Source organism: Pteropus alecto, unplaced genomic scaffold (genome assembly GCF_000325575.1).
Source record: "Pteropus alecto unplaced genomic scaffold, ASM32557v1 scaffold161, whole genome shotgun sequence".
NCBI classification, from domain to species: domain Eukaryota; kingdom Metazoa; phylum Chordata; class Mammalia; order Chiroptera; family Pteropodidae; genus Pteropus; species Pteropus alecto.
Window position 1 is genome coordinate 9,888,330 of NW_006432943.1, and position 53,757 is coordinate 9,942,086.

At 34.2% G+C, this 53,757-nt stretch overlaps 2 protein-coding genes across 5 annotated transcripts in view; both read right to left on the minus strand.

The window, feature by feature from the left end:
* Window positions 1–35,261: 35,261 nt before the first annotated feature.
* On the minus strand, window positions 35,262–44,577 carry EPGN (epithelial mitogen). Its single transcript, XM_006907654.3, has 6 exons — window positions 44,365–44,577; window positions 42,227–42,525; window positions 41,621–41,710; window positions 38,756–38,876; window positions 37,874–38,026; window positions 35,262–36,492 (listed from the first exon to the last, which is right to left on the minus strand). Exons 2-6 carry the CDS (start codon window positions 42,267–42,269, stop codon window positions 36,438–36,440), a joined length of 462 nt encoding a protein of 153 aa, XP_006907716.1. The 5' UTR covers window positions 42,270–42,525; window positions 44,365–44,577; the 3' UTR covers window positions 35,262–36,437.
* A 2,368-nt stretch (window positions 44,578–46,945) lies between these two features.
* MTHFD2L (methylenetetrahydrofolate dehydrogenase (NADP+ dependent) 2 like) overlaps window positions 46,946–53,757 on the minus strand; it is a 109,483-nt gene continuing 102,671 nt past the window's right edge. For all 4 annotated transcript variants that reach the window (XM_025043823.1, XM_015586098.2, XM_025043824.1 and 1 more), the window contains one exon: window positions 46,946–48,315. In XM_025043823.1, the coding sequence (XP_024899591.1) occupies window positions 48,203–48,315 (113 nt within the window). In that variant the 3' untranslated portion in view covers window positions 46,946–48,202. The remainder of the gene's footprint in view (window positions 48,316–53,757) is intronic.

Sequence of the window (53,757 nt, forward strand, 5' to 3'; positions counted from 1 at the left end):
GAGGGGTGCGTGTGTGTGTGTGTGTGTGAGAGAGAGAGAGAGAGAGAGAGCGAGAGCGCGAGCGAGCGAGCGAGCGAGCGAGAGAGAGAAAGCGCGTCGGAGCCAGACAGAGAGTTTGTCAGTGGTTCAAGAGACTTTCTTTCATTCAAACCCACCACCGCCAGCCATAATGTGCCTTTCAGGTCTACATCAGCTTTCTCAGTGCCTCTGCTTCACAGGAACAGCGTTTATGGTTTCAAAGTCCAGTAAGTATGAAGAAAGTCCCAAATTATTTTTTTCTTCTGTGCTATTTACCATCTACCAGCCTGTTCTGATTTAACTTCCCCAAATTTTGCCTTAATCCTGTCACTTCCCTTTACAAAAATCTTTCAGTGACTTCCCATCGCCTTTTGCACAAGGCCTGCCATAATGTGAGCCCAGTCTTTTAAACCTCAGCTCTCACTAGTTTATCAAATTGTCTCACTCACTATGCCTTTGTTTTTGTTTTTGTTGTTTTTTGTTGTTGTTCCCCCCCCCCCCTTTCCTGCCTTTGCTGATGGAGTCACAGTTTGGAGGAAAGATTGCCTTTTACTGGAGGTGGTGAAATACTACTCATTTTCATGGTTCTCCTCAATGGCCTGGATTTCTTGAGCCTACAGGAGATCCCTCTTTATTCTGATCCCTTACAGCTGTATTGTTTATTTTAGGAGACTCATAGAATTCTGTATCTGGTACTTCACACCTAATAAAACTACTTTGTGTTAATTACATTATCTTGTTTGTAAGTCATATGCTTGGATCTGTACCTAAATTATCTTACTGTATTCTCCCATAGGGCCTAAGAACAGTGAGTCAATTTAGCAGTACTGAAAACATGTTTGAATGGAAAATAAAATCTGATAGATGTTGATAATTCCTACTTTTCTATTTTTTATTGTTTTCTTTTTCTTTTTCTTTTCTTTTGTCCCTTTCTTACTCAGCCCAAGTGGTATCCTTTAATATCCAGAACCCCCATGTTGGAAACAAATACTTCATTCTTCCCTCAGTGGTTAAGATCATGGGTTCTGGATTTAGATTGTCTGCTTGGGAACTCTTGGGCAAGTAATTTAATCTCCCTCAGTTTCCTCATATGTAAAATAGGGATGATAATAGTATCTAACTTATAGGAAGATAATGAAAGTGCCTAGCACAGAGTTAGTGCTCATTAAAAATACCTATTATTATAAGTAAACACTGATGCTGGTACTCAGTAAGATGGTGATCCTTGGTAGGTGGTCAATAGTCATGAGTTAAATGAATCGATGTATAGTGGGAGAAAGGTAGGATTATGGGCTCCTAAACCTATCTTCTGAATCTAGCAAGAAATCAGGCAGAAAGTGTCTTCTCATGTTACTGCCCTATTGTTAAAAAAAAAAAATCAAGAAAGATTATTCTAGGAATGGGTTACAGTTTTACAGAGCATCAATAGGGATCAAAATTGATTTGGAAAAGAAATAGCTTTTCAATAGTATTTGAAAAATTAAGGCGGAACTTGAAAGAATAGGGTGTCAACTGGGAGTATTTCCTCATTTTGCGTGGCGAGGGGTTCAGGAACTTGCACGGAGTGACAGGAAGAAAACTTATTAGTTTTAATTAGTGTCTCATTTCATCAAAAATAGTGTCGTGCTTTGTGCTCAAAAGAAAGATGTGTGAGAATGCACTGGGGAGAATGGGGTCACTCTGCAACAGTCAACTCTATGGTATTGATATGTGGGGAGGAATAGTTTTACTTTGTAACTGACGCCTGCAAACATGAGATATCATTACCTTGAAAAAAGTGCTGTGCTTATCCTGAAAATTTCCACAGCAGTGTGCCCTTTAGATGGTGTGAAGAAATCTTTTCTTTATTGGTTCTATGTTTACTCAATTTTCTAGCCATTAGTTTTCGAGAATGACTCTATCATGACGCATCAGGGAAGATTTGCCACTGCCTCCACACAAGTCTTTTTTTTAATAATTGGGGACAATTTTCATTAATCGTTCATTTAAACATACATATATACACACATAGTATGAAGTACAATCATCATTCCTCTTAAAGGCACAAACATATTTGATGATAGAACAGTCTGGGAAGAAAATTCTCAAGTCATATAGAATTTTACTACTAGGAAGTGATTTAAACACATAAGCCAGGTCAGCAATTCCCAGTCTGAGAGGTACTGGGATTTTTTTCAAGAGGTTAATAAATCTAAATAATATCTATTGACCAAATGTAATATATGATGCTATTCTTAAAAATGTATTGAGTCTATTATGATTATTAAAATGTACTCATTTTAAATTGATACTGAATTCAATGTCGCTTGGTGGCATGTTTTTTAATTGCATCATAACAAATATGTCACCACTATCAGGTGGAGAAATGCTGCAAAAATAATCTTTTTATATTAAAAGGGGGTCATCTGAGAAGAAGTGGGGGAAATCTTGGACTGGCAGCATTCACATATAGGCCCTAAACCAGTATCAGTGCTACAAACTGCAGCCAGATCAAGTCCTGGGCCAGACCCAAAGAGCCAGTATTCAGCCTCAGATAAGAACTTATAACTCTTTACAATTCTTTCATCTCTTGTTTTTTTCCCCTCAAGTTAATGCTCTTTGGAACTGCAAAAGGCACTTGTTTATTTTGAAATCACTACTTTTCAAAAGACAATGGAGCATATCCACTTTGGTGAATTCACTTTTTTATAACGAAATGTTTAAAGTCTTTTATTAGCTAGTCCTTAGCAAGAAACACTGAGATGGAATGGTATTGGTTGCTTTTTTACAATGAAGACATTGAAAAATAAGGAAAATCCAAGGTCAGATTGTTAAATTTAGTATTCAAAATATGAAACTCGAAAATAATTGTTCTATCAGATGCTAACTTTTTAACAAAATTGATTTTATTCTAAATTTAGTTAGATGTTAACCATATGGGGCCTTTTAAACAAGTTTCACTTGAATGAAGAATTTGTTTTTCATGTTAATTTTTAAAAAATATGTTTAAATTAAATAATATCTTATAAAATACAACTAAAGCACATATTTCCAAGAAAATTTCTAGGCTCCATGTTTACCCATAACATTTATAAGACAATGACTGCTTTGCTTTTTTCTTTGACCAAAAATCAAGACTACAATGCTAATTATGCACATCTCTTATTTACTTATTTGCTCAGCAAACATTTATTGAATGTTTCTGTAATGGCATTGATATATAGATACAGATAGATAGAGGTATACAGGTGCATCCCTGAACCCAAAGAACTTTTAACTCAGTTAGAGACAGAATAGAGAAAAAGAGGAACATGTATTGAATATATGGTACTCTCTTTTATTTAAATAACCTCTATCATAGACTTTTTAAAAGAGTCTTTTTCTCTGGAGTAATCCATTCTTAATTGAGAATTGGTTTAAGAATTCTAAAAGGAAATGTCCTTGTTTATCTTTCAGTATATATTTAAAGATACAGAAGAAAATAAAAATTGAGAATATTTTAAAGCCTACTAAATAGTTAATTATATTTTCTCATTGATTGACCTGATAATTTGAGGGATTTTCTTAAATTAAAAATGACTTCAATACGTTTGAAAATTCACATACTATTTGAATGTTGAGTGAATGGTGTGGATGGCTGATTAACTGACTGGATGAATGGACTCAGTAAAAAGCAATATCTTATGTTTGTGATTTTTTCTAGATTCAGAACTATAGGTTAAAAGGAACATGAAAGTAGTTGATATTTATTCTTAAATCTAAATGAGATGTGCCTAATAATAATAGTAACTAATAGTCATATCTAACATTTTTAACTTACTAAGAAGTTTAAAATATATTTGCTTACTTATTCCTCAAAATAACTCTATGAAATAAGTATCTTTTTATTTCCTTTTTTACAAATAAGACTAAGGCAAAAAATATTAAGAAACTTGTCTAATGCTCTTCAGCTTTTAAATGACAGAGACGGGATTAGAACTAGGCAGCCTGACTCTAGCCAACACTACACTCTTCACTATACACTATTTTACTTTTACCTACAAAAATATCCAGTATACTGAACATTTGTTATATGCGCAGTGCTCACATAGATTTTCATTAAAATACATGTTTCTGGAGTTCTTTAGTCTCAGATTATATGCAAAAAGCAGATAGTTATTATACTTTTTCTTTAAGAAGTTTCTGTTATTGTTTTCTTATTGAGGAGAAAATTATGCGTACCACTTTTCCAGCTTCCATTGCCAGAATATTTGTTAGTCTTGCTTTTTTATTGTTCGGTTGCTTATGAAAAATGTTTCATTCTAAAAATGTTACATCAAAGAGGCCACCCATGAATTTCATCAACAGAATTCTGTGAAAAATCATCATGAGTTGTGCCCTAGAAGAGCCTCCCCTTCCATCACTTAAGCATACTGACATTGCATACGTAGTGATGATGAATTAGGAATGCAGCTATCTCTATTTAAAGCACTGCTATTTCATGTTCAGCTAATACCTAATTGCATGTAATTGCACATTACCTACATCCATGCTGCTACTCCTTAAGCAATATTTTATGGTTAAAAGTTAGCCTTCCTAAAGTTATTGATTCAAAATCATTTTATGTTTGGTCATTCAATAAACATTTTATGTCTCCTATAACCATAAATCAGAGGAACTTTACATTTTATTACTAAGTCATTTACACGATTATTGTGTGATTACATAGGGATTTATGTAGTTTTACAAGCATTTAATGTTAATATTCTTCTCAGGTGTTGAAAAAGGACAAAACATACAGGATAGATGTTTAAGCTTGAAATTTTCCAGTTTTTAGATCTCTTCAAAGTTACCTAAAGTACTTTCTAAATCTAGACCCTGGGGGTAAAAATATCTAGAAGTCAGAATGCCACAAAAATCCTAGATATGTTTTATGATTGATTTTTTTCTCTGTTTATCACTACCACCAAAAGACAAGTCAAAAATTACTAGTGAAGACCATAAAACAGAAAGCTACTAAAGTATTTGTATTGTATTCACAGCAGTACCCAACCTTTTTGACACCAGGGACCACTACTCCTATGAGAATCTAATGCTTGATGATCTGAGATGGAGCTGAAGCAGTGATGCTAGCGCTGGGGAGCGGCTGCAAATACAGATGAAGCTTTACTTGCTTGCCTGCCACTCACCTCTTGCTGTGTGGCCCAGTTCCTAACAGGTCACAGACTGATACCTGTCTGCAGCCCAGGGGTTGGGGACTCTTGTTGTATTGTATATTATTGGTAATATTTGACCAAAAAAAAAAATCCCTTAATAAAATTACACATAAATAAGATATCATCTTGTTCTATACAGAATTACTCTAAAAAGGAATTATTTGTGTAAATTGTTAATATTTTGCTGTTTAGTGGTCTAGTCATTAGTTCTCACCCATGGCTGCTCTTCAAAATCACTTGGTCAGCCTCAGAAAAAATATTGATAACTAGGCCTTACCTTCCCAGAGATTCTGATTCACTTGGTTTAAGAAGGGCCTCAAATGAATGTATTTTTACAAACAGACAGGTTGATGTTTTAACTAAAACAAGGAAAGAGGGAAAGCATACTAAATCACACCCTTTAGATCCAAGTTTGAGTTCTGACTGAAAATGTTGCTTGATCTTGTGAAGGTTATTTAACAGCTCTGGGACAGACTCTTCCCATCCTTAAAATGAACTACGAGATCGCTAATGGAATAGCTTTCTATGACCTCTGAAAATGATGCTAAGACAGAACCACAGCTTTATTAGCTCTTGACCGTGTGTGTCTTTTAGCACTGAGCTATTTTAGGAAAGTGTGTAAAAGCATTAGCTAAAATACCTTGGAGGGACAGCACAGATAATGCCCTCAGGATATGAAAAGTTTATCTTATAAGTAGACTTCTCCAGTGTTGTAAAATCTTGCCTCATCTCTCCTAGGATCTTTGCTTAGGCCTTTTCCTCCTTTTTAAAAATTTTCTTCCTTTGCTTACAACTTATGAATCATGAACTCCACCAAAAAAAAAAAAAAAGTGGAGCTTTAGAAACTAGAAAATCTAGATCCAGATAAAGAGGACTGCATTGTTGTTTGACATTTTGAAGAGTTTCATTTTTCCTGATGAAAAAAAAAAGTATACATTAAATATATTAAAAGCTAAAAAAGAAAGCAATCATTTAAACAAAAAATGATATTAAATCAGTAGTTAGAACCATAGATTTAAGGCTCCCATCATTTGTTGAGTCTTTTGACTTTATGACCTTATTTAAAATATAATAGCCTCCTCTGTAAAATTTGGAGATAGTAATTCTTCCCGTCTTTCATTCATCTCAGTATTTTCATGGAATTTAAGTAGAATAATATTTAATAAAATAGACAGAATCGTAATATATAACTGTTGATATTAATGAATAGCAGATATGCATTTAATACTAAGATATATATAAAAGACAAAATGTTAGAAAGACAACCATGATAGAGCTGGATTTCTAAAGCAAAAGAAGGTGGGTATTCCAAAGAAGAGGCATAGGCACCAACAGCAGGTGGAACAATGAGGTTAAGACAATAGGAATGGAGGAAGAGATTTGGCAATTATGAGGTCACTTGTAACCTTCCAAGAGAAAGTTCCATAGAATGGAGAGGATGAAAGTCAAATTTCAGATATATAATAGTCTATATTCCTTTTAATACCAAATATTATGATCAGAGAAGACGAGTCATCTTTGAACCTCAGCAAGGGAATATTTACAGCATAGGCCTCTCATAAATTGTCAGAACTAAATGTAAGACTTAGGTAATAGAGATGAGTCATTCTTCCATACGTGCCTTTGTTTAACCATTACTATATTCAAATGAATAAGATGGAGAAGCTGCTTGTAATGGGTTTTATTATTACGTGCATTTCTTACTTTTTTCTTATTTAATTTGGAAAGGTATATCAAAAATAATTTCCTTCAATACTACATAGCTCCAAGAAGGTATCTTTCTACATTATAATAGAGGGATTAATGACAAAGTGATATTCTGATACAGAGATTCCATACTCACTATCTCACTCACTCTTTATTTAATGTATAAGCCTTTTCTCTTGTTCCCTTTTCACCTGTCCCTATTCCACTATTTGTGTATATGTATTGGGGGGAAGGGGATGCGAGATATATATAACAGTTACTATATATATGTTTTACTTTTTTTTTTGTTCTAACACTCAAATGAGTCTCAAGTTTAATATTCTTTCCTCTGGAAGCCTTCTTTGATTTTCCTAGACCATGTTAGGCACTCTGCTGAGTGATGTCCTTACATTATTACATCCTGGACTTTCTTTATCATGAAACTTATCGATTTTTCATGCATTTGCTTCTTGGCTACTCTCACTGTAAGATAAGCTCTAGGAGGAAGGGATCAAGAACTATGCTTATTGAGTAACTTATGTGCTAGGAAACATTTTAAAACAAAGTTAAAAATTTAACAAACTTTGCCTAGCACATAATAAGTTATGCAATTAAGAGTAGACTGTTGTTAGTGGTAATTTAAAATTTGTATTCTCAATACCAGATTCAATATTCTTAAAGCCAAAGTGATGCCTTACTTGTATTTGGATATCATGCTGTCTCTAGTCTAATGTCTTATATATAGTAGGCATTAAATACATAGTTGAATGAATTCATTGATTACTAAACGTGAATTCCATATTATAAATTATAGAAAGAGAAGGAAATTACATTGGAACTGAGTAGTCACATATCTGGTAGTGATCAGATATTATAATATTAATAATTATTGCAACTTTAATTCCTATTACATTAATGATGTACATATTATCTCAGCTCCTTGACCAGTTTTGTTAGACACCTAATAAAACTTAAAGCCAGTGGTAAGGAAGACTTGCCCATTAAGCAGGCTACCTAACGATACTTCTCTGCATTGATCCGTACCATTTGCAAGTCACAGTGTCATATGATGAGTTTGATGTGGACAGCCAAAAGTATGTTGAGCAGAAGAAATACTTTAAGCAATCTTTAGAATATGCTGCTTCTTGAAGACTCTATAATATTTTGAATCATGCTGAGAACCAGTTAGTGATGAGATTAATCATTTTGAGAAAACTGTGCAACTTAAGGAGCCAAGAGACTTCTTCCATGGGCAAACTAGTAATTAGGAGCTCAACCAACACAAGCCCCTGTGCCCCACATGAGAACCACTTGATCATATTTGAATGATCATTACTTTGAAAGTTAACACAAGAATGATACAAAGACCTGAAAGATAAACATATCTACAGTGTTATTAAGAGAAACCACATCATCTAATTCAATGGATTAACTAAGTTATTGCTTTTTACGGTTGAGCATTTAAAATATTTTTATATGTGCATCCTTTATTTATGAAAGACTCAGTGACTGTGATAGAAAGCATAAGGCAGTCCAAGTGAGTCAATAATCTTAAGTTTGAAACTAAAACATTTTTTTTTGACAGATAGGGAAAAATAACATTTCACTCACAATTAATATATTAATAAATTCTAAATAAATAAATAAATAAAAATAAACTGCTAAAAATGACCCAACTACTTTTTTATTGCTAACAAAATTCTTGCTTTCAAATTCTTCATTGATTGGCTTTTAATTATAACTTTTCTTCTGAGTAAAATTCCATTTTATTTTATTAGAATTGGAAGTCTGTCATTTCAAATTATTTTACTAAAATGTTACAACATTCATGAGGTTTTCTCAACCTCATGAATTAGTGCGAGGGTCTTTCAGATTTTTCTTGACTGAGACTTAAAGTCAATTTACATTGTGATGCAGCGTACCCAAGCATATATACATATACATATATATATATATGAAATAAATGTTTCAAAAGCAATACTTTATCTTGTTGAGATGCACTGTAATCTATTTTATTTTATATGAAAAATAAAATAATAGCTGAGATTGATTAAAATTTATTTAATGACACACTAATTGGTAACAGAGTGCAATTTAAGAAAAACAAAAACAAAAATAACCAAACAAGTAGATCAATGATGCTTTTCAACAGATTTTTAGAAAAGGTTTTTCTGTGGATCATGGAACCCTAGGAGCTTTGCGAAGGGGTTGGGGTGGTAGAGAGAATGTATGTTCCTGGAGCAGATATATTCCAGTTCTCAATTCCGCTTTTGCTATTTTTGATTGTGTATACAGATCTTCCACATAAAATTTCATTTAAAGAAACCTATTATTGGTTTTAAAAAGTTTGACAGTTATCTCTGTACATCATAATAGTCTTACCTATAGGTCAAATTATGTTATGACAAAAACCATCACTTCTGAAATCACTATGTAAAATAAAAGATTTCTCATATTTTGTACTGTTTATTTTAAGCAATACTGTAGGAACAAAGTTGCAGAAAAACTAAAGTATTTGTCTGTGTCCTTAGGATTTTCTTATAATATAACTTCCCTTACATCATCTAAATCTGACATCACTATTTTGAGAAATATATTATGGGCTTGTGTTAATTTGGTTAGATAATTTACATGGTTTTTAACACTTTTGCTTAGAATTCAATGCTTAATTTTGGAGGGTCACTGTTTTTGTTTCTGATAAGTGAATCTATTTTATTCTTTAAAAGTCAAGATAGTTTATTTGTTGCTTTACTCTTCATGATCTTTCAGATAATGAACATTTCATTTCAGTCAGGGAAAATTCAAATACTTCTTTCGATTTTATCAGTCTGTCAGGAACAGGAACACGTACTTCTCAGAGAGATATGTCCTATTTCAAGCACAAAGGTGACATTCCACAGTTTTAAATGATTAGAATTTGAAATCATTATTAGAACTTCCTAAAATCACATCTATTTGGAACAAGGGTAGCAAAACCAGTTTGTAAAGATAAATCAAGTTTAGGATAGGCGTGGGTGAAGGGTAGAGGAGTAGAAAGCAAAATAAGGGAGAGAACTTATATTTATTGATTATTCACTATATGTGAAACATTAAGCTGAGTGCATTATACATCTTTCTTCTTTTAATCCTCACAACAATCCATTGAGTAGATATAATAATCCCTAATTAACTGATGAAGATCTGAGTTAAATAACACATCCAAGGTCAAGCAGTGATGGAGCTGGGATCTGAAACTAAGTTTGTTAGATTTCAAATCCATAGTCTTTCCTGATGTTCCTTTTGCTTCCCAAAGACCATTCTATTTCCACATGATTCCTGTAAATTTTGTTCCTCACTGCTACCCAAGCACAGGTCCTCTCACTGATCGTGGTCTGAACTCTGAGCCACATTCCTCTTGCTCTCCTTCCCTTTAGCCCTCTTATGGCCGATCCATTTGTGGTTCCTCCTTCCATCTGGTGGCCCATCTCACCCTTCAGACACAACACAGCACACTGCTCCCTTGTTTCTTAGCTTCCACTGAATCTCAGTTTAGTTTTAGTTTTTGACTATACAGCATCAGGCTACTTGAGGTTAGTAAGCCTCCTGGTTTAAAACAGAATTGGAGCCCTACTTTGAGGACTCCTTCTGCAAGAAAGTCACATCTCCTCAGTTTACTGAACCCCAAAATACAGGATTAATATATATACAGACAGTTCACTGTACAGTAACTCAGGCTTTGGCGAGAAAATATTTAGGTCCAGAATTTGAGGGTGAGAGAAATTTCCTCTTTTACCTTTCTTAGTATTTCTGACTGGCTTAAGAATTAAATTGAAATGAGACAGATTAACAGGAAAAAATAACCAAATTTAATTATGTATATACATATGGGGGTTATATAAGGATATGAGACCCAAAGACAAGTCCACTATTTGAGACCTATATCATATCTTGAACGAAGAAAGGGGAATAGCGGTTTGGACTTCAAAGAAGAGGAAGGCAATTCATAAGGAGATGAAGAAGCAAATGTCTGGTAAACAAATGTTTTCTGAGACATCTTTAACAATGGGACACAGAGGATTTGATCAAATAGGGCTTGGTATGTGCTTCTCTCTTTATCACACCTAGTTATCTCTGACTACAGCTTCCTTTCTGGAGCAGGTCCTCTAAATTATCTTAGGCAGTTAGGGGAAAAGTCAAAAGGTCTTCCTGAGTCTTTTGTTTTTTAAAGATAACTAGCTTAAAATAATCAATATCCCCCAAAAGGCACATTTTGGGGTGGCAAACTTGGCTCCCCCAACAAGGGTCTGTTTGTATGAAAAATAGAGGAGCTGGAGAAATGAGAGGCCCAAAAGAGGAAGCTATTTGAGGAGGCCAACAACTAGCTCCTAATAAAACCCTCGGAGACATCGGAACTGAGTTAACTTTCCTCAGCCCTATCTCAGAGGGGAAAAGGTCATCCAGAAGAAAGAATGGTTGAGTGGCAACAGCTTGAAGTGAAAAAGACATTAGCGGCTTGGTTAGAGGGCAAGAGACTTATTGGGTACATGGTGGGTAGAAACTCAGAATATTTTCTAGCCAGAGGCTGAACGGATAAGGCCAAAATGATAAGTCAATCAAACACAAAGCTATATCACCTCGTTTTGTAAAAAACAAAAGAATAGAGGCACAGTTTCCTTGCGACAGAACCACAGAATCTACTGCTGTTGAGAAAAAGGGTTTCTCTTTGACTTTAAACATGAGGAAAATGAAACAACCAAGAGCTTGTTTTCAAGTGAAGTATAGATCCTAATGAACAGGTTTATTGCACCTGGGATCCTATAAACTGGAGACAAAAAGAATTGTTACTTTTCTTCCTACCTTCTAATAATCGAATTAAAAGAGATAGATGGACAGGAGAAAACCAAATTTTAATACATGAGCATGAGGAATAAACCTAAGCATGAAAATTCCAAAGACAGTGAGGCAATATTGGGTATATATGACATTTTGGACAGAGGAGAAAAGGGGCAGGGATAGGGTATTAGATTTCAGAAGTGAGAATGGGCAATTTACAGGTAGTTGAGGAAAAGCTGAACACACATGGCTGGCAAATTCTTACTAGGCAACTCAGAAACAGGGGACACAGCAGGTATTCAGCTAACAGGCCCCTGCCTGAGGTCCACCTATTTACCATACTTAATTCAAATTAGTCTAAGGTAACATCCTAAGATCCCCTTCCTGGAGTAGGCCTTTCCATCTGAATCTCTTAGGCAGGAAAAGGGAGGGTCAAAGGTTCTTTCTGAGGTTTTTTTGTTTGTTTGTTTCTTAACAAACAGCTTAAAATAAATATCCCAAAAGGCAGCTTTAGGGTGGCAAAATTTTGATTCCCTTCAGAACAATCTGGAGAATTCTGGTGTATAGAATTTCCCCAAAGACCTTCTTTTGTAGGTTAGAGAAAGACATGGAGAAGAGAACTGAATTTCCCCAGGTCATATTAGGAAGGTCTAAGGAACACTTAAAATTTAAGTTTCTCTCCTTTTCTGGATGGCGAACCAGGTCCCACGTCCGGCACTTTTTTATATGCTTCACTGCCTGGCTCAGTACCTGGAACATAATCAGCGCTCCATTAATGTTCTTTAGGTGAGTGAATGAGTTGGACATTAAATGGGATGATATATGTGAAAGTATTGAAGAGGATGATGGGTTAAAAGCACGGGTTTGGAGCCAGGTTGCCTGGGTTCACATCCTACGTTTGGGCAAGTTACTTAACCTTTATTTTTCCCCACTTATAAAGCAGAAATAGTAGTATTATCATCTCCTAAGGATGTTTTGGGTCTTAAATAAGAATGAAGTATTTAGAATTATGCCTGATCCATGGTAAAATTTAGTTGAGTAAAGTTTGTTGAGTAAAGTTTAGCCACATAGAATTTACCAACTTGGAAACTATAACTATACAAAGTTTTTATTGTTTTTAAAATGACAGAAAGGTTGGACAAAAGGCTAATGTAATACTGTAAACTCATGGCATTCAATTGTTTAATATGTTGACAGTTTATTATCATCAGTCTTAAAGATTGTAACTTGGAGTAACTTGTAATTTTACTTATGCATGAATTTAAAATTGTCAGTACTGTTCGACTAGTATGTAAAATGAACCTTTTCTCTAGAGAGAGTGCCTTAAAATATTGCCCTCAGCGCCTGACACTTCTCGTCATTATTTATATTCCTGATAAGTACTATAAGGATAAGGACATTACCTGTATTATTTCCAGAGCCTAATAAAAAGGGCTAAAAATTATGATGCATTTGCTATAATGCTAAGAGCTTATATAATTGGCATCAATTAATATCTCATTCTATACTCACGACAATCCTTCGAAGTTGGCACAATTATTATAATAGATTATTGTTCAAAAATATTCACTCTCCTCCTCCCACTTTCATGTGTTGAATGTAGTTTCTTACCTCTTAATTTTGGTTTCAGCTGTATGACTCGTTTGGGCCAATGGGATGTAAGCAGGTATGATACAAGCTGCGGCTTGAGAAGTACGTGCATGGATGAGCTTGCTTTGTTGCACCTCTGCCATTATTATGAAAAACAATGCTTGGGTTAGCCATGGATCCCAGAGGAAGGATGAGAGCCATGTGGTGCAGAGCTAAATATCTAGCCCAAGCCAATGACGATCAGTCCATGTCCAGCCAAATTCCAGACTCATGAGGAAGCTCATCCAAAGCGGCAGAGCTTCCCAGCTCCTGCTAGGCAATGAATCCTATAAATTTTGACAGACTTTTTAAATTTTTATTTATGGTTTTTAATTTTACTCGACTTCTTTGTCAAGTAAAACTTAGACGTGTGTTGTTTAATTATAAAATATTCCAGCTATTTTCTGTTATTGATTTCAAGTTTAATTTCATTATGCTCTGAAATTATAGTTTGTATGATTTCTATTCTAAGTTTGTTGAGGTATGTTATATGGCCCAGAATGTGGTCTCTCCTGGTGAATGCTCCATGTGAGCTTTAGAATAATGTATTTTCTGCTGTTTTTGGTTAGTGTATTCTATATATGTCTATTAGGTCATGTTGGTTGATAGTGTTTTTAAGGTCAACTATACCTTTACTGATTTTCTGCCTGCTTGAGCTAGTAACAGCTAAAAGAAAGATATAATCTCCAACTATATCTCCAATGAGTTAGTCTATTTCTCTTTTCACTTCTATCAGTTTTGCCTCACATTTTTTTAATGTTCCGTTATAAGCTATAAACACATTTAGGATTGTTAGGTCTTCTGGAGAATTGACCCCTGTATCATTATGTAATGCACCTCTTTATTCCTGGAAACTTTCCCTATTCTGAGGGCTGCTTTTTCTGAAATCAATACAGCTCCTCCAGCTTTCTTTTCATTTGTGTTAGCATGTTATTTCTTTCTCCGTCCCTTTACTTCTAACATTTCTGGGTCTTTCTATTTAAAGTGGGTTTCTTATAGACACCATATAGTTGGATCTTATTTTCTATCTACTCTAACAATCTCTCTTTTAATTGTTGTATTTAAACAATCTCATTTAAATTGATTTTTAAATAAAGTTAGACTAATATCTATCATGTTTGTAACTGTTTTCCTTTCATTGCATATGTTCCTTGTTTCCATTTTTGTCTTCTACTATTTTTCTGCTTCTCTGGTTTTAATTGAACATATAATATGATTTCATTTTACTTCTTTTATTAATGTATCAAATATAGTACTTTAAAAAATTTTAGCAGTTCTTTTAGAGTTTGCAATACATGTTTTACACTAATCTAAATCCATCTTTAACATAATACTGCTTCACATATAGGGCAAGTATGTTATGACAAAGTGTTTCCAGTTTCTCCCTTCTACCCCTTATCACGTGACTGTCATTTATTCCATTTATCCATATGTTATAATCACTCAATATATTGTTATTATTATTATTGTTACTTTAAACAGTTATCTTTTAGATCAATTAACACGAAAAATAAGACATTTTAGTTTACTTGCATTGATTTCTTCTTCAGCGCCTTTCTTTTCTTTATGTAGATTCAAGTTTTCATTTATACTATTTTTATTCTTCCTGAAGAACTACTTTTAACATTTCTTACAGGACAAGTCTTCCAGCAACAACTTCCTTTAATTTTTGTTTTTCTGAGAAAAATCTTTATTTCTCCTTTACTTTTAAAAAATAATATTGCTGGATACAGGATTCTAGGTGGTTGTTTCTTTTTCTATCGCTTTAATTATGTCACTCTGTTATCGTTAGCATGGTTTCAGATGTGAATTTCATTATAATTCTTCTCTTTGTTCTTTCACAAGAATATGCTTCCCTGGCTTCTTTCAAGTTTTTCCTTTGTCTTTGCTTTTCTGCAGTTTGTATATAATTTGGTATAATTTGCCTACTTGTAGGTTTTTGTCGTTTATCCTGCTGGATATTCTGTGAGCTTCCTGGACCTGTGCTTCGGTATCTGTCATTAATTTCAGAAAATTCTCACCCACTATTACTTTATTTATTCTGCCCTATTCTCTCTCTCCCCCACCCTTCTGGTATTTCAATTAAGTGTATGCTACACCTTTTAAAATTTTGTTTTGTTCTTTATTATTATTTTTCTCATTGTATTTCAGTTTTGAAATATTTCAGTTGATTTATCTTCAAGTCCACTGAGTCGTTCTTCATCTTTGTCCCTTCTACTTTTGAGCCTATCAAAAACATTTTTAACTTCTGTCACTGTGTTATGATCTTTAGTATTTCCTTTTGGTTCTTAGATTATCCAACTCTCTGTATGCATTATCCATCTGTTCTTGTGTGTTTACTTTTTCTGTTAGTATCCTTAATATATTAATCATAGTTCATTTTTATTGCTTATCTGCTAATGCCAAAATCTGTGTCCTATCTATGTTCTGCCACTTTGTGTTTTTTCTTGCTTTTTTTTACATGCTTTGTAATTTTTTCTTGAAAGGAGGACATGATGTATCATGTAACAGAAAATGAGGCAAATAGGCCGTTAGTGTGAGGTTTTGTTAATCTGGCTATGAGTTGGTCTGTATGGAATGTTTGCTACAACTGTAGATCTGAGAGGCTTAAAATTCTTCTAGAATCTTTTTTTCCCTCTCAATACTTTGGGCTTCCCTAAGTACTCCTTCTCGAGAGAGTCTGCACATTTTGCAGCTCTTTCAGCTGAAATCTACTCTTATTATACCTGAACCCACCATCCTAGAGGTACTCTGGCAGTTTAGAAAGTAGACTGGAATGGACCACAAAGGACTATAGAGTTTCATCCTTGAAAATTTTAGGGAGTGGAGAAGATAGACTGATGTCTATGTTTTAAGTGCAATTTTGTCCAAAGTAAGGGGAATGGACTAGGTAACGTCTTGGGGTATTGACTAATGATGATTTTCACTATTTTTAGAACTTCATTCTTGAACTCCAGCCCCACACTTACTAGCTTGAAGTTCTTTAACAATCTTGAATCATGGTTTTATCTGTAGAATGGAGTTAACAGAACATGAACTGTGGGATAGTTTCGAGGTTGAAATAATTTCATGTATTCAATGGGCTGAAAAGAATTCCTGACATATAGAAGGTGCTCAATGACTGATGTGTCAATTCCCTCTAAATACACACACACACACACACACACACACACACACACACACACACACACTCTCCAACTAAGAAACACTGTCCATGACTTTTTAGTCAGATAAATAGTATATGCAGATATGTAAGACAGGGCCGTTTAAGTTTATTATAAAGTACAAAAAAGTTTAACAGATATATGTTTCCTCATTGTGGGGAGTGTTGCAATGCTCTGACAGTTTAAGCAGTGTTTTCATGTATGCACGGTTGATGGATATCAGAATACTTAATTATAGACAATGACTCTTAGAGGATCTTTGTCTTTTACGAAAGAAAGTTGAGTAATAGGACATATTTTTTGGAATGTCTGAACTTTGGGGGGTAAATAATGAAGAAAATAGAAGTATGTTTACCTCAGGTACAATATTGGAACTAATTTTACTTTCAGTTGTTTACATAGTACTACATATCCAAGCATGAAGGACAAAAAGAAACATTTTAATGTGATTCCTTTTCCTAGTTTTACTTATTTATAAGTGTACATTTGTCTTCATTTTAGTTCCTGAATTAATATCAATTTTATATTATAAACATTATAATATAAACTCTATAAACCTGAGCTTAATTTTTCTCCTTAGAATTTTTTCAGAGAGCATACACATTATGACAGTTTTGAAATAGCTTCATATTTGTTCAAGTACACAGCTAGGTTATTAAACAAGATTAAATTAAATCTAAAGTAGAGGATTCCTGAAAGCACACATTTTATTGATTTAAAGTTATAACAATCATTATAAATAATAGTAACATTGTAGGCAATTTGAAAGATATAGTAATCTACACATTTTGTAGTTATCTGTGAAACTGTAAGTCAACTGGTATTTTTAAAAATACTCATAACATTATTTGTTCATTTAAACCTTAATCATAGACAACATGATTTTATTGCATGTTAGGAATAACAAATTTTATAAACAATTATTTATGTTTATAGAGCCACTATTTTTTTCATTATTTTATGATCCCTACTGATTAAACTAATTGATTCAATTTCACTAGTTTGAGTGAGAATAATTTTACATTATCAAGATGAAAACAATATCATATCAAGATGGACAATGATTGGTGTTATATATTTAATTTTGTCCCTCTAAAATTCATATATTTAAGTCTTAACCCATACTACCTCAGGATATGACTGTATTTGGAGATAGAAAAAGGTGATTAAGTTAAAATTAGGCCATTAGGTTGGGCCCTAATTTAATCTGACTGGAGTCCTCATAAGAAGAGGAAATTTAGACACATAGAGACATTAGATATATGCATGCGCACAAGCAAAGAACACGTGAGGACACAGCAGGAAGGCAAGCCAAGGAGAGAGGCCACAGAAGAAACAGAAACTTACAACATCTTGATCTTGTACATCCCAGCCTCCAGAACTATGAGAAAATAAATTCTGTTGTTTAAGCTACCCAATCTGTGGTATTTTGTTATGGCAGTCTTAGCAAATTAATACAGATTCAATGCTTACAAACTCTGTGACAAAGATGTGACTTATTAATTTTTATTTATTATTATTTTATAAATAAGGGGAAAAAAACTAAAGCACAAAGAACAAGGGTTTGAACCCCATAGTAAAGAATCAAAGCCTTGCCTCTGGCCTACAAGTTTTTCATTCCCTTTACTGCATATTATATATAATGCTATTCAAACCATATTTACATTATACATATTTATTTTACTGATTGATTATGTTGTTAGTGAATACATAAGTTATGACAGGAGAGAAGGAGACAAGAAGGAAAAATAGCAGGTTTAGAACACTCACAAGAAAAATATTTCTAATGAGCAGATAAAAACTGTGACAGTACATTACCACAAACTTGGTGGCTTAGAATAATAGCCAAAGTCATCTTAGATAATATAAAAGACCTCAGGGCTTTGTGATGAGACAATAGAATGACTGGAGGCAAGCATTGTCAGAGTTCAATAAAACATAAAAAAAAAAAGTAAAATTTTGTATAAAAGAAGACTTTTTTGAAATCACGAAAAAAAGACGATAAATGTTGTTTAAACACAATAGGGAACATAGAGGACATAATTGAGAAAAGCAAGTAAAATAATAGGTATAAATAAAATTAAAATAATAACTGTAGGAGAAAATCCTTTAGATATTACACTAATGACAAAAAGTGTGGAAATTGGTGTTCGAGATTAACTTTTCTACTGAAAATACCTAAAAAAGCTGGAGCAAAACAAAACAAAACAAAAGAATTGAACTGAAGCCATCAGTCAGCTAGCAAAGTAGTAAGGAACCAGGGATCCACATCTGGGATCAAGTATGCTGAGCCCAGCTATTTGAGCTGACTGATTTTGCTTTTGCCTTCTGGGTGATTCCCAGCAGAGAAAGTAATGCATGAGGGACTGAAAAGCTGAGCAGAGCTACTGACAGACTTACAAGGATGGTCTCTGAAATATTGTGGTTTATAAGAAATACATATTTGGTCATTCAGATAACCAAAATATGTTTCTCATATATATTTGTCTTCATCCATGGTTTGTGGCTCACAGAGCTCCCCTCAAACTCTCAGAATGTCCTAAGTGATGAGAGCAACAAAGGTGTCTCTTGATATGTTAATGAGGTGACTCTTGGATCCCAAGAAAGGATGGGGAATGGTTAGGGAATCTCAACCATTAGAGGATTGGAACTTTCAGTCTCACTCCCCTGATCTCCAAGGAGGAGACAGGGGCTGGAGATTGAATCAGTTGCCAATGATCAATGATTTAGTCAATCACGCCTATGTGATGAAGCCTCCATAAAAATTCGAAAGCACAGGCTTCAGAGAGCTTCTGGGTCGGTAAACACGTGGAGATTTGGGGAGAGTAGTACACTCACAAGGACGCGCCCGTGCGCTTTCCTCATACCTTGCCCTATGCATCTCTTCCACCTATCTACTCCTGTGTTGTATATCTTTTTATAATAAACCAGTGATTTATTAAGTAAAATGTTTCTCCAAGTTCTGAGTTCTAGGAAATGAATCAAACCCAAGAAGGGGTTATGGGAACCTCCGATTTATAACCATTTGGTCAGAAGCACAGTTAACAATCTGGGCTTGTGACTGACATCTGAGGGTGGGAGGATGGAGAGCAGTCTTATAGGACTAAACACTTAACCTGTGGAATCTGATGCTATTTCTGGGTAGATAGTGTCAGAATTGAGTTGAATTATGAGATACCCAGCTGGTATCCTAGGAATTACTCGTTGTGGGGAACACTCCCCATCCTGCACACCTACACACTCACGTCGGAATAGGTACCAGAACAAATACAAGGACAAAAATTAGAATTTAGATCCTACAAAAATGGAAGGTCCTTATTATCACACCCACAGCTTTTCATTTGGAACTTGCAGAGCTACACTTTAATAGTAAAAAAGAACCAGAAATATACCAGGCCTTACATTTCACAGTCAAAGAAACCAGTGCAGAGAGACATTAAATAACTTGCCCAAGGTCATATTTCTTTACTAGTAGCAGAGCTGGGATTTGAATCTGGTGGTTGGCTCCAGAATTCAGGCTTTTTATCATATACTACAGATTAAGCATGCATTAATTGACACCCATATCCAAAAAAAAAAAACAGAGTAAATAAAATACTTTAGATCAATTTCACATATGAATTTTGATACAATAATCTTGGGGGAAAAAAACAAAATAAAATTCAGCAGCACACTAAGATAACGATATAGCAAGAGCAGGTCTGATTCATACTAACAATGAAAGAAGATTACCCTGAGGAAAATTATTAATTTAATTTAACATATTAATAGAACAAAGGCAAAATTATAATTATCTCTAGATGTTAAAAACTTTTTGATAAAAATTCTCTATCCAGTCCTTATTTTTAAAATATTTTTATTATAATACAAATAATTTTTTTTTTCGTTATACATAGATCAACTTGAATCCATACATGTTGATAGAAAACATTAGATATATGTACACTAAAGTTGGGAACTATACAAATTATTACTAGTTAGTATATTTTTAGCATTAGGTGAAAGAAAGAAAAAAAGCCAAAATTATTTGAATTGCAGGAACTATCATTATATAAGAGATGATTTTATACCTTTAATGAATAGGAGAATTCTCATATAAACTATTACAAAAAAAATTTAAGTAAAAAGACTGAAAATAAAATTTATATATAAAAATTAATGGTCTTCCTATATAGAATCAATAACCAATTAAAATATTAAATGGCAGAAGATCCAACTTACAGTAGTATCAGAATGATTTTTAATATCTATAAATAGATTTACCAAGAAATGTGCAAGAGCTCTATGAAAAAAAATTTAAATGCTATTATGAATGATAAGACTTGAATCAATTGGAAGATATACCCTAATCTTGGATAGAAACACTCAATATCATAATAATATAAATTCGCTCTAAAGTAAAGCTATGCATTTAAAAATAATGTCACTTTTTTAAATAGACCAAGTAAATCAATGAAGTAAAACAGAATACAAAGGCAGAAAGAAAGCAGTGTGAGAGTAGTATATAATATTAAGGTAGCATTGCAGATCAATGCATAACAGATTATTCAATATATGTTGTCGAGAAATTGGGATAAGCAATTAAAAAGTTTGACTTTACTTACTCCTTGCACTAAAACAAATTTTAGATACATCAAGTATTTAAACTTAAAAAATGAAGCTGTGAAAGTACTAGAGAACACCAGGGAAGCTTTTTATTTTGTAACCTCCAAGTGAAGTCTTCATTAAGTGTGGAAAAGAAATTATAAAATAAAAGATGGATAAGCTCAACCACATGAAACGTTAGCGCTATCAAAAAGTACCATAAATAATACAGATGACAACAAATGCTTGCAAGACACCTCTAAAGCAAAGCAAAGGGCTAATTTTCTTTATATTAATGGTGTTTTATTTCTAACTAATGGTATGGGCCCTTGGGTTGATAAAGAAATGGAAGTATTAACATATTTTAAATACAAGAAGAAGCGTGTCTTTGAACCAGGAACCTCACTTTTAGGAACCGGCAATCTTATTTCTAAGATGTGCTTCATACCTGCAATCCAATGTACATGTAAAGATATTCGCTGCAGCCCTATTTATTGTAATAAGAGCTTGGAGGCAATTTAAGTGTCAAATAAAGATCAGTTAATTAATTTGTTGTACTAAGCAAGGCAATACTATACAATTCTGAAATAAATGACATAGCCTTAAATGAACTTGCATGTAAGACACCTACAAAGGTATCACCTATAATATAAGGTAAAAACAAACAAACAAAAACACCACCACCAACAACAAAAAAATTAAAACTAGTGTGTATAGTATGGTAATGTTTTTGGCCAAACAAGCTTATAAATGATCATACTACTTTATGTATAGAATATCTCTGAAGCAGTACAAAATAATTATTACCTCTAAAAAGCAGAAGTGGTGATTGAGAAACAATAGTAGAATTACTATTCTCTGAATATTCTTTTATTTTTAAATCATTTATATTATGTTCATATACAATCTATTAAAAGTTGTTTTTTCAAAAGCCTTATCTGGAGAACTGAGTGAAAATAGTCAATGAAATTTTGAAAAATATTAATAATGAGTTTCTAACTTAACCTGATCTTTTAAGCATATTATATAGGTACAATTATTAAATATATGTGCTGTATTGGCTCAAGAAGAGGAAGAGAGAGCAATAAGATAGAACCGTAGCTTGGAAATATAGATTTGATTAAATATGTGTATATAGTACAGAAATAACTTTTTGTATTATATATGATAAATTGATAAATGACAAATGAGTCATCACAAATTAGAAAAGAACAACTAAGATTTTCAATTTGCTATACAAAAATAGAAGCTTTAAAAATAAAAAGTTAAGTTTTTTGCAGATGAGAAACTTTCTAAAGTAAAAACTGCAGTGTAGATAAAATCTTTAGATATAAAAATATTGCTTTTTAAGTTCTTCATTTCAAAGAGAGCTATAGACAACATAAAAATGTAAAACACCTTGGAATAAACATTTGCAACATAAATTATAAAGGGTTATTATTTGAAGTGTTTTAAATTTTTTATATGTCAATAAGAAATTGAAACAGCCTAATAGAGAAGTGGGCTCTGAAGATGAATAAGAATTTCATAAATGTAGAATTACAAATGGCCAATAAACATATAAAAATATTCAATCTCACTTGTAATGAAAAAAAGCTAATTTTGCTCTAACCTGAGATGGTAATTTTACTTTGTTTAGTATGTAAACTTGCAACATAAATATGGAGAAACAATTAGCATAAATGTTTCAATTTTATGACCAATATTTTTCATGGTAAATTAGCTAGTCATCATTCACCTGTGTGCCTTGATGTGAATCAGTCTCTCTGAATATATTCCTATCAATAGTACATCCCAGGGCTACTCTGGAACAAGCTAGTTTACGTCACATATCAGCAATCAGAAAGGGCAAGATAAAGAAACCTGGGACCCCTTCATTGTCACATAATCCAAAGAGAAAATTACTGGACAGATCAAGGTTCACCTGCCCTAGTCCGATTTCCGATTTGTGACTGTTGATCTCTTCTTAGATCCTAACTCCAGTAACTCGGCACACCACACTCACATGTATAGGTAGCCTGGTGTGCCTCAAATTTAACCTTTCACACAGCCTCTGACTATAATGTCTTTCACAACTTTTTACCACCTCAGTAGAGTTGAGATTCTCTGTTGCAAAACCACTACACCTGTTTTTCAGGAATTCTGGGCCTCCTTTATGTTTTCCTTTACTGTGAACTTTACCTCTGTCCATGGAAGTCTACTGATTTTAACTTATTCTTTACTTTTACAGCAAAGTTCCCCTGGAAGGCCATCACATACCATTGGTTATGGCGATCTCTATCTAAGGCATTATGATAAACTCTGCTTAACTGCACTAAGGGCCATAGGGTTTGAACCTTTCTCTCTTTTGTCTAACACTCTATTTGTCAGCTTGGGATTCCTACACTATATGAGTAACATGATTTATATCCTTGCTTGGTATATCTTCAAGCTCTGAGTTCTTGAAGTCGATTCTGTTTTTACTCACAGCTCAAGGTGGGTATTTTTCTCTCCACCAACGGTCCCCAACTTATGATGGTTGGACTTAGAATTTTTTCAACTTTACGATGGTGGGAAAGCAATATGCATTTAGTAGAAACTGTACTTTGAATTTTGATCTTTTCTGGGGCTCATGATATGTGATAGGATACTCTTTTGTGATGTTGGGCAGCGTCAGTATTCCACAGCTTCCAGTCAGCCATGCTATCACGGGTAAATAACCAACACTCTACAGTGTATTCATTGTGTTAGGTGATTTTTCCCAACTGTAGACTAATGTAAGTATTCTGAGCACTTACAATAGACTAAGTAAGCTATGATGTTTGGTAGGTTAGGTGTATTAAATACATTTTTCATTTATGATATTTTGAATTTAATGTTGGGTTTATTGGAATGTTATCCCATTGTAAGTCCTGGAGAATCTGCACTGTGATCTTGGCCGTCTGGTGGAGATTTTCTATCCCTTTTCATAAATAGAGCAGAGCTGTCCTAGCTCAGGGCTCTAAACATCTGTCCATGAGATCTTAACAACCTGAGCCCTAAGACATATGTCTGTTACACAGTCCAACCACCTATCCCTTTCTTCCCATTATAGCTTCAACTTCTGCTCTATGACTCTGGAATTATTCCCTTTTTGATACCTGGTGATGATATTCATTTCTTTCTTCTGAGTTCAGTCATTCAGTAGCAATTTCTGACACTAAAATAATTTTCCAAGTTAAAATGTGAGCATAAAATGGTACAATGATGATGATATCAGAAATCATGGAAAAAGAACTTAAGAAAGTTATGTTTTGAATGTCAGTGGTGGCATCAGAGTCTAAGTGAGAAATGCTAAGTGAGAAATACAGCAGATCTATAATACATAGTTTAGTTGTGACAGAAATGAGTTAGTGATAAATGAACATTCTCACCGAAATGATGTTATTAAAGTTCAAACTGTCTCATTTTGTACTTTGAAGTTATCAAGACCACAATACAGTCTGTGTCCTATGATTATTCCAAGAATTCCAGGATGAATTCCCCGTGGCCTCATGTCTTTGTGAATGTGGGCTCTTTCAGTTGTCCATTGTCCCTGTACTACAATTTTTTGCAGAATTTGGTGATAAGCAATGGCTACTAGGGAAGAAGGTTTATAGTGAAGACTCAGAGCCTCCTTCCATTCCTCTATACTATGGCTAATTTCAAGAATTTCTGAAAAGATATTGGTTGTATAACATAATAGGCAATAAAAGTCAAATTCCTAAAATAAATGTGCTGAAAAGGTAATAAATCTGTATGAAAGAAGATATAGAAGGTTCACAGTGCCATTACAACAGGATTTGTCATCAATTAACATGTCAGAACATTTTCAGGGAAAATTTTCCCTCATTTATTCTGGTGAGAGTGACTTTTTTTTTATGTCTGACAGTCTTACATTAACAAGAATTAGCATATGAAAAACTTTACACGGATGACACATAGGAAAAGCCATGAGACATAATTTTAACTGCAATAAGATTTGTGCTTCCTGTTTTATTTTTGCTGCTGCTCAACAAGCTAGAACAAATGTACTCATATAATTTTGAAGCCAAGAAAAATCTTGTGTCTAAATTTTACATCAACATGTACTTGTACTTGTACAAGAGATTTTAAAAGCAATCTGTTTGAAAATCTCTAGTGCTGAATATTTCAGGTTTTTCCCCCATTTTTTAAAAACAAAAAAAATTGACAGAGTTAAAAGTAATATTCTTGCAAGGAAAATGATTGCATCACTTGCTTTCATCTCTTCTATCAAAGATTTCCAAGAGTGTGTTTCTGTGACTAATTGGGGTTGGGAAGGGATGTGAAATATCAGTTCCTAAGCACTGCCTCCTAGAATTCTGATTTTCTTGATCTGTGTTGGAAACTAGTAATCTTCATTTTAATCAACTCCCATCCACATGATTTCTGTGCACACTAAATTTTGAGAACCACTAATACAGAGGCTACGTTAAAGAGCATGGTAGTCATTACACCAAGATGGGTATTCAGAGTATCCAGGTTTCTTTGGAAGTTGGTCATTTCTTTCTTTCTGTCAGATCATGGTAACTGTTAGAAGAACAACCGAAGCTAATGACTCAGTGAACAGTTTCATTTAAGCTACATATAGTACAGGCAAGTGGAATTAAAAATGTATCATCCTGCAGTTTAAAATTCATATGCTGGAAGTGCAGGATTAAATTAGGAATATAAACAAATTTTCAAGGACAAAAGGCACCAGAGAAGAGATCGAAATGTGAATGAATATAAATATTTTTAAGACCCACATGGAGTTTTGATAATTAAGTAACTCTAATATATCTGATGGGAATTACAATTTTCTGAAGGATTAGGTAAGAAATATACAAATTACTAGAATTTGTAATTCAAGTAATATGATTACTAGAAAATGGATAGAAATAATCTATAAAATGAATAGCTAAAATTACACACAAATTTATTATTCATAAAAGTATTTACATAAGTTGTTGGGCAGTCTAAAAAATAATACTTGGTAAATAAGCCAACTTTTAAACTTTATATTATTATGATAAAACCATGGATTCATTTTCACTTTTTTCTCTTTTTAAAAAAATTCATTGTTGCGATATTTTTACTTTTTAATCTTTTTTCATATAGAAAACAATTATTCAATTTTAGGTTTAAAAATGGGTAAGCACCTATGCTCCTATATACCAGCATATGAGCAGTTTTTAAAGTCTTATTCTATTCTTAATTTATTCTTATTTTATTACGCATTTGTCTAAAACAAAAATTCAAACTACAATAATTTTTATTTTGTTTTGTTTTAATAAATGTTGACATTTATACTGTAAAAAATATAATATAAAATGGGCCACTTCAAAATGGAGTATGGGCTGCCATCCCAGAGGAACTGCCTTGCACATCTCACTCAAACTTTGGGAATGTTAAAACTGGACAAAATAACCTTTGAACAGGGCATAAAGAAGCATTGTTTTCTGAATAACTGTTTGCAAAGATAACAGGAAAGCAAAAATTATGACTACCAGATTGAAAATTATAGACATTCTTTAGAATTAGCTTCAATATATTAGTTAATCTGCACCTATAAAAATTACTTTCTTAGCTTATTGACACTCATAGAAATTCCTTCCTTCTATTCATGTAATTATTCTCCTTCCCTTTTGCATAAATATCCCTCACCTGCCTTTACCACCTAATCTGAATATTATTTTGGTTTCTGCTGAATCGGCATTTCCAGAATAGCTATTCCTTTGAATCTCGAATAAATGCTAGTTGCCTCTCACTTTGGCCTTTTATTTTTAGATTTTTAAAACCAACTCATAGAACATACTGAAAAAATCATGAAACAAACTCTTTGAGATAAGAAGAGTCCAACTACAGTGCACAGTGGCTTTGTAGTAGGCTATTTCATCAGGAATTTTATGTCATAAATTTTACCCATATATGTAAACATCGTACCTCTATTTCCCAATCAATACCAGGAATACCAAAAAACTCTTAAAATGTTTTCAGTTGCTTTACCATAAAGCAGTTCACAACTTGATGTCATCACAAATAGTGTCCACAAATTTAATAACAACATAATATACAACAATTAAATTCTCTGCTTCTATCCAATTTTTAAGTTAAAGAAAATTGAATTGAGCTCAATCTTTCACTTGTTCAGTGTTAAAATGTGAATTGTTTTATAAAGACACCTTTTTTCAGCTTGGCTTCAGCTTGCAGTTTCATGAGCAAAGTGGGGCTGCATTAAGTATTCACCAGTTGTATCCAAATTACTGTCCAAGGTGATTTTGAGATTGACATCGAAGAACGTTTCAAGCAAATTTAATTTGGACCTCCGGGTTCTTTCTCCATTCTATCTAGTTCAGACTTTTCTGTTGCAAAAGAGACTGATGATTTTCTTTCGAATGTGCATGATAGTTTTGGAAGACACTGGGTAAAACTGACTATTTCATGCATTTTTATCTTGGAGTTTTTCTCACCAAAGAAACACCAAAATTTTGGATCATATGTAGCTTCACAGCAATAAAACTGATCTTTAATTATCTAAGACCTCAGAATTTGTAGATCTACCACTGCTGTTGGCCTCTACTGGTTCTCCATTTGTGGTCGAAAGCCTGTTCTCCAGTGCTTCACTTTTCAAGTTCATTGCAAGAGGCCGAATGGACAATTACTCTTTTTTCGACATGCATCATGATTTTAGGTTGTTCTGAATTTTTCTCATTAAGGATATTTTTTTTCTATAAGCATGTGAGTTAAATGTCCCATGTTAAGTATACGAAGAGCAATATTTAAAACACAGAATTTCCAGTTCATGTGTGTTATCTGTCAACTTATTGTAAAACAGTGGAACTCGGCACGTTTAATAAGAAAAACATTTGCTATATAGCACAAGTCTGGCAAGTGGTGAAACTGATTTATGGGAGCCAAAGATTTATGTAATCAAAAGTTAAAACTGCCACCAGTTTATGAAATTAGAAATTAATTTTTCAGAAAAATCTATCTGTGTAGGAATTCTGGAAAGCATACCTTCCAGCATAGTCATGTGGGTTCCTAACTGCAGATCCAGATCCTCTCAAGCTATTTTAAAAAGTAGGGGCAGGGGGCATATTTTTCTGTCAATCATTTTAAAAAGAATGAGTTGGGTCTCTATGGAAAAGTGAGACTGTGCATAGATCTTACAAAACCTTGAAGAAGCAGGTAATTGAGAATTTTCTACTCTAATCTTTGAGCAAATTTGATAGTTTAGGAAGATGGTCATTGTTCAAGCTAACAATGAAGTGTATTTACTAATTCATCTTAAAAAAATCCAGGGGCAGGGGTGGAACTTCAAACAGGACTCAAATCAAAGCCTCAAACACTGGTATCAGGGGGTCAGAATCACGTTCATACTTCTCATGGCTTCTTTCTATTGTAGTTTCCTTCTTAGGCGGGTTATTGTCCTGTGGCGGCATTGATGGCCTTTAGAAAAATCTAAGATTTCATTCTAATAACTTATCAATGCAATCTGAAATAGAGAACATTTTCTCTAAAGAGTTTCAATAAAAGTCTTAGGACTAATTTTCATTGATCTGGATTAGGTGGCATGCCTGCCTCTCAGTTAATCCTAGTATTGGGCGTGATAGAATGTTCTGCTTGCCCCTGGGATTAGGGGTGAGGGGAGCACACCTAGACCAGGTGCTATGAAGGTGAAGGAGGATGGGACTCAAAAGCAAATCTGGGATGCTGTTTTCTGAAGGGGCTTGGACGCTGGAAAGGCAAACACATAACAAATTTTTACTACATTTTACTACATGGCACATATTTCCCTAGCTGTGCAGCCACGAACCACTGGAGGATAAACCAATTTGGATCAGATTTGAGAAGCATTGGAAGGTGTGCTCACTCACAGGAGGCTCTCTAGTCTTTTAAGTAACTGGATTATACCAAAGATCCAGTTTGAAGACACACCCGTTTGCCCAGCCCACCTAGACAGACCTGAACCAGACAGTTAGGCTCAAGCAGTGGACTCTAAGAGATGCCAAGTTTCTACTCCTTTTTCTTACAGACTTCCTTTCACTAAATAACCCCTTCTTTCTATTAAATGTTTTGTTAATTCTTAAGCAAATTCTTGCTGCTGGAAAGTCTGTCATTTGGCATAAATTATTGCCTAATATAGACTGTGAAGGAAGCTAAACTTTTTCTTGCTTCTGTATCATAAAAACACTTTTGAATAAAAGTAACAGTTTACTCAGAGGGTAAATAAAAAAAAGGAGGGGACTAAATCATGATGAAAGAAGGAAGAATTGGAACTCTTTATCAAGTGGTAATTTAGGAAGGAAAGTGTAGTCATGAGGATTTCTATTTATAGCTTGACAAAGGAAAAGACCAAACACTCAGACAAACAGGTTTGTCTGAGAGAACTTGAACCCACAGTAACATGGGTTGAAACTGTTAAAATTTAGGCGGAGAAAGGAGAATAATCATAACTTCAGTCCTAAGGTGTTGAATACCTAATATAATCAGAATATTTCAAGTGCTTAATAATTGTAATTGAGATTTGGGTTAAGACACAAGAGTTGTGATAATTTCAAGTTATAGTCAGTTCTGTTTTAATGCTTGTTTTAAAAGCATGAATTTATTTCAACGTAAAGGAACTATTTAGCATAACAGGATTTAGTGTCTGCTGACACATGATTTCATTTGATAGAACCACTATATGAATGCACGTTACTGTTGAGCTGAGTGACATAAACTGCACAAAACATATACACATACGCAAATCTCAAACATGTGCCAAATATTTTGATTCACATTTGCGTTACGAGTTATATTCATCTACATCTGCTGTAACAACTTTTTATTCAATTTCTATAATCCTTCCTCTATCATTTGACAATAACTCACAAGCTATAACCTTTCTGACACTTACTTCCACAAGCAAACTTCAGATGTTTTTCAAGGTAAAGTACCTTGTAAATTTATACATATATATTTATTTATTTATTAACTATTTAAAATGTATAAAATTGTGCTACTTTTTTATTAGGTTTCTTTTTTTCCCCTAATTTACAAATTTTTGAACATTACACTCCTTAAACACAGTTTTCCATAAGTCTGGTGGTTTTTATTGCTCAATTTTGCAGCGTGATGATTTTCAGGAAGGCATATTTCATATTATAACAAAACTGACTATTGAGTGCCAATAAGAATTCCAACAGCAGTTTCAAATACTTAATAATTATAAGTAATATTTATTGAAAGAGTACTGTGTTCTAGATATTTTATATACATCTAATTTAACTTAATCCTAAAATGACCCTCTGGGTTAGGTATAATTATTACCCTCATTTTATAATGGAGGCTACTAAGATTTAGAGGGATTAAATAGTTCGTTCTTCATCGTGGAACTACTAAACAATTGGGATTCAAAAACCCAGCTCTCTGAGATCACAGATCTTGCTTCAAACAACATTGGCCAAGCATCAGCCATGGTCCAAGTACTAATGGTCCAAGTACTGTGCTGAGCGAAGCAGGCCTTAGAACTGGACAGCCTCAGGGTTAAATCCAGGTTCCACCCCTTACTAGCTGCATATCATCGAACAAATTATTTAAACTTTATAATTTCAGTTTCTTAATCTGAAAAATGGAAAGCAATCATAATAAAATAGTTAATATTAATTGATCACTTACTGTTACCCTCAAAACACTCTAGGAGATAAATATTATCCCCTTTCCACAAATGACAAAATTCAGATTTAGAAAAGTTAAGAAATTTGATGGGTGGAGCTGGGATTTAAGCCTCAGTCAGCTAATTTCCAAAGACTGGTCTCTTTAACTACTGTTCACCACAGCCCCCATTAAACCTGCTCCTGGCTATCTCCGAGGATTGAAACAGATGCTATATGTAAATTACTTAGCACTGTGCCTAGTCTGCGGCATGGATGTAATGAATGAACTCCATTATTAATCTTATTACCTCTGGAATTTAAACATAAATCATTATAACACAAGGCAGAATGCAAGCACCATTGGTTTTTTTGTTCTTTTTGTTTTTTTAACAAAGGATGCCCAGGGAGTTCAAAGGAGGGAGAGACGCATTTGTAAATATCATAGTTTTTCAAGGAAAAAACAACATTAGAAAAAAAATAGGATCTTGGCAGACGGATGAAGGAGGGTAACATATGTGAAGGAAACGGCAGAGACCTTAACATAGAAATTGTGGGGTCTGCGTGGGGAACGCTGGGAGGGCAGATGAGAAAGGGAGACCCCTGACCCTCCTGTGGGAGGGCCACACTGCTGGGAAAGGAGTCTTTCCTAAACATGGCCTACAACAGGAAGTCAGCATCGGCTTTTGAGCAGGAAGGCAACATAAGCGGAGGTGAACACAGAAAACAACTCTAAAGATTGTAACCGAGAGCGAACGAGGGCGTGGGCAGGGCAGCGTCTGAGTCATCGGAGGCTGCCAGCTTCCAGGTGAATGTGGTTTCTCCTAACGAGCACATTCCTGGGCAACCCAACCCGAGTTTCTTTTTGGCTTGTGCAGTTTGTAGTCCAACGAGGCCCTCTAAAGGCATCTTGATGACTAGACTCAGAACAATTCAGATGAGGCAGGATCTTAAAATCAACCCAGTCAAAGAAATCAAGGGTGCAGATGTAAAGGCCCATAGGAACCTGGAATAATGATCATGTGACAGAAGCAGGCTGAGTGTTTAGGGCACACTCCTTCTAACCAAATCTGTATAGGAATGTAGGGCCACTGCTCTATATCTTCTAGTCTACAAAAGAAGCTAGAAAAGCTAGATTTTCATAGGAAAACATTTTGATTTCTAGATGTGAGCTTCATTTCAAACACTGGGAAAACCGAAGTAAATACATCTGCGTGCTGGGTCGGCTTTATATGTTGCTTATTTTCAACATACAATTTCCAAACTGGAAGGAAATGTAGAGACCACCTTTAGAATCTACCTTCTCCACTCAACAGACAAGAATATCATGTCCAAAGGGCACCAGCTGGACAAGATTACAGGTCATTTAGGTGTCCATTGCACAGATTATTTAAAGTTGCTTGCAATTTTTGCCCTAAACTGGATCATCACCACTGTTTTTCTCTAAGGTTTATGTGGGGCTAAGAGTAAGATTGAGGGTAATATAGTGAAAAGCTGTTGATGAGATTTTACCAAAGTGTGAAAACCACTCATTCCTCATCCCATCACCAAACTGAGCCAGGCATGTCTCAATTAGGGTAATGTCAGTGCCGAGAACCCTTGTCTACATTCTGGGGTCGAGTATTCCCAAGTGACCTTCTTGTCCCCTGAGTCCTCAGGATAAACCAGAGTACATTTATAGTCTAGAGTCTCTCCCCAGACTATACATTCACCTGTCAGCAGGCACCTGAGGCATGTTTTGGCCCCACCTTAAGGATGGTATGCATATTTAATATTCTGCAGATGACAGTAGGGAAATTTTGTGGTTGATCCATGACAAAATTTATTATTTTATATATTTTAAAGAAAAGAATTTTTTTCATTTGCATAAAAATCACTTGAGTATATCTCTAAGCTCAAGAAATTAACCACCAGCAATAATATTTTCCATAAAATATTGAGAAGAATCACCCTGTAGAGCTTAGATGAGAGACTTCGGCATCAGAGTTACCTGGTTCAGGTCTAGGCTCTGCGCTTCAAGTCCATGTCACCTTGAAACAGTGAATTGCTTTCCCTAAGCCTCAATTACACACAGACATGGATTAATTAATATGATGCTAATAATGCTTTTCAAACATTGTAAGTGACCATAAATGGCAGCTATATTACATAATTGCTTCATCTTGATTTGTGAAAAGACTTAATATTGACTCAATATTTTTTGTGCGATTTAAAGATTTAGAGGTGCCATTCTTCCCAGAAAGATGTGAGGCCTGCTTGACATCCTCTTAAAGATCAAAAGCACTGTGAGTTTGATACCTGCTTGACTGTGGTCTTCACCTAATTTCAATCTAAATGATTTATGCTCCAATAATATCTGAGACATAAAAATTACAAAGAAAAGACCTGACACATATGGATAAGGTCTGACTAAACAATTCAATTCTCCTTGTTACCATGTAATCACATTCCTAATCTTTATGAGATGTCTCTTTGGAAGCTGTGGGTGTTGTCCACAATCTGGAACATCTGTCATGTTTAGCTTTGGCAGAGGAGTAAAATATAATGAAGGGACACATTTATTCACATGGATATTCTCAAGGGGCCTAGCCTTTGTCTTAGGAAATTAACTGCTTAGGCTCTTGGACTCTGAGCTATACTTTCATTGACTAATTAACAGAATTTGGAGCTAAATTTTGAAGATATGCTTCTGAATGTGCTACTGAATAGGGTTGCACCAGAGATTTGGATAGAAATGTGGACTCACCTAGATTTGCATTGTCAGACTCTGACAAATTAAATTTTAATACTTCTATGTCACTTTGTCAGATGCTAGTATCCTGATGTCATATAGTCATGATATAAGCCAGAAAGAGTGATACTTTGCAATTGGGAGTTTCTGATAACCCTTCCTATAGTGTGAGTTGTAGGTTATCAATATTTATAGTGTGTTACATTTTGTAATGCAGAGAATTACATTTCTGATAACCCTTCCTATAGTGTGAGTTGTAGGTTATCAATATTTATAGTGTATTACATTTTGTAATGCAGTTAAATGGCTTACTCCTGGCCTCCTGCAGAAAGGAATTATCCTTATGTTCAACATCTAAAACTTAAATCACTGGTGTTTGTTTTGTGATTTTAAGACTTTTTTTTTCCATTACATAGAATGAATAAAATCTTGATGTCACCAGAATGGACATTTTAAAATTAAAGGATTAGATCTGTATTGTGCCAGGAAGCACTAAAAGATGAACTATGTTATAATTTCATCTACTTCATTATAAAAACATAATTATACAAAAAAACTAATTTGGGGTAAGAAAATACAATAACAAGCAACTATAATTCCCTTTTTATAAATTTACTGGCTTGAGTATGACTAAAATTATAGTGTTTGCTCTCACTCCCATCATGCTTCAAAATGCTAACTAATGAAGACTCATGAATGTTCTCAAAGAATTGAAGGACAGACACAGGAAGGAGACAAAACAGGAACCGAAAGTCATTAATGAACCTCTTGGCCAGTTTGACTTAGTAAAAAATGCCAGAAACATGTTCTTATTTCTTTCTTAAATTATCTACCCCACCTAATGATCCATAGGTTGATAGCTGAAAATGTAGTTCTGATGCAAGGGCTTCACTGGTAGGCTTTTTTCAGGGTCCTAATGCACATAGGAAAAAAATAAAAGATGAAAAAATTTACAGAACATCTTATATTTATGCATTTCTCTACTTAAGTCCTGATTACCTACATTAATATTGCCAGGTGGGACTCTAGCACTATAGGAATGCCAGAGATTCCTTCCTGCAAATTTAACACAAGGAGTTACGGGAACGCAAGATTATTGTGTATGGCAGACTATGTAATAACAGATAGCTTCTCATGAACCATTCTCTAAATTTCTGTACAGACTTAACTGTGTGCATTTTATACTGTTAATGCATAGTTTTCCACAGGTGAATCCAGACTCCAGCATTAATTACTCTTTTCTTTCATCAGGAAGCAGTCCTTAATTAAGCTTTATTGTTTCTTCCTGGACTCTCCCCAGCTTTTTAACACCTTTTTGAAATCCTCAGGAAGAGCATAGCTTTCTAGGTGTGGTTACTGGAGTCACTGGGAGGAACCTTCACCTCCCCACTCCTTGGTATGATGTAAACCTTTACATACTTTGGACATGCAGAAACTGCTGGCATGCAGTTTATCTGCCTTAAGTTCCTCTGAAGGCAAACAAAGCAAGTGAAATACCTTCTACTCAAAAGAAAGCAGAATGTAAAGTTTTGTTTAGGAGTGAATGCAAACTCATAACTTAATAAAATCGAAAGCCTTGTTATTAGGCTACCATTGTGAGACTATTCACATTTGAGCCTCTTTTCACCTATCTCATCATCAAAATTGGTTTGTTTATCAACATCACGATGAGGGGGGAAAGCCCAGAGTTTTAGACTGAATCTAAAAGAAAAATCGTAGCTATTATTTTTAAATCTTATGTTTACTTCCTTTAAAAACAAAATTTTTAAATTATCATTTTACAAAACGAATGCTAAAATATATACCTAAGATGATATCCAGTGGTGTGTTTTGGGTTTAGAGGTGGGGTTGAGAATAATCCCACTTGCAGCACAGATATGGAAATTTTTCTTCTCTCACTGTCAAATTTTAGAGCTAGAAGGGCCTTGTAGAAAATGAAACTGAAGCTCAAAGAAATTAAGGGTCCTGCCCAAGATTATTCTAACTACATGGAAGAAATATGATTAAAGAGGAAGGACCTTACTTCCCAAATAGTTATTTCTACCACCGTTTCATTTTCTTTCTCTATGTGCAAATCTGCTATCAAGTATTCAGAAATGGTAAAGAAGGTTTCCACGTGCTGTCGGCCGATGAAAAAATTCCTGTGTCCGATTTCTCAGTTTCTCTTTTAGGGCCAAGTGTAGAATTTCATTTATTAGTAGAATTCTAGAATTTCAGTCCAAATGGGTAATTCCACTAATAATAGGAGGAAGTGATGGACATAAGCATTAGGAGACCAATGTCCAACTCGTTTTATAATCCATTCAGAAACAGAAATATTTTGCCTACTCAGGGCTTGATCTCCAGATACCTTTCAGCCAGAAACTCTGTAGTTTATTCCATATTTCACACATAAAGTTTCCGTAGTGTTGTCACAAGCCGTGTATGATGTATGTCTGCCTCGGACATTCCATTTTCTTATCTCTAGCTTAGACTCCAGGCACATGTTTGGTTCACTGAAGGTTCCATAACACTGATCTCTTCCTAATAGTTGACATCACATCCTCTGAGACACCATAAAAGTAGCATTTTTGAGATTAGCTCCACAGAGCAGAGGTCTGAAAAACTGGTAGCAAGCAAGTGAAGACCCCAAATGTGGCATTGCTCTGGCTTGTGCAAGGTTGACCATTATTCTCATGAAAATTCACATCTGACATGGTCAGAAGCACAATACTCAGTCTCTCTGCAGTGAGAACAATAACCACACAACAACAGCAACACACCCAAAGTAGTCCTATGAACTTGACTTCTGTCACTGTAAGCTTGATTCATGGGGCTCCCATGGCATCCCAAAAATGGCAAAGTCTAAAGATCACTGTTGAAGTTTATCCTCTCATTTCATCATGATCCCAACTTCCGTTATTTTCGAGTCTAGCCAGCGTGGGAAGTTTCGTTTCTTTTGAAGATTTCAATTTTGGGCCCGCTGATTTTTACAAATGCCTCATGAAAATTTCTTACAAAGGCATCACAGTGGTCTTCCTCCAGAACAGAAATTGTAAGGCGATTTCAATTTTAGACACCTAAAACAGAGCATTGATTTCCATATGAATGTGACTGCTGTTTGTGTAGCTTACTGGGGGTTCTATAAACGTTCTGGTGAAGCAGTTGCTATCAATGCCCCACCAGATGTGCTTTACCCACTGGTAAAGCAGGTCCATCTCCCAGCATCTGTGGGTGTTAACAGGCTTACAACAGTGTCCTATCCAGAGAATTGCCCTTGTCCAACAGCACACTGCACCTGAAGATTCCTGGGAGATTTCTGTCCCCGCCCTCCATTCCTGCCAAGACCATCCTGCCACCCATGCTTGATGATGCGGGATACTAAAGCCAAAATCTCTCACCTTCTTGAGATAGGTCTGTAATGCCATTTAAGTTTGAGATCTGCCTGTGGATCTAGACTTCAGCTAATGCCACATCTGTGTGTACTTTCTTCTGCCCTAGTTTTCCTTACTTCTTTATAGGTTTCACTTTGGGTGTCCCTCAATCAATCACTTGCACAAGAATCCTCATTTTAGGTTCTGCTTCTAGGGAACCTGACCTCAGGTAGCTGTCTTATTAACATTAAAAGGTCTACTTGTTTTTTTGTTTTTCTTTTTCTTTTTCTTGGTCAATTGATGAGACAGATTTTATATTAATTGATTCAGAATTAGTATAACAGATTTTATTCTCAGATGCAATTATTCGGCAACTAAAATTTTTCTTATTTTGTACAGTCAGTCTTGGTCATTTTTAAAATGACAATTTGGTTGATAGAATACAGCAAGGAAATGCATTTATACTTTTTTATTTATCTCCCATTATTTCTTGATTTTCCCTAGTTACGCAGACTTAAGGAAAAAATTACCAGTATGGATAAGCCAGAAATAAGAATTAATATATAAGTAATTTATGCTTAATGGATCAAGCTCATCTTCTTAGGCTTTTAGCCTGATTATACCCTTAATTAGTGTCTGGGAGGTAAATGGCCTATGTCACAAATTTGCATTCATTTAATACTCATTTCTTGATTTCTTCATTCAACAAATATTTAATGAGTGTCTTTTGTGTGCCAGGCAAAGTATTCATCACTGAAAATATAATTGTAAATAAGACACACTTCATATCTACCCTTGTGGGATGTACTGTCTTCCTCATTTATAACTTTGATGTAGGTAGACAAAATGGGGATGGAGGGAAATTGTAAATTAGAGCTATCCTATTGCGACTGCAGGTAAATTTTTACCGCTTGCCTGGGTTTATGAGAAAAGGCATTAAAACAAATATATAGGAACTTGCCAGATTTACAATCATATATTCGCTAAAATACTATACATGTCAGTGCCTGGTACATTATAGGAGCTCAATAAATATTTTTCAAATGAACGAGTGCCCAGTGACTTCATATTTTGTTTTATTTCATACCTCTTTCTAATGTAGCAGTAAAAAATAGCAAGAAAACCACTTAATAATAATCCAACGCCAATCCCAATTGCAATGTATTTGTCATAAGAATCCAAAGCATATGAAGTTAAGGTCAAATGCTCACACCTTTCTCCTGTATAACCAGTAAAACACCTTTACAAAAAGAAAAGAATACATAATTTTAAAATTCATGGTGATAGAAATACAAAGAAATGACCAATTTCAAAGAATAAAAAAATTTCAATGGAAAGTAAGTAATTTAAATTAAAGAGGCAAATACCAAATAAAATTCAATTTGTTACAAGTATTAAAGAAGCTATATATTTTGCAATAATCGTTTCATTAAGGTCCTATATCAATCCAACTTTTCTCATTGGTAGAAGGGAAAAGTAGTACTTACACTTGCATGCATTGATCTAGAAAATTATTAACCCAGTATTTCATAGGAGGATGCTGAACAAATCAATTATCATAAAAATAGTATCTTAGTTGTTCTAGAACTTTATATTCCTGAAGCGTTTTTGCCATAGTCTGTTTCATTTCACCCTATAATCAACCCCATGAAAACTCGGAATCATCTTTGCCTGTAGTTAAAATGCTGATATAGATGCAATAGGTTTGAGGTGGAGCTAAAGCTTCTGTATTTTTAACGAGCTCCCAGGTTACACAGATGCTGTTAATCTGGGAACCATATTTTTGAGTAATGAGGATTAGGTAGCTTAGAAAGAGACTCTGTAGATATTCAAATACAAAGAAGATTGGTGAGTCACATTCAGGTCATGTGCTCTTTTTGCTCCATAAAACAGAAATGTGTGGAAATGTACTATGTGAGGCACCAGAGGCATAAATTCACCTTCTCTTGCCTCAGTTCTTTGCAATTACCTGCATAGGGCTTTCTTCAACTCATGATGGAAGGCACAGACACCGTTGATACAGTAACTGTTGTGGTCTTCCAGGCAAGGATGTGACAATTTTAAGGCTATAGGGCCTTTTGTGTAGTCAGCTAAGAAAAGGAGAAACAATATTAACAGATGGGGATCACATTTTTATAGTATATTAGTAACATATGTAAAGACACCTTTAATTGTAAGAATATTCTGTGGCTGCTCCGTCCATTGAACTATTGATTGATTCCCTTGGCAGGTTATATTCACAAAGGTTGGGTTAGTATAATCTAGATATATCGTTAATTCATTAGGGGATGGAGGTAAATCGATCCATTCTTTAGAAGCTATGTAATAGGGTATAGATATGAGTTTGCCAAAAGGTGGCAGCAGTGATTCCATTTCTAGCAGACTATCTTAAGCAAGGCTTCTCAAATGTATGCCTGAAAGCGAGTAAGTATAAAAAAACCTCACAATTTTTTCATTTTCCTTTTTTATACCTAAGAAGTCAGCACTTAGGAAGATTTGGATGTATAATCGTTAGGTAATGAACTTGATTCGTCTTCTCTTCTCCCAGAGGAGAGTGAGACAAGGATTCCCCTCTTCCTCTTATATGGACTACCATGAGTAGCTAGTTAAAAAGGGTACATTTTTCATAACTGTTTCAGAAGAGAAATCGTTATTACCTATTCACGAAACCAGAAACAGCTTATGGTTCAGGATTAACATAGTTAAGACAGTACCTTCAAATATTAATTAGAAATTTTACTCCATTAAGAGACATAAAATAGTGGGGAAAGCCTTGGAGTTAGAATTTAAAAGCCTGGGTTTTGATTTCTAGCTCTAATCTACACAAGTGACTACACTTGGCAGAACTTTTGTGTTCAAGTGTCCAGAGCTTCCTTATGGGAAACTTCCCAAAGGGAAATTATGTTGTGACAAAATACATATATTTCAAGATGTTTACTCCTCATTCCCTATATAAAAAGATAAATACTTATATCATTATTGGAGTTTATACAGTGAGAATGGCATGGGTAAAACTGTTTAACTGAGCCCTTTTTGGTGTATTTTAATTGCTGATTCTTAAATTTTTATCAACAGAATTACTGGCATTTTATTTTGTCATTGTTATGAATAAATATGTTATGACTATCTCCTCATCCTTAGTTATCATGTTATACCATATTTGCCTTGCTAAGTAGATTAAGAGATTCCTGTTTATTTGTTTAGATCAAAAAAAGCATATTTAATATTGAAAATATTAAATCTTTAGATACTAAGATAGAAACGAGATCTTGTGTTGTACAACTTCATTTTGGTTGAGAATATACAATATTATCTTAAAAAATTCACATTAATTTTATTGAAAATGATGTAGAGAATCTAATTTCTCATTTTAATAATTAATTCTAAAACAGTGAGACTTTCACATTATAAACTGTGCTAAGTTCTTCCTTAACCTTGGTTAAGTTCAATTAACCAAGCCTGAACCAGGATCTGCTAGAAAATGTGAGGACCTAAAAAAGGCATTTCTAAAGCAAGGATCTTCTAGAGAGATTCATCTTTCCTATAAGGAGAAGATTATTAGTTATAACTCCATAAAAAACTTCCTAAGATGCTGGATTCAGATTTTTAAGTTAAATAAAAAGCAAGGCAAACTAAAGTTCTCCATCAAGAAAGCAAAGGAAAAATATAGAGATGATATATTTCATCACTTTTTTCCCCATCATTATTACCTGTACTTTGGAGAATTTTACTTGCAGCTCCCTCTTAAGGAAGAAAATAGGTGGTGCTGGGCAGACTGTTATGAACTCAGTCACCGAGAGAAGCCACAGCTTAATTTTCTGCGATATTATCTTTTAATGAAGATATGACTTTCCCTCTTTGCTCAAACGCTTGGAAGACATGAAGATGTAAAGATGTAGAAGAAGTTATTCTAAAACCCATACTGATTTTATTTTGCAAATTGATAGATATTTAAAAACTCAAATGGGCAATTTTTTTTTAAAATTTAAAACAGTTGGTGAAATGAAGAATCCTTAAATATTACTGCTTTTTATATTCAGAAACAAAATATCTGACTTAATCTTCTTTTATTCACCTGGCTCTGAAAGCAAGATATGGTTTTTCCTCCGTTCTGTGTCAGGTCACCTATCTCCACATCAGGGGGAAGGAGTGCGTGATCTGCATAAGGATCATAATCACCCAGTACACAGCTCTTGGCCGGTAACAGCTTTCCAAGTTCACCTCTAAGAGTTCAAACAGGTTTGAAAAAAATGCTTATGTTTAACAGCAGCCAAAAGCTATTCTAATAATAATAATAAAATAAGAAAGAAGACCCATTATCACCATCAATAATAAAAATTAAATAGAAGTGGTTAGAATTATAACCTATGCTAAAACAACAACAAAACCCTCCACAACAAACAAGAAAAACGATATTTCCAAAGATAAGGGGATGTGAATTAATGTTTCATCTTGTAGCCATAACTTCTTTGACTGCAGAGCTCATAGTCACAGAACAAAATATAATGCCAAAATGGTGACAAACTGCCTCTGAACACCTGCGGGTTATCAAGAACAAAGGAGGAATCAAGCAGAAATTGTGGCATGTTCCACATTCAGGACAGTAAGTGAAGACAACTTTAATTTCTTTCATTTTCTTTACTTCCTCCCTTTACAAAGGAATTCTTTGCTGATACATTTACCTGTCACTTTCGTTTAACAGCATCATGCTAAAAGAGTTGATTATTTAATAATAAAATATGTATTTAAAATTTTTCAATGTTGCTTTTATCGCAATCAAAATTTCTCCCTAAAGTTAAAAAGAAGCCACTTGAAATACAAAAGAAGAAAATACCTTCTGTTTTGTTAATTGTCCAGTTACTTTGCTGGGTTGTTACTGTGGGTGTTGCATTCATGGCCATCTCTTCAGTCAACGCTGTCATTGCTATACGAAGTGGGGAAAGGCATCTTTAGCTGGTGAGACTCCTTTTATGTACAAGCAACAGATTGAAAATTATTCTATTGTTTCCCACTTGTGCTCGATTTTTAACTTATTTATATTTGAGATCCATAACATGACTAGGGCAATTTCTTCAGTTTCTCATCCATACCAAATCCATCGACTACATTATAATGATAGAAAATAGAAACATTAATATTTAAGAGAAAGTGAATCTATTCATATACTGATTCAATCACAAGATGTTATTTTATAGTAGTTAAAATGTATTAACTACTCTTCAGTTTTATGAAGCAAACATTTTAAAGATCTCAAAAAAAGAGGTGTCAAAATATTAGGAGAGGAACATAAATTACATAAATTAATTTGCAGATTCTGTGCTCTAATATTTGTCATGAAGAACAACTGTTAAAAGCCAACTTCTCACTAGTTCAGAGAAAACAAACCCTATTCACATTTTACATTGACATAAAATTAACAAAAGAAAAAGAAATTACCTACCGTTGAATAAGAGATAGACTGATACTGGAACTCCGAAAGCCATCTCCTGCACTTGTTAACAGTATCTTGCTCTTATCCTCCTAGACTGACGGGTAGAAGGTTTCTATGGAGCTCTCTGAGTCTTTCTTGCATTTATATTTCATGAAGCGTCATCTGGCAGTTCTTACCAATCAAAAAAATATGTGCTTCTGGCAGCAGCATAAAGCCTTGAGGCGCTCACACACTCGATTAGGATACCTGTGTTATCTCCCAATGTGATCAAGTTTTCTTTTGAAACATTGATTTTTTTTTTTTGTAACCTGTGGGCATAATCCCCAAAGTAAAAAGTACTTAAAACAAAAGTATCTGAATTAAGGAAAGGCCCCATTAGTGTAAACAGAACAGCTCAAACTCCAAAGTTGCTGGCAAACTATATCAGATTCTAACAAAGGCAGTTTTGATATTTGCAAACTAGGAAACAGCATAATCTGTTAATAAAAGAAATATCCCTGAACCTGCAGTCAGTTACAGTGCCTTTCAGTGCAGACTGAGTTTCATTGCAAATGAAGATATTTTGTAATTTATTGGCAGGGGAGAACTTACATTTGTGTAAAAACAAGTTTAATATTTCACTTTAGTTTTTGCTATCTAGTTTTATTATTACAAGTTCTGTAAAATAAAAAAATGTTATTTTTAATAGTGTCACATTGACCATGATGTCATTCTGCCATTTAATATTTTTCTGAGTAAATGGAATGGGCTACCAAGTTCTGGAAACTACAGTGATTAGATTTGTGCTCTAATGAGTTGGCTAGAGAGGACCAGTAAAGAACCAAAATAATGATGATGATAATAATAATAATAATAACAATAATAAAAGTTTCCATTAAGATAAAATTAAAATAGGTTTGGTAATCTAATGAATAAAAAGTTTTAAATTTAACACCACATTCGAATTTTTCTGTTAATTTAGTTGTGATTATTAAAGTGTCATTTTAAAGGCCAAAACATGTAATTATTGCTATTACATATTGTGACTATAAGGAGCTTCCCATAAATTTTCACTTGCCCCAAATTATTATGAATAATTTATAGATATGTTTTACGGAGGTGTTGTGCCTTTCTCTCAGGAATTTCAATTGCGCATATTTTCTGTACCTAGAAAAGCTGTTTAAGTCAAGATTGGTTATCATTTGCATCATGTCTACCCAGCAAATTCAATTACCAGAAAGGATTCCTATTACTATTCAAATATGAATTTGGCTTAAGAAATCACACAAGAATGAGCTTGTCGAACTCATTATAACTTGGGCAATCACCACACGCGTCATCATTTTAAAGTTAAAAGAATATATAGTACTTGGCTCACTTTAAATGCCCACATTGTGTATTTCTACTTCTGTGGGTTTTTAAAACCCATTTATTAAGATAATTTCTGGATAATATTTTTCCCAGACAAATAATATTTGAATTATAAGTCAAATAATCATTTTCTGCATCATTGGTGAGAATTTAAAATGAATCACTTACAAAGGATTAAATAAGCCATCACAACCAGTTGCAGTTTCTAGAGGAAAAAGCTAGGACTAACATTAAATATCTTTATTTCTAAGACTGAGGCATGAAAGTACGACTACCACCTTTGCGAAAACTATTAACTGGCATTTCCACAGTGCTATGCATCTTACAAAGTTTTCACGCGCCTCTCAATTCTCTCTTCAGTAATCCTGGCCCTGACAAATCCAGTGCCTAACATATAGTATACACTCAGTGAATCTGTCTTGTGTCAATAAAGAAATAAACAATAGGCCTTATTTTTATTCTCATATGACAAATGGAGGCTCAAAAGACTTAAGTGCTTTGCCAAAGGACCTGCCCCAAAGTCTGAACTTGAATTCATGTTCATTTTCCAATTCATAGGCCCTTTCCATTTCCCCAGCTGTGTCCTCCGGTAGAAGTCGGTATATGCTTTTAGAGGAATTCTCTTATTTATTTCCTAAAATCAAGCTTTAAATAAATTACCTTTACCATAAGAATATAAATATTAAATGAACTGTGTGGCTTTCACACACATTTGTTCTGAGAGAAATGGACCGCTGCCACTCCAGAGGTTTCCCTACTCTGGTGAGTTGGGCCACATCGTATAGAAACTCACCTACCGTTTCAGGTTAAACTTTATACCGGAAAATTGCTCTTAAGTCATCTCACATGCTTCTTTTCCTCTGGAACTCATGCTGATGGATCCAACTTACACTCTCTATAGGAGAGTCTCCTGCCTTCGCTTCTTCAATCCTCTCATCAGAAAGTCCTTTCCCCAGTCCCGAAGAATGAGGGAGATGGGTGTTGTAAGGTGGCCTCAGTGACGTCTTTATTCATTCTTGATACATGTTAGAGCAGGTTGGAGTAACACAGGAGAAAGGAGAAAGCTAAGAGCTGAGGCACTCCACTATTATTTTTTCCTTGCTACAACTTTTTGTCTTTTTAATTAATTCATCTTTTTCCTCTAGTTATAAACATCTCTTCAAGTATCTTACTCCCCTTCCCTTCTCTTCTTTTTTTCTTTCCATTTCCTTTCCTTTTTATTCTCTCTTCTCTTCTCTTCTCCTTTCCTTTCTTTTTCTTTCTTTCTTGTTTTTTCACTAACTCAACCAAAATTTGTTGCTGGACATTGGCAGAAAATGGTCATTAGTGCATTGCTTATCTCTCTCTAAACTTATTCTGTAATTCTCATGAATTTAGTTGTCATTCATTAGTTTATTTATCAATAAAATATTGAATGCCTACAATATCCTTGGCTCTGGCTGAGTGTTATGCTATTTGCAAATCATGTGTGGATTCTGACCTCAAGGAACTAAAGGGAACTAAGGAAAATACATACGTAACTGCAGTACAGAGTAGGGACTGATAACTGCCACGAATGTGTACATAAATGACTGAGAATCCAGGGGTGGGACTTAAACTTTCATGACAGTTTTCATGGACAGGTTTCATTTGAAGCGAATACGAAATTACAAGTAGAATTTAAGAGAAAGGATTCTTGGTGGGGGAGGGGCACTAAGGGCAGGTAGAATGGTGTAGTACAAAGAGAGTGGGTTCTGGCTCATGCCATTCCCACAGACTTATTTTGAATTCCAATTTACTATCCATTGGGTCTTGGCTGAGGCTTTTTAATAACCTTAAGAATAAATTTTCTCATGTACCAAATGGGCATTGTCAATAACAAAAAGAAATGAAAGCATTTAACGTATGATAGGCTCTCAGTTAAGGATAACTTATTTTTGAACAACTGTAGAGACACGAGGCATGTATAATGGTCAATAGGGTTGGGAACTTAGTGGTTAATACTTGTCGGCGAGCCCTGAATTTTCACCGCTAACTATGATTTCTCATTCCCTTCCTAGACTGATAGTACATCAAGACTTCTATTTATATATTATATCATCACCTCAAACTCAACATGTCTTAAAACTGAAGATATTATCTCTTCTCCAAAATCATCTCTCCTTTACAACTTTCTCATGTTAATCAATGATAACATCTTCCGGGCTCTACTTACAATTCTAACTTAGTCAATACAGTTTATATTTTAATTTTTTTAGGCTTTCTCTAATCTATTCCAGCTATATTTCTACCACTCTCCAACACACACTTTTCATTTTAGTATGACTGTAAGCCTTGCTTTGATATATATACTAAGCTCATTCTTGCTTCCATATCTTTGTATTATTGTTCAATCTTCATTAATTCTGTAGGATCCTTTTTATAGATACTTGCAGGAGAAAGAAATTTACTCTCTAAAGCTCCTGCACAAAATCAATGTAAGTCTACCTTTTATGGACTCCAAATATCCATAAATAAAGTCATGGTACCAACAAGCCAACTTTATTTCCTTTATGTGTTGACAAAGGCTTCCTCTTTGAGGAAACTTTAGTCAGGGTCCTGAGTCCTCTTCTTGACTAGGCCTCTACTTGGCCTGCTCAGCCCAATTTTAGAAAAGAATCCTACTAAGTCCGTTTATGGAATCCCCATCCCCATATCTGATCAAATCCATGCTTGATATCTAAGTCATTGGCCCACCTTTAGCAAGAATCATGGTAAGCTAGTTTAGCAAGAATCCCCCTACCCTTGATATCTAATCAAGTTCTTAGTAATTTCCCATCCACTGATCCCCTCACTCTGCTTGTTGGCTATAAATCCACAGCTGTCTTTGCTGTATTTGAAGTTGAGTTCATTCTCCTCTATTATAGTCATCTTAAAAACTGTATTTCTTACCCTTTTTAACAAATGTCAGAATAATTTTTCTTTTACAGTGTTTTAATTTCTGGAAAGGCTCATTCCTGAATGTTAGCTTAGCCAAAGGGGCAAAAACTTTTCAAAAATAATTCCTCCTGGACTTTGGGGAAGGGGATTGGGCTTAAAATTACAGACTTTGCTTTTTCTATGCATTTTGGGTCATTTTTGTTGTTGTTGTTGTATTTATTTTGTTGTTGTTCTTGGTCATTTTTTTGCAGGCCTTAAAAATCAAAGAGGAATTTTCTGAAATATTTTTATGGGAACTTTAAATTTAAACTTCTGCTAGGATTATCAGACAAAGATTGGTCTGAACTGTTTGTAGAATGGGCGATAGAACATTTTCTTTCATATTTGAAAAACCTGTATATTTCCCAGCATGCTGTAAAGAAATAGATAACAAATGCATGAACAAAAAACTTACAGATATCCTAAAGAAGAACACAGATATTCTTATTCAAATTGCTTTTATTATACAGTTGAAATACTATTAATTCTAAATATCTAGTCTATTATCACATAAATGATCAAGTGTACACACTGTTACAGACATGCATTGGTAAGAATCATTATTAGTACACAAATATACTGGGATTTGGATAGGAAAACAGTACAGTTATGTGGCTACAGCAGTTCCCAAATAGCCTTCAACTGAGAGAGCCAAATATATTTCCTAATTTAAATTGTGTTAGAAACATGACATCTACTTTGAGAACCTCTGCAATAACAGAAGAGGAAAGAATTGTGGGCAAGACGCCGATTTTTAGTCGTATCCTAAGGTTCAGCATTGGCACGTGGTAGGTGTGCTTTCTCATTAGACTTCTGAATTTGTGAAAAAACAAAAACAAAAACACAACAGTTGTTTTTTAATGAAGGCCTCACTCATATTACGTCATATTTTTCTGACATTTGTGGGAAAAGATCACCTTAGTTTTGTTTTATGTATTTGTTTGCTTTTGGATTGTCCATTATTCCTCAAAAAAGGTATCATTCACATATTTTTCTAGAAGGACAAATAAATTATATATAAACCTAACACATTCTTATTATATTTTTACTATGGGAAGTAGTCATTCACAATTTGAGATAATTATTACCTTTTCAAGTAGCACTGAGTTTTGTTTTGTTTTTTTTTTCTTCCTTGTATACTTTTCTTTCCTTGAATAGAATATCATTTCTTATTAGGATGCCTCAGGATGCATTTGGGAGATGTATGAGATCAAGATATTGTTTCTTATAGTTTATCCTTCTTTTGGCAAGTTAGCGCTTTTTCAAAATATGATATAGAACATAAAAGATATAAAACTTGAGCATGATTATGGCAAAATCTAAATTACATTTTACATGAGTGCCATTTGGCTGACAAAACACTTGTTGAAAAGATATGGCATATGATATTTATTTGTGTCAAAAATATTTATTATGAGCCTTTTATTGTTTTAACATTATGGACAAATATTATGCACAAAATAAACAATTGTTACCAAAGTTTTCATTGAAATTGTTTTGTTTTCCTCTAAAACTCAAAATCTGTTAGCAGGAAATGCATAAAGTTGTGTGAATCATCTTATCCAAAATGATTCCATATATGAAAAAATAAATACAATGTAGAAATAAATAGCTTTGTAGTAAAATATAAAGGTTTTGTTTTTCCTTTGTTACATAAATAGGTAGCATGACTTTTGCCTGCTTATTCTTTCATGCGATCTAGTAAACGCTTTTTTTAGCTGCCAGAAGGGTGTTCTTCAGAAGCATCGCCACTGTCATGGGTCCCACACCTCCTGGAACTGGAGTGATAAAGCCAGCCTTCTTCTTAACAGCTAATGGAGGAAACAGAAAGTATTTATTTTAAAATTTTCTAAGAATTTCATATTTTTAAATATATTGAACTATTAAAAGATAAACTGAGGCATATTTAAAATTTTAAGAGTTTGTGCATTTATCCATTACAATTGGTAGCACCAAACTGAAAGTGGTTAGGAAAGCTCCACTGACAAGAACTGGGGAGAGACTTTTATAGAGAAAAGCGGGGAGCGAAGTCAGGAAATTATTGATTGGCTATAGCCTAATGCCTCGTTTACTGTTTGTGATTGTCTTTAGGTTATGATTTCATAACTTTGGGGCATGTATAGGCTTGGATTTTGGTTTGCTTCTGTAGGCTGCCTAAGTATTAGAGCCACCTCAGGGTAAAGGCCTCCTTGATTAATTAATTTAACAGAATATAGTGGATTTTTCTGCATCACACATACAACTCCAACAACCTCAAATCATTTTTGGAATGTAACACACACGTACACAACTTACATTAATACTTCTGTATTTGGCTTGACTACCTATAATTCTAGTTAATTACTTCTAAAATACTTGATATCGATCACAAAGAAGAGAACAGGATATAGACAGTTCAGCACATACCATTTGTTAAATCGGAATATTCCTGTTATAACAAGAGTTATATATATGCAGATAATACATTCCAGTGCAAGTCTAATAAAAATTATTAAACGTATTTGAATTACTGATCATACACACATAGTCCTGTTCTAAAGTATGAAGATGTCTTATTCAGTGAATATACTCAAAGAAAATGGCAGGGAACTTTCAGCTAGTTTTATTTAAGAATGTTTTAATTCTTGAATTCATGCTTGATTGTGTAAGTAAAAAAAAAAAAAAAATCCAGCTTCCCCAGATAACTCTTTTACAAAATTAGCATAGACAGTATTTCTTTAATGCATAATCTGATATTATTAATCACATATTATTTAAATGTATTGCCTTTTACAAGTTTGCTCATATATCTCTACATGAATCAAAACCAAAGATATTTTCTAGATCTTAAGTATTATTTTTGTACAATTTATATCACCTTCTTGAAATATGGTTTATAAAATTTACATTTACCTTATTTGACGTGTGGTAGCTAGCACATTGCAATAAATTTTTTAAAAGCATAGGAAAAGCAAAGGAATAATATTTTTTTACTTGAAAAAAGTCCAAATAAGCTAAAGACATCACACACAGATGAAAATCTTCCAGCTAGTGTATATCATAAATCTCCTCAAGGTATCTAACATAGAAAAAATAAGAATACTGTGATTTGGAATGTAATAATTTACTTTTCCAAAAAGCATCGCTCTACATGATGGGTGCCCTTGCCATACTTCCAATCCAATGTACTCTCTGCTGTAAAAACCATAAGCTAGATCAAGAGCCATTTCATAAATAGCTATGCATTATCAGTCTTTTCTTCCTTTGCTCTAGCTGTTCCTTCCGCCTGAAATATTCTTCTACCTTATCTGAATAAGAAACTCTTTATCTGTCTTTAAAAGCCAATAAAATGTCGCTTGTCTACAACTTTTTCAAAAACTCACCCCACAAACATTAAATTAAAAGATCCACTATTTATCTATGTTTCCAGGAACCGTATACCTACCTCCATTATGGAACTTACACTGTGCTGTTGTTCCCTTAACTAGACACTGGTACCTAGAAGGCAGAACCCAATCTTTATGGTGGTGGCAGTTGTCATTTTCAATCTTAGAACTTCTCCATGTGCATGTTAGGCACTCATTACATTTTGATAAACTAAATAGCCCTTGAAATTTAAAATCTAAAATCAACTTGCAGGAATTTGACAGTGCTTTTGACTGGATATAAGCAATAGCAAAACAATTTAGTTCAAGCTAATTTCCTGGAAAACTCAAGCTACTCATTTTCCTTGAGGGTGACAAACAGCATTTTTCACTTTTCAATAAACTGACTCAATGGCATGAGCAATGCTTTCCAGGTACTTGAAGAAGCAATGCCTTAAAAAATTTCAGCTAGTCTCTAGAAGAAATGTACCATACTACTACTACTATTTACATTGATAGTACATAAAATCATATATTTGCAAAACATGAACTTTGAAACAATAGATAAAAATAAAAGACTACTGAATAATGATAAATTAATAATCAAGTACAAACTAAATCTTCAATGAAAAATCAAATGTTTTATAGTATAATCAAAAGGTGGATAAAATTGATTAAAATTGATTAGATCCAGTCTATTGTGGGTATTTAATCATTTTTTATATAATTTAGTTTTCAACTTTGAAAAGTGAAGTGGCCTGAAATTATGTGTATATTGAAAAAAAAAGTAATAACCATAGCTACTATCAATTGAGTTCCTACTACTTGCCAAGAACTTTATATACATTCTTTTAATAATTAATATTTTGTTTCATTTTAATAGATGGAGAAAGTTTGATTCACTGAAGTCACTGACTTACCACTCTCTTATATGGTAGAAACATTATTCACAGCCAGGTTTGAAATATTCTATGATTGTATAATTCTATCCATCCCAATGCTGTATTACCATGACCTGAACAAGTAGAAAAGTCCCAAGAAAGGCTCGTTTACTAAAAATAAACTGCTTTCTCAAAGGGTTAGGAAGATATTCCGAAAAGTCCCAAGAAAGGCTCGTTTACTAAAAATAAACTGCTTTCTCAAAGGGTTAGGAAGATATTCCGAAAAAAAGAAACAAGAGGAAAAGTTCTAATATAGTAAATTTCCTGCATTTTTACTACGAGTGCTTATAGCTCATCTTTGGATTACCTCCAGTGCTTCAATTAACATGGCTGGTTTAGCAGTCTGAATTGCTTTTTTCCTGGGCATCAGATCAAATAAACCACTAGTCTGCTCAGGTATCATGACCCTCCATTACCAAATTATGTTCTTCACAACATGCTGACTATTGTAATTGTTTGCTCAAAAAAGTGAGTTTGGGGGTGGAGGAAAAGGGAATGGAAATGTGCTATTGCATGAAAATAATACCTGCCTGAAATTCGTAGGTTGGTGTTTGCATTTCTGCACACTTTACTGGTAGAAACTAACACACATTTATCCTGTCCTATCTATCACTTCATAGAATTAGACTATGTGATGGGTACTGGGTCTTCACTTACAGCATCAACACAACCCTGTAGGTTACTCACTAGGCAGAAGTTTATATCACTGTGAACACCCCTGCTTATTTGAATACTGGTTTCAAATTTTTTTTTATCTTTGAAATGTGAAAATGAAGTTTATACACAATCATAAAAGGCAGACTGTGATGAATTTGATTTAAAATAAAAAAAAAAAAAACAACATGTAAGGTCTCCATTCCTTTTTATTTGACTTTAATGCGTATCTATGCTGAGAAAGAAAGAAAAAATGATCTGCTCCTGGCTATTGTTAGTGTATTCTTTGTCTATTTACATAAGGACCAGGATATGGAAGTAAGTGATTTCTCAAGAAAGGTGGGAGATTATCATTAGCAAATGCTGGTGGGTACAGCTGCCAGTGCTTAAAAGAAATTCTCTAGTCTAATGACTTTGCATAATCATTTCAGATCTGTCCTAAGTGATACGTTTATGAAGTACCAGAGGTGGCTTATGAGCTAAAATTAGTCATGTAAGAAAGTTAAATTCAATACACGTTTGATACTCTAAAAAGCATCTTCCCCAATTACGTCTGTAAGAGAATAAGTTAGCAAGCATTACATCACCAGAATAACCGCTCGTTGGCTGGTCTTTCCTTGAGAGAAGACAAGGGTTTTTGCACCTGCTTGTAGAAGGTGATGCTTTTAAAAATTAATCCTATAATGTGTGGGTAAAAGGTATTTTATATGCTCCATTAAAAAGAAATATAGAAGTATTTTAAGACAGTAATTTCCTTCAGAGGCTTACTTACTGTAGGTTTAGGTGTGAGGGAATATGTGTGTGTGTGTTCACCCAAAGCTCTGCATATGTGACAATCAGGTATTAGATCTTGATTCATATCAGCACTTTCATGAGAGACTCATGAATAAGTATTGCAAAACTAGGGTTAGATTCAATTTCATAAAGTCAATATGATTTTAGAGTTACTGAAACTTCAATGATGGAGGCAAATAAAATGATTATCAAATCTTGTCATTATCTATATGGAACTTGCTCTGAGAAATGGGATTTAGACAGAAATGACTTGGTCATGTTTGAAGTAGGTTCCTAAATATAAGAACATTTTAAGGAATGGCAACAATTATTATGACAATTTATCTGAATGACCTGTCTGTAAACTTGAGATCCTGCATAGTAAATTCTATAGATTTCACATGGTCAAGCTTAAACTTAAAGGCTTAGGATAGGGAGAATAGCAAAGTCACTGCCAAGGGGAAGTGCATATGGGGGCAGAAGATATGTGTAGTCATTTTTTATAATCTACTCTAATAGTCTCTTGGTTTCCAGTCTCTACCATATCAGCCATATAGCCTGCTGCCAGATTTAGTCTTAAACGTAGAGATTAGATAATTTCAGTTTATAAACATTTGATGAATCGTCACTGTTTTTAGGATGAAATATAAATTGTCGTGGCAATTAAGATCTTTTATAATTTGGCCCTACATTCTTGTCTTACATTATTTTCTAATCGTTGCATATTTTCCTAACTCAATTATTCAGTGTTCCCACACATGCTTCAAACTGGCCCAGACAGATTCACAGCAAATGTTCCTTAAGAAAGACAGTCATAGTCACTGTCCCCAGAAACTTTTAGTCTAGTTGGGAAATATATATTATAAATATAATTACCTAAATAATAGTTGAGCTCGGGCTATGAAATGTGCTCTAAATGAAATGTTTACTGCACTGTGAATGCTAAGAAACCCTGAGCCTGAGCACTGTGTACACATGTGGCATTTATCTATGTCAAGTTCAGAAACCTAAAGGATGAATCAAACTTTTCCAGGTAAGATGGAGAGGTGGGGAGTAGATAGTGTTCTTGGTAGGGGGAACAATGTTTGTGGTAAATGTGGAAAGAAACTTCCAGCAAGTGGAAAGCATGAACTCTTGGAAACACCATAAGAAGGCCAGTGTGGCTGACACACAAGAGCGAAGGGGAAGAGTTGCAGGAGACAACAGGAAGAGTCCAGCTCATGTAGAGCCTAGTAGATAATGTCAAACCTAAGAGCAATGGTTAAACTATTTCTAAAATTTGGGAAGATTTATATATATATATACACATATATATATGTATATAGGCTGACACAAGAGCGAAGGGGAAGAGTTGCAGGAGACAACAGGAAGAGTCCAGCTCATGTAGAGCCTAGTAGATAATGTCAAACCTAAGAGCAATGGTTAAACTATTTCTAAAATTTGGGAAGATTTATATATATATATATACACACACACACACACATATACATATACATACATATATATACACACACACACACATACATACATACAAGAAACC

Excerpts from the sequence above, each read along its gene's own strand:
- EPGN (XM_006907654.3), bottom strand. The coding sequence starts at position 42,269 with ATGGCTTTCGGAGTTCCAGTATCAGTCTATCTCTTATTCAACG. Across the intron at positions 38,877-41,620 it reads GACAATTAACAAAACAGAAG|CTGACTACACAAAAGGCCCT; the intron begins GTATTTTCTTCT and ends TCCTTTTCTTAG. Across the intron at positions 36,493-37,873 it reads TACTGCTACATTAGAAAGAG|GTGTCTAAAATTGAAATCGC; the intron begins GTATGAAATAAA and ends GCTCTGTTTTAG.